This window comes from Dipodomys spectabilis, unplaced genomic scaffold (assembly GCF_019054845.1).
Source record: "Dipodomys spectabilis isolate Male_0828 unplaced genomic scaffold, ASM1905484v1 ptg000089l, whole genome shotgun sequence".
In the NCBI taxonomy this organism is placed as follows: domain Eukaryota; kingdom Metazoa; phylum Chordata; class Mammalia; order Rodentia; family Heteromyidae; genus Dipodomys; species Dipodomys spectabilis.
The window spans coordinates 8,241,949-8,314,037 of record NW_024870766.1 but is presented as its reverse complement, the minus strand read 5'-3'; the positions used below and the strand labels follow the sequence as shown (position 1 = coordinate 8,314,037).

The 72,089-nt window shown below is 34.6% G+C and overlaps 1 long non-coding RNA gene and 1 pseudogene across 1 annotated transcript; one reads left to right on the top strand and one right to left on the bottom strand.

Moving 5' to 3' along the window:
- Positions 1-31,220: 31,220 nt before the first annotated feature.
- On the bottom strand, positions 31,221-58,588 carry LOC122111864. The gene is made up of 4 exons (XR_006148056.1): positions 58,434-58,588; positions 47,945-47,948; positions 32,633-32,642; positions 31,221-31,234 (listed from the first exon to the last, which is right to left on the bottom strand). It is a non-coding gene; the product is annotated as an uncharacterized LOC122111864 (long non-coding RNA).
- On the top strand, positions 54,418-57,820 carry LOC122111863 (annotated as a pseudogene).
- Positions 58,589-72,089: the final 13,501 nt, after the last annotated feature.

Genomic DNA, 72,089 nt, shown 5'->3' with positions numbered 1-72,089 from the left:
CATCATGAGTGTGAGTGAAGGAAAAATTTGAGAAGGGAGGAGTTTTAGAGAGGACCATAACATGAATATTAGAATTAGTTACAGAGCACAGGATCTGATTTGTGGAAATAGGCAACATTCATGACAGAAACACTACAAATGCACATAAATGCAGAATAAACTACATGAATACTTCAACTTAAACCTGATATTTCAGTCTTGATATATATCGTGTCGCTTCCAATGAGTTGTGAACTCAGAAAAAAATAATGGGTACAGCATACTTATTACTGTGAAAAGATGTTTCAGTTAATATAGCAACAAATACAAACAAAAACAAAACAAAGCAATAACCCAAAGACCAATTTCTAACTAATGACTAGGCTTACCAATCTATAGCAAGAAAGAGAGAAAACACTACTCACAAATCAATACTTTCAGAAGTGAAAGGATCCTTAAATCTTACCTGAGCCAGTCAACCATGGCTCATGCCTATAATCCTAGCTACTGAGAGGGTGAGATCTGAGGATCATGGTTCAAAGCCAATCCAAGGCAGAAAAGTCCATGAGACTCTTATTTCTGATTAACCACCAGAAAACCAGAAACTGCCCTGTAGCTCAAGTGGTAGTATGCTTGCCTTGAGCTGAAGGCTCAGAGACAGCGCCCAGGCAGAGGGTTCAAGCCCCATGACTGACAATATAAACAAACAAACAAACAAATAAATCCCACCTGATGTTATACTGGGGAACTAAAGCCTCCTTATATAGGACCATTCATACTATTAGAGGAACCTTAGACAAAGCTGGACTCTCTAGGGCCTAACAATATATTTCATAGCAAGAGGAAAGAGCAATTTGGAGTTTCATGAATGTATTTTCTATGAACTTATCAAATTAATTTTCTAATGTTAGTTTTTAGTTTTGTGAGAAACTACAAGAAAAAATATTTATGCAGGATATATCCTATTTCCAAATATATCTACATTCAAAATCCAATTTAGTCATTGACTATCTAATAATGAGAACATTAAGACATTCTCTGAGTTTTCCCCCTAGGCATGTTAGGGTTAAAAGGCTATTCATTATAATTACCTCATAATAAATGAAATAAGTCATTTGTGGAAGGCATCTACAGGCATTGCATGCTAAACAATGATGCCACAAAAAATATTGTTATTATTCTTTGAATTATAAAAGCTTCAAAACATAAGTAGTAGAATAAAGGTGGTACATAGACAATAAGAAACAACCAGAAAATTATTTATGACATGTTACTTTTGGTAATATCTCAAATAATTTTAAGCCAGGTATTTTTCAAGCAGTAATTTTATTATAATAATTAAGACAAGAAAATAAGGAATATAATCAATTCAGAGTTATGTCTCTATATAAAGAGGATGGGAGAGCAAAACAGGAAAGGAGCAGACAAAAATATGTAAAATATGTAAATGATTGCTGATATCTTAGTCCCTGCAGAGAGGAGTTGAATATTGACAGTAATGGTGATTATTCTATTTTGTTTGTCAGGGTTCCTTGAAAACTATAAGAGAAATAACATGATTAAATGGCTACAAGGATATGAAAAGCAATTTGAAGGGGTCTTGATAAATATTTTTAAAACTGTTTCACCAAGAAGTAAATTCAATATAATTGAAGTTATTGGACTAGTAAAGTCTATTCAATGAAAAATTCATAATGAGAAGTTTGCCCCTGGTTATACCTAGGTAAGAACTACGTATGCCTAATTCCTGGACATTCACAAGATCTTAACTACCACAGGTCAATGGAGTTTTGTTTTTGGAATTTAGATATCTAAGTCCAAAGAAGACTGTTTAACTAAAGATTTTTTATCATTAAATGATTATATCTCTGCTGTTATGATCCATTGTTTTAAATAGTTCTTATCTAACAGATGAGAAATAACTAAATCAACATTGTACGTCTCCTATGAAACAAATTGACTTTTTTAGACTTTATTACAATCTGTGTTTTTCATTCTGAACTATTTCAATTACAACACTTTGCACTACAAATACATAATTTGTTCCTTAGTGAATTCTTCTTTAATTGTTAAATGACATATTCTTTAAATGGGTAGTTACAAAACTGATATAGAAATTTTTCACTTTTTAGATGCTTTCCAACCTTGGCATACTGACATTTTGGACTAGAAACTTTGTTGTGGAAGGCTATCAAATGCATAATAAGATGTTTAACAGCATCCTCTGACCTCCATCGACCATACGATTGCACTCACTGCATACATGACAATCAAAATGTCTTTAGATATTGTCGCATGTCCTGTCAAGGGCAAAATTGCTTCTGTCTCAGTTAAAGACCATCACTATTGTAATTATACTTGCAAGTAAACTTGGTCAAGTACAGAGGAAAAAACCAGCCAAATGTAAATGAGCTTCAGATTACAGAAAAATTGGATTTTTATAGGCTTAAAGGGACAGTATTTTTTTTCCATTTTCAGGAGTTAATTCCAATAAATACTATTTTATATGTTTAGAGGCACATAAGCCTTGTGCCTTTGTGTTCCTCCCCTAGGAGTATCCTTAATGCAATCTCATACAGAAAATTAATGTGGACTTAAGAGAACAGAGTTGAGTTTCTTGTTGGAAAAACAAAGCAAGATTATCAATGAAGAATGAAGGTCTGAGATGCAGTATCTTGAAGAGAGAGGGAGTCAGAATTAGGTGTCTAGAATAGAAGAAAATGACTGACTAGAGAAATGTAACAAGTATCAAACAGCATTAATAATTTTGTGTATGTCACAGTTACTATTCTCTATTTTTTTTTCCTAGGCAAATCCAGTTTTGTAGTGACAGTTTGTATTAAGTCAAAATAAAACCAAGCAAAAGTGACTTAGACTTTTCTTTATAAAATTGAAAGGACTAAAGAAACTAAGGGGATTGACAACAGATGATTATTACAAACTAAAATGAGGAAAGAAGAAAGTGAAATGGGACTATATTTCCTACCATGTAGCCATATTACACACACACACACACACACACACACACACACACACACACACACACACACACACACACATATATTTAATAAGATTCATTGGAAAAACTCGGGGGCCTATTAGCTTTCATTGAGCATGTTGATTCTAGCACAACTTTATAGTTTTTTTTTAGAATGAATCTACATAATTAATACCCAATGTATCTTCCAAGCTACTCTGGATGGATTGTTCCTCATCCATATCTTCATAAAGCTTGACTTTAATCTATGTTAAGGTGGACCTAAGATAAATGTTACATTCCAGTTAATCTTTACTTCTATAGAAAGACATAAGTTGTATTAGTTTCCAGGGGAGATTAAGATGGTTATAACCTAATTTCTCCAATCTGGCAAGAGAAACTTCAAATGGCCCTACATCTAACCAACAAGTCTGCTCCCACCCTTACTCATCTGCATCAGGAGCACCTCGGGAACCTCAGTGTGTGTAGATGATGATCAGGAGTACCTTCTTAAATCTTCTGTGAGTGTAAAAACAAATTCAGCTTTGTATTTAATAAATAATTCCTTGTTTACTAGTAAAACACCCTATATTTATAACATTTTACTTCATGCTCTTGATTTTTAGAATAAAGGCATTTTAAATGTCATGAAAATTGGTCAGATACAATTTCTTTATCATTTGAATAAAATATGTGGGTGACAACATATTAGAATCAATTTTTACTAATAAATAAGAATAATTTTATATAAATAATTTTGGAACAACTCAAAAGATTTGTTTACTTTTAGCTTCATTTTAAATAGTCTCTTTGTACTAAAGTACTGGTGCATAATGGGTTTTAGATATTTGTTGGTTCCCTTTACTTCTGGAACATGTTTCACTAAGAATGATTTTTAAGAAATAGTAGATACATTCACACAGTTAAGTTTACATATTTAAGTGTCATGCAAATAAAACCAAACCATCTCTTTTTATAGTATTAACAGAAAAATATAAGATTTTTTTCATAAAATATTAATTTTGAAAATATGACTTCAATTGAAAATATGTCATCTGTCTCAATGTCAATTTCTCTATTAAATAAAAAATAAGATCAAAAGGGTCCAACTTTTAATAATTTATGTAATTTGTTCCCTAATAAATGTAAGCTTAACATATAATTTTGTTCTAAGCAAACAGATAAATATTATAAAAATTATCAAATATTTCAGGAATGTTATTCGTGATTAATTTGGCTTCTAATCCATATAAAACTTTGAAGTAAACGGCTAGACCTTATTTATTTAGTTTCTTTTGTTAATAACACATTTACTTATGAACATGTCAAAAAACAGCACCTCTCTTGGTGTCAGAATCCTTACATCAACAGGAGAAGTCTTTGAACCCTCTAACAGCTCTATACTATTAGAATGACTTTTCCATAATCCTTGTATTTGAAACTAAATAAAGCAGTATATGGCAAGTTAAGACTATTACAATATTTCTCTTCTTTGATTTCCTCCTTTATTCTTTGCTTGCTTTTCCCCCTGTCTTTTTCTTTCTTGTTGTTTGGATCTCCTTTAAAAAAGCTGATTTTGATTTTCACTTTGCAGGGCAGTAACTGAAATAAATGATTAAAAATCTAGGCTTCCTAGGGCTCTCAACATATCAGAAGAACTAAATGTATCTCCATTTGCCTAACTTCTTACTCAGATCAGCTAATTACTCTGATCAGCTAATTACTCTGATCAGTAAAGATAATAGATATCTCTCCTAAGAAATACAAATGCTAATAACCTATGAAAAAGCTTTCCTTAACCCCCAATTTGTCAGAAGATCAGTAGAGCCTTTCATTCAGAGTGTTCACTTGCACTGAGGAATGTGTATGCAGACATTGGAGAGGACTCTGGATCCAAATTACTGGTCTTTGGTTATCTGGTACTTAAAAGAATTCATTTACATACCGAAGGGCTGATTTTGGAAAACAACAGTACAACACTCATCTCCCCTATGACCTCAGGTGGCAACAGTGGATTGGTGGGAATGATGGGAAGGCTAGTTTTGTTTTCCTCCCTCCCTCCCTCCCTCCCTCCCTCCCTCCCTCCCTCCCTCCCTCCCTCCTTCCCTCCCTTTCTTTCTTTTTCCTTCTTGTGTGCCAGTGGGGTTAGAATCCAGCCCTAGCTGCTGTCCTTCAGCTTCTTTGGCTCACTGTTATGACTCTCCCACTTGAACCACAGCTCCACTTATGGCTTTTTCTGAGTACCTACCTGCAAATAAGAATCGCTGGGACTTTTCTGTCTGGTCTGGCATCCTCCTCCTGAGTAGCTATAGGGGCTGGGAAGTTGGCTCAGTGGTAGAGCGCTTGCCTTGCATGCTTAAGGCCCTGGGTTCGATTCCTCAGCACCCATAAGCAGGAAAAAAAAATCGGAAGTGGCGCTGCGGCTCAAGTGGTTGAGCTGAAGAGCTGAGGGACAGTGCCCAGGCCAAGAGTTCAGGCCCCACGACTGGACCCCCTGCAAAAAAATAAATAAATAAATAAAAGCATCAGCCACCAGGGCAGAACAAGTATAGCTTTCCTATCTTAGCCTTTGATCTGAAACAATAAATTCTGCTATCTTTAGCTGCAAGCCACGCATTTTCATGTAAATTAGTAAACTGCCCAACTTTGCTGAGAGCTTCCTGTTGTGGACCCCGAGCTCTCCTTCACTTTTCTTTGTTCAAGTGCCCTTATTTAAAAATGTGCTGAACTATGGTATGGGTTTAATTCAGTCTTGGAACTCCTAACTTTCACTAATGTGTGTGTGTGTGTGTGTGTGTGTGTGTGTGTGCGCGCGCGCGCGCGCACGCATGCACATGTGTGCATGTTTTCCTCAATCTCCTACTGTTAGGAAAAAATTGAAAAAGGAACAGGAACAGGCTGGACTGTTAATTCAGATACAACAGCAAGGAGTGAACAATCTTTCCTTGGGTTTAGAGGTTGTGTGAGGGTGTGGATTTGAGATCGAGTTTATATGTCATAATAAGGAAGCAGAAAATTTAAAAAATGGGCTATGGGTCTCGGGGACCAAGGGCAGTGCCCTTGGCCAGGCCGAGCATAGAATGCCCTGCCAGAGTTGAGGGCCAAAGGCCAGTGCTAGGCTTATGGTCTTTTGGGGGCCTAAGGTGGTGTCTTTGGCCAGCCCCAGAATGTGAGCAGTATCTGGTGGAATAAGGCAGGAGACAATACTTCATCCATGTCTTCCCTCAGAAACAACATGAAATGCTGGTCCCTGGAAAGAGGAAGGTAGGAGAAAGCTACTTCCTTTCTACTAGAAACATGTAGAAAATATTTGTTCATCTCTCACCACCCAGTGTATCCAGCTACTTTGGCAAAATAATTAATTTAGCCCTTATTGTGTTGTTATACTGGTAGAGTTTAGTGGAAATGAGGACAGACTTCCTGTTTACTGGGAGGTAGTCCATTAGAAACTTGCCTTTCCCTCAAAATCCTTGATATGTATATTAGAGATAAAAATGAATAAACCAGATTAATAAAACAGATGAAAATTCTTTTTTGTATTTTTAAGTTTTTATTTGAATGAGCATACATTAATAGCAGGGGCTTTATTGTGACCATTCCATACATGGAATGCATAACATGCACTTTGAAAAAGTTTATGCCTTCTTTTTATTTCTATCTCTTCCTCTCTCCTTACCCCTTTCTCAGAGCTTTGCAGCTTTCATTATGACGTATTTGTAGTAGGAAGACGCCTATTCAGGCAGGCAAGCCCACCTAGTCATCCGGAGTGACAGAGCCCACCGCAACAAAGTTGTTAATAAAGAAGCAACTTTATTGAGAAGGTTCCTACACTGACGGGCCAGGGTCGCAGCACAGGCTCAGGAGCTGATACTGCTACCCGTGTGGTCCCCATTTTTTGGTTTTTAAAGGCAAAAATCCATGAGGTCGAGCCTGGTCACGCACAGGTGACCAATGGATTGTAGCACACACAAAGGATTATTCGGTCATACCAGACCTTAAGCATGTGTAAAAGGCACGGTTTACCCTAAGCACGTGGTGTCACCAGTTGGAGCCAGATTACAACCTATCTGTTTTATGGGTCAGTCTTTAACTCAACAATCAAGGTGAGGGGGACATAGAGGCATTCTTTCCATTCCAGGAACTGGGCTGGTTGGACAGGAACTGGGCTGGTTGGAGCCAAGGTCTAGTTAACCTTGTTTAAAGAGTTTTTTTCTAAAATCCCTAAAACAAAGGCAAAGCCTGGAAAGAAGCTATACCAGCTCAAGTCTCCTCTCAGAGCTTACTTCATCTATATATATCATTTATCTATCTACATACACATAAACAATTGTACATACATAGTAAAGATATATATATATAATATCATTATTCCTTTCTCACTATCCTTTTCCCCTCGTTACCCTAATTGCTTCCCAGAGTCCCACTTTTACATTCATGCCCTGTTATCTTCATCGCTATCAGCATATCATCATCATTATCATCATCATCATCATTTAAGATCCAGTTTCTAGGAAAAAAGGAAGATTATTTAGTATTTATAATTTAGCATATCACTTAACATGACAAAACTTTTATTGTACTCTGTCTCTAATTCCTTTATGTCTCAATCTTAACAGATCCAAAGGGAAGGTTATACTTGTAGAGGACTCTAACATCAGAATCCAATAAGGAATCAGTCTGGTTCTGCTCTGCCCTAATGCATTGTCTTTGCCACAACCATGACCAAATCTTCATTTACAGTTACTAAACAGTATGTAAACTCTAAGATTATAATGAAGAAAGACATTGCTATTTACCTTAAGGATTCTGTCATTGTTTAGATGAGACAAGGAACTTCATAATTATTTTCTACTTCATACAAAACAATAAAAATTAAGATATTGAATTTTGATTAAATAAAATGCTTTGCCATAAAGGTTTGAATGAATTGTTGGTGAACATTGTCCTACAATATAGGAAATTTAGACATCCAAATATCTCTTTTATAATACTCACCTGGCTGCTAAGAAATTTCCTTTTGGAGCCTATAGACCTATATTTTTTCCCACTTTGCTATGTCAAAAGCAAGTGTAACAAACATAACTCTTTCCACTGAAAGGAGGTACATTGTAGAATGTTACAAAAATTTTAGGATAGCCAAGTTTACAAAGATTTTAGGATAATGCAATCCATTATTGAACTGAATTACTGCAGATCGATTTGCCTCAGTGTCTTTTTACCTTTGCAACAAAATCTATCTACTCTTTCTTACCAATATTGAACAAATAAAATTACTCTAGGCTTGGGATGTGGATAGAGAAGGTAATCAGACATTATAAGTATGTTAATCAGTTGACAAGCAGTTCAATACTTTTATTCTAATATTTTTTTCCTTAGCTCAGTTGCAAAAGTTCCAGAAATCTAAGAGTCTTCAAATCAAAATGCATACACACTGCAAATGAATCATTGTCAAATAATCCAATGAAATTTAATTATTTCCTAAATCTGACAAATAAAAATTGGAATACTGAACTCACTTATTGGCAAGAATGTCAAGAAATATATTCACAGAAAAAAATTATTAGGCAGAGATTCATCGCTAAAATCTATATTCTAGCACAGTATCTCAGGGTATTAAACATAGAGTCTAGTTAACAAAAAAAATGACATAAAAATCCATGTGTAATGGCTCACACCTATAATCTCAACTACTTGTATTGGGAGACAGAGATCTGAAAACCACAATTTGAGGCCAACACAGGCATGAAGGTAACTGGACTGGAACTCAGCTAGTAAGTCATGTGGTAGATGGGAGGATCATTGTCTGAAATTAGGAGAAACAAAAGACCTTATCTGAAAACAAGTAGAGGAATAAATGATTGATGGCACAGTTCAAGTGGTTGAGTGCTTTCCTAGTAAGTCTGAAGGCCTTACTTCAGTTTCTAGTATCACAAAGCAAAACAATAAAAGTAAAATAACAAAATCAAATAACAAGAACCAAACTTATAAGCAAACTATTTTCATTTTCTTTTTATATCTTATATAATTTTTATTAAATTATTTATTAATTAATGTTTGTTAATATTTATTAATTTTGATATTTATTTTATATTATTTAATATCTTATATTTATTGATAAAACTGAACCCATAGGAAAGATTCCAATCCTATTTGTTTTGTGTGTGTGTGTGTGTGTGTGTGTGTGTGTGTGTGTTTAAAATTTTGTAGAGTCTAAAGCTGTGTGTGCATTGGTAAATGGTACAAATACCATCCCATAGCAATGAAAATTACAACTCATATATTATTGAAACAGTAGTTTCAGCAACTCAAAATATTGTATGACATTTCTAGTAATAAAGAAATGTCAGTAAGTAGAGTTTTTAGTCAGGAAATCTTCAAATGGCCCCTTTCAGCAGGAGATTCTATTAAAGATTGCCCCCACAGTTCTGATAAGAGGGAAAGAAGCCAAGAGGTGGAGGGCTGCATACATGAGGATTCCAATCACAGCTTCTTTCCTTTATTTCTTCACCTTGTGCTCTCAGGAATAAGAACATGAGGGAGGCACTGGGAGAAACCAGAAACAAAGCTGCTCAGGGTTAACGGCTAAAAGTAACTATTTTCAAATAATAGAAAATAACCCAAAAGTTCAGCCTCAATATTAATACACTGTTAAAACTTTTAAAAGTCTTTTATAATTACAGAATACATCCATGACAATCTTGAAACACGGAGTATTTTGAGAAAAAAAAACAAACAAACAAAATCCCTATTTGAACATCATTAGTGACATTAGTAGTTCCAATCAATAGATTAACACAATGATTTCATAAAAAAAAAAACACATTGATGTATGATTGCAATGTGCTTTCTGATGGGAGAAAATGAACTGCTGGCTAAAAATGTTAATTGGTTTGCAGACAAAAAGCTAACAGTGCTGCTAGTAGTGTGGTAAGATCACTTCTGAGAAGAAATGTGCTACCAAAATACAAATGGCAACACTATTTATATGGATTCCATTTAGTTGGGCCAAGGCAGCATTGTTGCTGGCTCAGATGGCCTAGATTGCAAGTGGAGGATTCAAAAGCTGCATGGTTCTACTGGAACTTGCCATTAACAGTTGACACCACAGTACAAAAGCAAGTAAGTATCAATCAGTAACAGTCATGACCAAATAATATTTAGACAAATAATGTAAAAACCTTGTAAACCAAGTGTTTGTCAGAAGGTTATCAAATAGAGAAAAGCATTATCATTTGATCTGTAGGAAAAAGGAAAAGAAAATTGAAAACTCTTAATTTTACTGCAAATATCTTCTTTTTTAATAAAAAATTAAAGTAAGGTCTGTGAAATTATTTTGTCTTAGTAAGAAGTGAGTGAATTAACGATGGTAAATGATACTTTGTTTACATGCATTTCTATTATTGTGTTTGCTGCTGCTTTTTCCCTCCAGCTTCTGCCTACTTAAAGTGGCCTCATAGATAACACTAGAGCCAGACACAGTGGCATATATCTATAATTCTAGCAGTTGGGAAGTTGAGATAGAAGAATTACAATTCTAGGCCAGCCTGGGCTATTGTTTAAGACTATTCCAAAAAACTAAAAGAAAAGAAAAAGGGCTAACTCTACAATGTCCAGTTAGTTGAACATGAAGTAAAGAACATTGAAATTTTTTTAAAGCAAGAAGCAAATTTGTTTAAAGCAATATACAAATAAACCTCTAATTCTGTTTTGTTTTTTTTTTTTTTGGGTCAGGTCATGGAGCCTGAACTCTGGGCCTGGGCACTGTCCCTCAGCTCTTCAGCTCAAGGCTAGCGCTCTGCCACTTGAGCCATAGTGCCACTTCCGGCTTTTTTCTTTTTGCTTATGTGGTGCTGAGGAATCGAACCCAGGGCCTCATGCATGAAAGGCAAGCGCTCTACCACTGAGCTACCTTCCCAGCCCCTAAACCTCTAATTCTGTATCTTCAAAACTATACATATTAATTTTAAATTCATATTTCCTGTCAAGTTTATTTTAAAGTATTTTAAAAATATTTTTAAAAATATTTTTAAACAAATTTGTCAAGCTAAAATGTTAGCTGTTAGATATTTAATATTATAATGGCAATTACTATTTAAAAATACAGCCATGACTGATATAAATTTATACAATATAATATAGATATTAGATCCATTCATCTACTGAGAGGCATCTAGGTTGGTTCCATATCTTAGCTATGGTAAATAATGCTGCCATAAACATAGTGGTGCTGGTAGCTTTAGTGTGGTCTTATTTGTGATCATTTGGGTAAATGCCCAAAAGTGGGATTGCTGGGTCATAGGGGAGCTCTATGTGGAGTCTTTTGAGGAACCTCCATATTACTTTCCAAAGTGGCTGAACAAGTTTACACTCCCACCAACAATGCAGTAAGGTTCCCTTCTGTCCACATCTCCTCCAGCATCTGTTGTTATTAGAGTTCTTGATTATAGCCATTCTAACTGGGGTTAGGTGGTATCTCAATGTTGTTTTGATTTGCATTTCTTCATGTGTCTATTGGCCATCCTTCTTTCCTCCTCAGAGAAGTTTCTCTTTAAGTCTTTAAACCACTTATTTATTGGGTAGTTGTTTCTTTGAGGATTTGTTGTTGGGGGATTGGATTTAAATTTTTGAGTTCCGGGTATATTTTAGATATGAGACTCTTGTCCATTGTATGGCTAGTGAAGATCTTCTCCCAATATAGGCTTTCTATTGATCTTGCTAGCTAAGTCCTTTGCCATGCAGAAGCTCTGCAGCTTGTTTTTATACACAATGGAATTCTATTCCTCCATCACCCCATTTGTTAGGAAATGGAAAGACTTAGAAGAAATTATATTAAGTGAAGTAAGCCAGGTCCAAAGAAACATAGGTTCCATAGTTTTCCTTATTTGCAATAACTAGTAGATATCTGAGACAAGCAGAAAAAGGTCAGATAAGATGATGTTAAGTTAAATGAACCTCAAGATAAGGACACAAGTGTTTTTTTTTTCTTTTCTTGCTATTGTTTCTAACATATTTATAAGGAACCATGTGATTTTTTTATTGCTTTGTATGTCCCTCCCCCACGGTATAACCCCTGTTTTCACTGTATTTGATGTTGGTATAATTTGGGGAGGGGAAGGGAAAAAAATTGTTTAAGGGTGGACCTATTTGCAATAATGAGATGTACTTGATGCTATGTCAAAAAAGGAACTTTACAACTTTGGCATGTGGGCAGGAGTGTAGTCCTGGAGAGGGGAGGGAAGGGATGGTAGGGGAAAAACAAAGGAGGAGGCAACAATAGTTGATAAGAAATGTACTCATTACCTTGCTCATGAGATTGGAACCCCTCTGTACAGTATTTTCACGACTAAAAAACTTACTTAAAAATATATAGAGATATTAGATATATGCTGTATTCCTAGGAAAATTACACATAAGCAGAAAGTAAATGTACAGATAATACATGCATCTCAATGTGGGTGGAAAGGAAAGCAATTACATAAACTTCACAAAGTGAAAGAGATACATGCACTTACAGATTTATTTCTTTAATACTCTACAATGGAAATTTTAAAAAGAAAATTTTTGCTTATAATATTCTTTCCTGTAAGTCATTTCCAAAGTTGTTTTTTTTTGTAGACTTCCCTATCTAGCCATTTCAGTTTTAATTTTCTCATAAGATATACACATACTTGCTTAAACTACGGCCTGGTTTCTTGTTGAATTTTCTCCATAGCTCTTAATTTTCATTTTAACAAACTAGAAGGCGGTTTGTTTGGTTTTGTTTTGCTTCTGTTTCCAATTTACTATCAATGGATTTGCATTCTTATTGGATTTTTTATTTTATTTTAGTTTTTGTCTTTGGTGCTGTCTATACTCTTGGCATTTCCTGAGTGATAAGAGTAGATCTGTGGAGCTGGGAAGGTAACTCAGTGGTAGAGTGCTTGCCTTGCATGCATGAGGCTCTGGGTTCAATGTCTCAGCACCATATAAGCAGAAAAAGCCAGAAGTGGCGCTGTGACTCTAGTGGTAGGGTGCTAGCCTTGAGCTGAAGAGCTGAGGGACAGAGTCCAGACCCAGAGTTCAAGCCCTAGGACCAACAAAAAAAAAGAAAAGAAAAGAAGAAGAAAGGGTAGATTTGCTCTTTATATAGTTACGTATGAGCCCTTGGTGTTATTCCTCATGGAGAACAGACAAGAACAAAGATGGAGCTGGCACCAGCAAGGTCAACCACATAATTAGATGGTGAGAACTTTGAATTATCCCAACCTTTCATAAAGGAGAACCTGGAAATTGCATTCACTCACATAGCCAGTAATTCTGTCCATTATAAAGAAGCAAAACATGGACTTTTCGTGGAGCTTCCTGGCTGGGGAAGACATGGGTATATGTAGAGGGTGATACAGTTCCTGCAAATATTCCAAAAAAGCTGTAGCAATGTAATTCATTATAAAGCAAGCTCCATACTCTCTTGTATCTTAGAAAAGAGCATAAAGACTTGTTATTAAAATGTGCTGTAAATCATTAAACAAACGAAATTACACATATGTGCCTCATAGTAGTTCAAATTCTTCCCCTTTACTGGATTTAATTATATTCATAATTATTTGCAAAAAATTTATCCATCTAAAATTGCATACTCTAAGACATACACCATATATTTTGAGTGTATAATCAAACTATCTCACCTATGGTGTGCTTATTGCATACGAGATACTTCAAACAAGTATTTAAAGTATTCAAATGAATTATAAAGGTAACAACTTACATCTCACTCAAATTTTTCCAAGAAACCAGTGGGGAATTTTGATAACACGGAATGAATCTAATGCACTTCACAAAATTCCTTAAATATGACTCCTCTTAAATAAACTTGCTTTTAAAAATATTTCCCAGCATTTACAAGTGTCCTGCTCTAATAAAAATTGAGCGATTTGGTTAAGCAAAATTCTATGACCAGGAGACTAATTTGATACCAATCATTCTGATGGCTAACACAGATGAAGCCCAGCTAAAACTTTGAACAGAAGTAAATTGCCTTAAGTAAAATAAACATATCAAATGTGTATCAGGTCCTAATTATAAGACTACATTCTCAGGAATGATATTCTTAAAGCTTTTTAATATTTATATAAATGTTGTTACAGCTCTAGGTTTAAAAAATGGTGAGATGCAGTTATAAAACCTAAATTTGGGTCTGGGAAGGTGGCTCAGTGGTAGAGCACTTGCCTTGCATGCATGAGGCCCTGGGTTCGATTTCTCAGCACAACATAAGAAAAAAGAAAAAAGCCAGAAGTGGAGCTGTGGCTCAAGTGGTAGAGTGCTAGCCTTGAGCTGAAGAGCTGAGGGACAGCACCCAGGCCCAGAGTTCAGGCCCCATGACTGGACCCCCCCCCCCAAAAAAAAAGCCTAAATTTGGTAACAGTTCAAATTAATATTCAAGTGCTTTTGGGTTGTTTACACCATTATCAGTATCGGAAATCACATGATAGAATCAATTAGAATGTAAATGTTCTCTTTACTATATCTTGATTAATGAGAAGGTCACAGAAGCATAATCCTATGTCTTTAATATTCCAGATAGGAAGTTTTTGGGGAATTTGACACACTGGGCTTCAGATGCTGTCTGTTCATGACAATATTATCAATGAGGGAGAAAATGGAACCACAGCAATATATTATCCTGTAATTGCAAGAGGAAAAGGAAGCATTTCCTATTCAAGTTTATTCCATGTATCTTTAAAATGTTGTTTAGAAAGGGCAGAGCATCATTGAAAAGTAGAATTCAGTATGTTTTAATCAAATTAAACTGTGGCTTTATGTCTATGTCAGACAAAAATCCATTCATGGGCACACTGCAAAAACTTTTATGGTGATATACTTTAGTATTAAACAACTTAGTTTATGAGTACGGTTCATCTTGCTATAGAAGAATTTCAAAATTATTGTGAAGATTTCCTCAAGGGTATCCCTCCAGCTCCCACTTCTGATAGCAATTATATGGTGGCAAAATACTAACCATAGCTAAGGAATTAATTGTAGTGATTTATTATTTCATTTATTATTAGATTTTTTTCTTAGGATTCATTCAGTTTTCCCATGAATATCTCTCTGTACCAGTTCAGGACAACACATTACATTTTGCTGTCATGTTCTCTCTTCTCAGCCCACTCTATAATCATCTTCTTTTATCTTTTAGTACCATGACTTGAAGATAACTAGGAAAATATTTGGTAGTATGAAACTTTGAGTTTGTCTTTTGCCTTTTCATAGTGATATAGCAATTAAGCATTTCAAGGAAGGATAACAGAGCCCTTCTTAGTGTTTCACATTAGGAGGGTAGAATAATGTCACTAGTCACTATTAACCATGTTATTCAAATTATTAACCATCATCACTGGTGAAAGTGGACTTTTTCAGTTCTATGACAACACCTTCCCCTTTCTCATTACTGGATGTTTGCAGAGGGAGATTTTGAGACTATTTCAACACACCACTTCTACTTAAGTCCATCTGTAAACCCAGTTAGTAATAGACCCATGTACTTATTCATTTAGTATTTAAATTGTTATAAACTCATGGGTGATTTATTTTATTTAGGGATTATAATCCAAAACTCTTGCTATATTTTGTTCAAATTATTCAAACTGGGTATCAAGAGCTTTTTCCAGCTGGTGTCTATGCCTTCTCTATTTTTGTTTTTGGTTCTTTTTACACTTTCATCCTTCCCTTCCTATATCTCATGTGTATTTTCCTTCCTATGAGCTAGTAAGGTTAGTTGTAAAATTCTTAAACTATATTTCTGCTAGAAAAACACTTGGTACACTAGAATAAAGTATGTTGCTACCATTCTCTTCCCCCCTAATTTTATAGTATTATGAATAATTTACTTATAATTTCAGGTTGATTATTTCCCAGTGTTCTTTTTTCCTTAGAAAGTAATATTGACAATATTTAAGCCAATAATGACATTATTACTATATTTAAGCTGCTAATAATTATGTTGTTGTTGTATTAATAAGGTATCTGCAGTCAGGAGTAACCTCCTAACATCATCTATAATGGGTGCTGGCAGTTAGCCTCAAGACAAACGGAGATGTGTGATTCAACTGTTGTAATGCTCCAGGTAAAGGAGAAAGGTACTTTTTGGATACATCTTGATTGGAAACACTACGAAATTTTATAGGGTTCACATGACTTTTCTTCATACAACTACTAATAAAATAAAGTCAGGATAATTTCAAATAGCATTTCCAATGTAAATTTAATCATTCAAAATATAATAAGGCAGTTAATATATTATAGACCGATTTCCAAATGTCCATAAACACTCTTCTAGTATGACACTGAATGAAAATGTATAGTGTTTTCTTTTTTAGACTTAGTTTACTTGGTCTCGGGGTTTTGTTTTCTGGGAAGTATTTTCTACTCATTGGATGTTTGGTGACCACGATTATTCAATTGCATCCATATGAATAATACCAAATCATGGTTGTCATGTTGTGGTTATAATTATAGACTTTCATTCAATGAAACTTGTTAGCTGCTTTAGGGTATCCTGTGCCTAGACCAAGTAATTAATGACGTTAGTGTTAACACTCTTTTCATCTTGAGAACTTTTGGCTGAATTTCTTGATAACAGTGTGAGATGATCTCAGATTTATGTGCTATTTCTTCCATCTCCAATTTCAGCTGTTGTTTTGTATTAAAAATATGTTTTCATATTTCTTTTTATTTAAGGAACAAGTAACTTTTTTTTAAATTCAGAGATGCCCATATCTTACTAGGAGTTATGTGCTTCATGTGACAAAATAAACATGTTGATAAAAAAATCAGATTCATGTTTTGATTAAAACACACATTGTAGATTTGGGACCAACTCCTGTTTCCATTTTTTCTTTTAAATGTTTTTTATTGTAAAAATAGTGTACAGAGGGGTTACAGTTACATGAGTAAGGTAATGAGTACATTTCTTATGGAGCATTGTTACTTTCTCCTTTGTTTTTCCCCTATCATCCCTTTCCTCCCCACCTCCCCAACTCCTCCCTCCCTCCCCCCACAAGTTGTAAAGTTCTTTTACAACATAGTGTCTTGTACATCTCTTTGTTACAATGGGTCAACCTATATCTCAATTTCAGCATTTTTTTTCCTTTCCCTTCCCCAAATTAGAAGAGTGTATATACAAGATGGAGGGCACCAGAATTAAATACATTGTATTTATATACCATGCTATACCATTTATATACCATGTTATACCATGGGAGAGGAACATACCAAACAACAACAAAAAAATCACATAATATATTATAAGTACATTAAAAACAATAGCTAGAAAGCAAAGACCACTTCTGTCCCTGTCTTGGGGTTTATTTCACTTAACATCATCTTATATTGTCATATGTACATAACTTTTGACCTTTTCTGTTTGTCCTAGATATATACTAGTTATTGCAAATAAGGGAAACCATGGGACCTATGTTTCCTTGGGCCTAGCTTACTTCATTTAATATAATTTATTCCAAGTCTTTCCATTTCCTAACAAATGGGGTGATGTCATTCTTTCTGATGGAGGCATAGAATTCTAATATATATATATATATATGTATATATATATATACATATATATATATATATATATCACATTTTCTTGATCCATTCATCTACTGAGGGGCATCTGGGTTGGTTCCATATCTTAGCTATGATAAATAATGCTGCGATAAACATACTTGTCCTGGTAGCTTTAGTATAGCCTTGTTTGAGATTGTTTGGTAAATGCCCAAAAGTGGGATTGCTAGGTCATAGGGGAGCTCTATGTCAGTCTTTTGAGGAACCTCTATACTGCTTTCCAACAATGCAATAGGGTTGCCTTTTGGCCAGCCTCTATTGTTATTGGATATCTTGATTATAGCCATTCTAACTGGGATGTGGTGGCATCTCTATGTTGTTTTGATTTGCATTTCTTTTATGGCTAGAGAATTCAGCATTTCTTCATGTGTCTACTGGCCATTCTTAGTTCCTCTTCAGAGAAGTTTCTCTTTAATTCTTTGGCCCACTTATTAATCAGACAGTTGTTTCTTTGAAGACTTGTTGTTGGGGGATTTAATTTTTTGAGTTCTAAGTATATTTTAGATATGAGACTCTTGTCTGTTGTATGGCTAGTGAAGATCTTTTCCCAATCCATGGGCTTTCTATTGATCTTGCTAGCTATGTCCTTTACCATGCAGAAGCTCTGCAGTTTTATGCAATCCCATTTGTCCAATCTTTCTTTGATTTGTTGTGTTTCTCGATCTTCATTAAGAAAATTTCAGACTGTGCCAAGGAGCCCTAGAGTTTCTTGCTGTAATGTTTTCAGGGTGTCTGCTTTGACTCCGAGGTCTTTGATCCATTTGGAGTTGATTTTGGTGCAGGGTGATATATAAGGATCTAGCTTTGGTTTTCTACAGGTGATTAACCAATTTTGAAGAGGCTATCTTTCTTCCATTCTATCTTTTTAGCTCCCTTATGGAAGATTAGGTGACTATAGGTCTGTGGGTTCATTTTTGGGTTTTCAGTTCTATTCCATTGGTCCTCAGATCTGTTCTTGTGCCACTACTAAGCTGTTTTGATTGCTATGGCTTTGTAGTAGAGTTTGAAATTTGGAATTGATATTCCTCTAGCACTGTTCTTTCTGTTAAGGATCCTTTGGATATTAGGGGTCTGTTTTCATATTTCTAGGTATCTCAAAGCCTATGCCTTAAAATAAGGAATATATTCTAGATTCGCAGATAAGGAAATTACATTTGGGGATGCAGGTAATAAATTTTAAGTCTGTTTTATTTAGCAAAGATGACTCTACTTTGTAATATGTTTCTCCATATGAAGGATTATATCTTCCTATATCAAATTTTTTTCTGGCCTTTTTTCTTGCTTTAGGATAATTTTCAGGAAGAGTCTCACTTACTAGCTAAGCTGCCTTTGGACAATAATTCTTCAGCTGATTGATCTCTCATGCCTGAGTGTACCACCATGAAGGCCTATTCTTTGAAATCAAGTCTTGCTGATTTGTTGTGATTTGAGGCTGGCCTTAAACTGCAATTCTCTTCATTATCTTGAGTAGCTAAAATTACAGGCATGATCCATGTGGTTCAGTTTTTTAGATCATTTTTTTTTAAATCACTGCTGATGTTCCTAAATAATGAAAAATAATAATACTCAATTGAAGGAAAAAGTTGTCAACTTGTCTACTTGAATTTTGTTAATTCTTCCTCAAAATCAAGTAGAGTTTTATATTTAAACTCTTTATTTTATCTGGTATTATTATTAATTTGAAATATTTTGCTATAAAGATTTATCAGTAGATACCAGGACAATGGAAATCCAAATCACAATGAAATAACTTCCTATTAGTTTTACCAAAATGATCAACTAAAATAAATGCTAGATAGGATGTGGAGAAGTAGAACTCCTCTAAATTATAATTGAGGATACAATTTCGATATTGTCCATCTACATGAACATATATTATTATATATGTGTATATATATGATATTACATGTATATGTATACACATATATATGATGTTATAGGAGGAAAAGTAAGTAAGAAAAAAGGAGGTAATAAATAAATACTAAATTGAATTTGAAAATAGAAATTCAGAAATGGAACAAAAGGTATTTTACTGAGAAATCTAAATTTAAATGTCATTTTTGTTTGTGTTCATGAGACTGTGATGCACTTGAATTTAATTGTCTCTAATGGGATGAAATTTGCCAGTATGTGGGAAAAACAAATGTTATAAATCATAATAAACTCATTAATATGCATTGAATTTATTATAAATATGTTTGCATTTTGCTAATAGCTTTTCTTTATTTTCCAATTTGTGAAATACAACACTCAATAACAAACAAAATTGTCAAGAATTTCATGAGTTTTGTTTCAGTGTAAAAGTCCAAGACATCAGAAACAGAACAGAATCAAAGAAAGTGTGTTGAAAATAAAGTTTTGTGAAACACGGACTTTAATTCCTTGCTCCTTGGTACATCAATCTATGCCACTGATCAATGTTCTCACTTTCTTTGTTCATTAAAAATAGATTACAATGAAAAGGCTATCAATCAAAAAAACTGCTATTACTTGTTGTGCATAAGAATGTGTGAGTTGTAAGTACATATCTCAATCATTATCTCTCTTTTAAGGTATCTGAAAGAAATCTGGCAATTTATTTATTTCTACCTCTTTGGGAGAAAGACCAGAAAAGATTAAAATAATTCTAATAACAGAAACACACATATACTTACTTGCACTGAATATGAATGCCAATGCCAACAATTCAAGAAAATATGTCATATTTTATATATTCCAACTAATAGGTTTATAGATCACTGCAGACCCATTATTCACAACAGCAAAGATATGGTATTGCCAACAAAAAATTTCAGGGGAAAACTATATATAAAATTTTCCTTAACAGAGTAAGGGATGAACTTTTCAGTGTAAAAGAAACTTGGCTTAGCTCTTTAAAGGTAAATGAGCTGCTAAAAATAATATGCATAATTTGTAAAAGCACAGAGTTTCAAAAGTAAAAATAGAATCTGACTTCCAACATGTTTTAATGTTAAATGTTTCACAAGAAATTATGAGAAAGAGCAGGTGATAGCTATACTTAATTAAAGCACTACTGGAATTTTTATCTCATTGGAATATTTCAGATATTTTAAAAGTTCAAATATATATTAAAATATTCATACTGTGCCAGTTCTTAAAAATCATGTTTTAAAGCAACATCTGCCATACTTCATTTTTAAACAGATTTATTGAGCTAGAATACACATATATAATTCACCTTCTTAAAGTGTACAATCCAATAACTCTTAGTATGTCCTCATACTTGTGCAACTGTCATCATAACTGTATTGTACGAAATTTTTGTCACCAAAATGAACCTTTACAATCAGCCTTGCTATAGAGTTGCAATTTTATATTTATTTTCTCTACAAAGCTGAACAGTGTTCCGTTGTATACATATTCCACACTTTCTTTTTGGATTAGTGTTGATGGATATTCTTTACCTTGGTTGTTGTAATGAATGCTGCAAAGATCATTAACAAATATATAACAAGTCAGCATACTAATTTAATTATTGGTTTAATTTTCTATGAATATATAGCTGGTAATAATTTTGTTGAATTCATAGTTACATTTTGAAAAAAAGTTGGACTTCCATAGTGCTATTTTCCCATAATTGTTATACTAAAATCCACTTCTACCAATAGTTTATGTTCCTTACTCTTGTTTCTTTATCTTTCTTTCCTTTTGTGGGGGGGAGGTGGAGTTTGTTTAGGCAGAACGGGAGGTTTGAACTTGGACTTTATGCATCCTCAATTTGCCAGTTTGCCTCATGTTCTATTGCTCGTACCATGCCTGGAGCTCTGACTTTTCTTGCTTAGTTTAGAGATGGAGTCTTACAGACTTTTCTGTACAGCCCACTCTTGAACCTTAATTAGATCAAAAATAGCTACTAGGATGATTGGTATGAGCTACCTATCCTCCTCAATACTGATCTTTTGTCTTTTGGATAACAGTGATACTCACTAGTTATAGGATGCTATCTTGTGATTTGTTTTCCATTTCCTTGAGCCATTGTGATCTGATCCTAAGAATATCCTAGACATATTCTAGTTATTACAAATGAGGGAAACCATTTAGCTCTATACTTTTTAGGTCTGGATTACTTTGCTTAATATAATTTTGTACAAGTCTTTCCATTTCCTTACAAATGAGCAATGCCATTCTTTCTAATGGAAGCATAGAATTCCTCTGTGTGTGTGTGTGTGTGTGTATGTGTGTGTGTGTGTGTGTGTGTATGTGTGTGTGTGTGTGTGTGTGTGTGTGTGTGTGTATGATACCTTCTAAATAGAAAGCCCACAGAATGGGAGAAGATCTTCATTAGCTATGCATCAAAAAAACGCTTCATATCTAAAATATATTTTAGAGCTAGCTATGCATCAAAAAAACGCTTCATATCTAAAATATATTTTAGAGCTCAAAAACTTAACCCCACAAAAAACAAATCCTCAAACAACAACCCCATTTTTAAGTGGGCTAAAGACTTGGAGATAAACTTCTCTGAAGAAGAAATAAGAATGGCCAGTAGGTACATGAAGAATTGTTCAACATCTCTGGCCATAAAAGAAATGCAAATCAAAACACTGAGATTCAGCCTCATCCCAGTTAGAATGGCCATTATCAAGAAAAGTAATAACAACAGATGCTGGAGGGGATGTGGCTAAAAGGAAAACTACTACATTGTTGATTTACCATAGCAAAGATATGGAATCAACCCAGAGACCCCTCAGCAGATGAATGGACCAAAGTCATTTTTTTGGCCTGTCCTAGGGCTTAAACTCAGGGCCTGAGCAATGTCCCTGAGCTTCTTCTTTGGTCAAGGCTAACATTCTATCACTTGAGCCATAGCACCACTTCTGGCTTTGTCTGTTTATGTGGTACTGAGGAATCAAACCCAGGGCTTCTTGAATGCTAGGCAAGCAAGTACTCTACCACTAAGCCACATTCCCAGTCTGGGAAGTCAATTTTTAAAGAGACATTCTTTTCCCAATGTGTGTTCTGGGCCTCTTTGTTGAAAATCAGTTAGCTATTAATATGTGCAATTATTTGTTTCCTTCTTCTAGTGCTCTGTGGGAATGATTTTATGACAGTGCCATGCTGCTGTCGCAATTATAGCTTCTTGGTATATTTTAACAGGCATTGTGATGCCTCCTGATTTACTCTTTGTGCTCAATTTGCTTTGCCATTTGGAGATCTATGGCTTCATGTGAAGTGAAAGAAATGTCTTCAATCTACTTCTGAGGATATGTCACTGAAATTATAATAGAGATTGTATGGATTCGGTAGATCCTGTTGAGTATCATGAACATTTAAAAAATGTAGCTAGCTAGTATATATACCATAGGTATATATACCATATAAACACTAGTTCTATTAGATTGTGAATATATTGCTATAGAAGTAAATTCTCCACTCCAGAAAAAAAAAAAAACCTGACCATCTTCATTTCCATTCAATCACATTCCACATATATTATGTCAACAGATACTGTGGGTTTTTTCACTAATTGTTTTCCATACCTTTGTCTCCTTTCCTTGCTCTCAAAATGATGGTTGTCTACCTTTCAGAAAACTAGTCATGGGAAGACTAAATGTAAGTTATCATGGTTCTGAATGCTACCTTTTGTTTGATCTATGTCTGTCCGTTTGTCTATTGCCTGTCTGTATTTATTCATTCATTCATCATTTATATGTTGTTAGTTTTATTTATTTATTTTTTGGTTATTTATTTTTTCAAAGGCTTACATGCTTCCAATATGAAAAGAAGGGCTTGGGATGGGGGAGCGATCAGGAGAGGTCAGAAGCACAAACTTTGAACAGTCCACAATAAGCACTCAAAGACTGTGTACTGTCCTTGCAGCCAAAATCAGAAACAGGCTGGATGCAGGGTGTGAAGTGCCAAATGAAGGACAGCTGAAGGATACCATGCTTCCTTTGTCAGGTTCCTAAGTACTAACATTCTTCACTATCTCTACTATACCCTTAAATTCACAAGGTGATAGCCAGTCCTGATCTCTTAACAAATTCTATATACGGAGGACTGAGGAACAAGCTGGGTATTTTAAAATCCTAATTGGAATTGTCTGAGCTTTTCATTACTGTGAGGTTCTGTGTTTTTAAATTTGTAAATGTTATCTATTATTTCTTCATGTATTTATTTATTCCTCTAAACAACTCTTGAAATTTAAATTGCAGTTAATAGACTGTGATGAGTTATTTTTACATCATTCTTTTCTATTATCATATATGTGTGTAAACTGCACATTTTACTTTAGCCTTTCCCTTTCATTATTTTTCTTATCATTTTTATCTTTCAGCTAAAATTGCCCATGTGACCTTGCATGGTGTCAAGATGAAAGCTCCAGTAGAAGCTTTTAAATTACAGCCATTTAAAATTATTACTGTGTGCTGGCATTTCTAAGAGGTCATCAGTAGTTAATTTCCTATTTTTAAATATTGAGCTATTGAGCAGAGTGTGTGTATATATGCCCATATATCCATATATGCAAATATGTATGCATATGCAAAGTTATAAATGCATGCTCAAAATCACTGTTAATTATTAATGTTTTGGGTACATTATATATTATATTAACATTGTAAATTAGAAACATGTACTCATGAAAATATCAATTTGTCTTATAACTCAGATTTCTGTGATACAAAAAAAATTATAGGAGATACTTTGTAGATACTAGATGTAATTTTAAACTGACCTCAACATAATCTATCAACTTTGGGAGAAAATAAAACATACCTGGAAGTAGAATTGCTCTAGAACTCAAATCATTTTGTCTTCTGCCTAGAGACTATACATGCATTTTACTACATCACATACATATGCTTTAATTATAAATTTTGCCTTAACCAATTGTCCAATAATTCTTTCATCACACATTTTTTTTTTTGCCTAGGGAGAATAAATCACTGGGCAAGTTTGGTTTAGATTTCCTGCCTAAGGTCATGCACTCATGGCAGTGTTTGACTGCTGATGTCATGGCAATGGCCTGGAAGACAGCAACATTGCAAATCCCCCTTAATCATCCAAAACGTATAAATGCTGTTGCTAACTACACAGCTATGAGCATGAATAATTATTTTATTTTTCTAAAAACTGAATATTAAAATGGAACTTTTATTGATATTCTATTTTCTGTACATGCTCAGCAAAATTTAAAAGCAATAGCACATTATTAACATTCTATTTTAAATCATCTAGTAATAGCTAGCTTAAAATAGCTAGAATCCTAGAAGGTGCAGCATATTTGATTCAAAAGTACCCAATCAATATCCCACTTAGCATATCTAGTTCTTATCTTTTTCTCTCAGAAAAGGAAATGATTTTTATTATGGCAATTAACTCTGCTTATTGTCTCTGAAGAATAAGACTACATATCACAGGTTCATCCTAGCTTTCATATTAAGCTACGATAATGATCAGCGACTTTTACTACTTTTAACTTTAATAGATTATAATTCAACATAGACAGGCAATACTAATAATGCAATTTAAAATATAAAATTGCCCAAGTTATAGAGAAGCTTCTGCCCTTGTTCAGCCAAAGTCCCTTCAACTATGAAAAATTCTATTTTTGCTATTGATGAAGCCCTAAATATGAATGAGGACATTTCATTTGCATACTATTAAGAGGTTAAGTATGAACAGAGAGTCTTTGAATAGCTTCTAAGACTCAATTACCTTATCCTGACAGAAGAGATTAGAGTACCATTGATAAAATTAGAACATATGACAGATTGAACAACTTAGTATAACTTCTATAACTATTCTTGGCTAGGATTTAATAAGCACATATTAAGACTTGAAAAAAATCCTATAAATGTTAAAAGATATGGTCACTGAGAATATAACACAGAGTAAAATGAACACATTGAAGGGATTTTTTTCTGCTCTAGAAGTTGTGTGCGGGTATGTCTGCTTCTGCTTTTCTTGTTTATAAATTTTTAATAATGTCACCATAATAATAATATCCCTAATTATGGCTAATAATATTACCCTTTGATTTGCACTGGAAATCTTACAAACAGGACTCCTCCTCCTCTTATCATGTATAATAGACTAGAATGTTCGCTTTAGAAATGATTTTATAGCAAAGAAAGAGAGACTCAAACTTGCTTGTGGTCTCTCAGCTAGAATACAAACCCAAAACTTGTACACTTTATCACATTTTATTTTAAAATTAAAATAGAAAAAAAAAGGATATGTGAATATTTGACATTAAACCAATAAACTCCATTGCAATTTTTTTGGGGGGGTCCAGTAGTGGGCCTGAACTCTGGGCCTGGGCACTGTCCCTCAGCTCTTCAGCTCAAGGCTAGCACTCTACCACCTGAGCCACAGCGCCACTTCCAGCTTTTTTCTTTTTGCTTATGTGGTGCTGAGGAATCGAACCCAGGCCCTCAAGCATGCAAGGCAAGCGCTCTACCACTGAGCCACCTTCCCAGCCCTCCATTGCAATTCTATACAAGGTTGGTCACAAATTTCCCTGAACTTACAAGGTAGAAATTTTGAAGGACTTTTTTAACATTTAATCTACAGGATGCTTCGTATTTACTCTCACCAAGCACAGCTGTATTTGCCTTTTAAATGAAACTTTCATATGTCTCTTTACATATATTTCCATTGAATTAATTCCTTTCTCAAACTCAGAACTTCAAAATAGCCTCTCCTTGATTCTGATTTCAAATTCAATCCTGGCTAAGTGAAATTTTCTGAAATACTCTCTGGGTATTCCCATGTATCACTCACCACAGATCTTCATGGTTCCTGTTGGATTGAGGACTCCATCTTTATATCTGTCATACATACCAATAAAATTATTTCTCTGACTTGTTAACAAACTCCATTCTTACATACGATCTACTCTCTTTTTTTGATGGGGGAGGGGTTTGTGGGGCTTGAACTCAGGGCCTAGGCATTGTTTCTAAGCCTTTCTCTGCTCAAAGCTAGCACTCTACTGTCATTTGAGCCACAGCGCCACTTCCAGTTTTTGAGTGGTTAATCGAGTTAAGAGTCTCATTGGGACTTTTCTGCCTGAGCTGGCTTCGAATTGTGATCCTCAGATCTCATTCTACTGAGTAGCAAGGGTTACAGGCATGAGCCAGCGATGCCCACCTACTGTCTTCTTATAGATATCTTATTAAATGGCAAATATGACCTTTTCTCTGACACCAGTTGGTGTCCCAAAAGGTAAATCCAAACTCGTCCATCTGGTTGATGATGCCCAGATATTTTGTAGACTTTTCACTTTTTTTAAGCTCCAAGACTAATTTAATAACCTTGCCATATATTTTGTGTTTTTTAATCTGGAATCCTTAGTTGTGCTATGGTTTCAATGAACTTTTTTTTTTTATTGTGAGAGTACCGTACAGAGGAGTTACAATTACATGGGCAAGATAATGAGTACATTTCTCATCAAGCATTGTTGCCTCCTCTTTGTTTCCCCTTCTCCTCCCTTCCCATATTCCCTCCACCTCCCGCTATCCGATCCTCCCCACCACACACACCAAAGTTGTGATGTTCATTTTTCGACATAACGACTTGTACATCTCATTGTTGCAATGGGTCCACCTGTATCCCTAGTTAAACGATGTGTTTTTGCCCTTCCCCTCCACAAATTATACCAACATCAAATACAGTGAAAGCAGGGATTATACTGTGGGGAAGGGACATACAAAGCAACATAGAAATTACCTTATAAATATGTTAGAAACAATTGCATGAAAGAAAAAAAAACACTTAAATACTTATCTTGGGGTTCATTCCGCTACCATCAACTTATCTGACCTTTTCTGCTTGACTCAGACATATACTAGTTATTGCAAATAAGGGAAACCATGGGATCTATATTTCTTTGGGCCTGGCTTACTTCACTTAATATAATTTTTTCCAAGTCTTTCCATTTCGTAATATGATACTTATTTCTAACTATAGAAAGAGATGTTCAAATATAGTTTCTTTATAGTAAGTTGTACTGTGGTTTCAATGAACATTTTTAAACATGATACTGATTTCTCCTTGAACACATTATTGTCATACTTTATTTAGATCAAAACACAAACTCCAAATGGTAGGTTAATCAACGTTTTCATCCTCCAGATCTGTTCACTTCATACTTGTCACATAGTTACCTTATGGTATTTTCATGATGAGATTATGGTCTGTAGGATTAACACACATTATATAAATCATTTTCCTACATCATTAAATTCAATTAACTCTATTAATGTTACTGGTACCAAAAAAAACACAACATTGAAAAATTGGAGCACTTATTAATCTTTAAATAAGATAATTGAAATAATTAATGTCAGGCTACTTAGTATAAGATTTTATGTCATGAAAGTTACAGAAATTGAATTTTGATACAAAATTCTATACCAGGAGCAATAGCTGACATAAATAGACTGTTACCTTAACACAAGTTTCATTGTACATATAGATGTGAATACATATGTTATGTACAATATAAATATGATGTACATATATGCATGTATATGATGCAACCATTCATATATGTATATTAAAAGAAATTAAAAATTCATGAAGAATCATATGAGCAAAAGAACTTTCCCAAAAAAATTTTTTTTGGAGCTGCTGTTTTTTTAAATTTTTATTATGAAAATACTGTACAGAGGGGTTACAATTACATGGGCAAGATAATGAGTACATTTCTTATCAAGCATTGTAGCCTCCTCCTTTGTTTCCCCTTCCCATCCCTTCCCATCTTCCCCCCACCCCCCTACTCAATCCTCCCTCCCACCCTCCCCCACCAAAATTGTAAAGTTCATTTTCGACATAACGACTTGTACATCTCATTGTTGCAATGGGTCCACCTGTATCCCTATTTAAACGATTTGTTTTTCCCCTTTTAAGACATTTTAAGACTTGGGAGCCAGTGAACTGCAAAGTTTTCCAGTTTTAGGTATATCTATCAAAGATTGACAAATCATCATTGTACCAGTGATTTTTATATTTTAGGAATACACTTATTTCAGGAACAGAAACAGAAAAATAAATGGATCATCACTAAATATTGATGTCTTGCTGTACTCAATTAGTTTGGTTGATTGTTCATTAATTTACCCCTGTCTTGTTAAATGCTTTCCCTTAATAGTTTTCAGAAGAAGTAGAGAGCATGATTATCAACTCTGGATAATACAATGCTTCTATGTCATACTGTCTACTCATTTTCATACTCCCTTGCTCCTGTGTCCTAGAGTAAGGTGTCAAATACAGGTGGAGTGAGAAGAGATTGCTGACAAACTCATAAATAAAGGAGGTAGCGAAAGGGTAAGCATGTTGGCACACCCTGTAACCAGCTACTCAGGAAGCAGATGTCTGGAGCTTCATTGTTTGAGGTTAGTCAATTCCAAAGGTTTGCAACCCCATCTCATGCTGCATGTGGTGGTGTGTACCTGTGCTCACAGCAATATGAGAGATGTGAGTAGGTACCTCACTGTCCAAGTCCAGCAAGACATAAGCTAGAAGCCCTACTGGAAAAATACTTAAAGCAAAAGGGTCTGGGATATGACTCACTTTGTAGAAAAAGCCAGCTCCTTAAGAACAAGACTCTGAGATCAAACACCAGTACTGCTAGAGGGAGAAAAAGCTAGTAATTTGAATTTATTATTTCTCACACATTTTTCTTAATAAAGAAAAATAAGTTCTACTGAATTTGGTACTAATATATGTAAAGTTCTTTTAATCTTTTAGGATTTAGATGTATGGATTGCAAAGTATCTCTTTCTCTTTATAGAATTATAACATAGACCTGCTTGTCCATTGCACAACAGATGTATGTGATGTTTCGTCAATCATATAGTTAATTTAAAAAGCCAACACATACCAGCTATCTAAACTCTAGTAATCTCAAACATTTATTTCATTTATATTATCCAACTGATGAATTCTGTGTGAAGATGTTAATGAATGTATGATATTATCAACATAGATACAGAATGATAGAACATAAAACAAATGAGGACAGAGAACTATTTGAGAGACAATTTCCCTTAAATCTTTTAAATTTTTTAGTATCCAAGTATTAGCAATCAATTTGCTCAGGTGTATTTCAATCCTAGGATAGAAATGTCCTCCTCAGAGACATCCTAAAGTCCTAAGACAGAGACACCTTTTAAGTGTCTCAAAAAAATTTAAAAGATGGTAAAGATGATTCTCTTCAGAGAAGAGGATGATCAAATTTAATAGCAGTCCTGAAAACACAGGCAACATATAGGCCTCTTTTGGACATACTGTGGAAGTTGGAGCTCAGGTAAATAGTGTCAAATTGTTAGTAGTGCTGTAAGAAATGCCTCTCTGAATCTTTTTTTTTTTAAAGCTCATGTCTCTTTAAATAGAGAAATCCAAGAATTATGGGATGCAAGGCAAGCAACTGCTTCATGCTGCTACTGAGAATGACTTCATTGCTTGGCAAATTGTTAAATTTTTATGGAATAAAATAATAACTGTTAAGTATTAATTTGGTGAAATTTTACCTTATGTATCCCTAACCAACACTACAATTATGATACCTCACATTTAATGTTACCCCATAGGTTGCCATGTGGCACCGAAGTCCTCTGATTAATTCTTGTTCAGTGTTTGGCAAATGTTGATTTGTTTCTGTCATAATACTTCTACAGTTTATAGAATTCTATAAGAATGGAACCACATTCTATTATTGTCTGTCTGAATGATTTCACGAACCATAATTCATTTAGCAGCATTCAAATGGTTGGGACTATCAGTAATTATGTCCTTTTATTTATATATAGAATGCTATTATTTTGATATATCACCACTTGTCTATCCTTTCCATGTGTAGGCATTAGATTTGTTTCAGGATTTTAGCTTAATGAATAATATTTTTATGTGGATTAGAGTACAAACTATTGAGCAGACAGTTTTATGTATTTTGGTGAACAGGGAGAGGGAAACTTAGAGGAAGATTGCTGCAACAAAATGAATGTTGAATGTACATGTTAGTGACAAACATGAGGGCGGTCAATTTGCACTTCCACAAAATTGATCTGAGAATTCCAATTAGTGAACACACTTGCCAATAACTGAGAACTTCAGAGTCTTAAATTTCAGTCAGTTAGCCATTCCAGTGAACAATAACTGGCATTTTCTTGTGACGATAATATAGATGCTAATAATTACATTGAATGTGTGAGTCCTTTTTTTTTCTTTTCTTTTCTTTTCTTTTTTTTGTCAGTCTAGGGGTTTGAACTCTAGGCCTGGGCACTGTCCATCAGCTCTTCAGCTCAAGGCAACCGCTCTAACTCTTGAGCCACTGTGCCACTTCTGGTTTTCTGGCGATTAATTGGAGTTAAGAGCCTCATGAGACTTTCCTGCCCAAGCTGGCTTTGAACTGTGATCCTCAGATAATTTATCCATGCTTTCCTTGTGTGGTGCTAGTTATATACATATTTTACAGTATCTATTATCTATGTATCTATGTGATACTCTGGACTTTTTTTTTTTCTAGGTCGGTCTTGGGGCTTGAACTCTGGGTCTGGGCACAGTCCTTGAGCTCGTCAGCTCCAGGCAAGCAATCTACCACTTGAGCCACAGTGCCACTTCTGGTTTTGTGTTGATTAATTCGAGATAAGAATCTCAGGACTTTCCTGCTCCGGCTAGCTTTGAACCTGAACCATGATCCTCAGATCTCAGCTATCTGAGGAGCTAGGATTACAGGCATGAGCCACTTGCACGTGGTTGTCATTTTTATTTTAAATAATTTTTCTCTTTTCTTTAATTTTGAAAAACATGTTCTTTAACTACAGCATCCTATGGATTTATATATGTGGGCATATACATATTTATATACATATACATTAGTGTTTAAAGAATGAAATGAAAATATCATTAATATTGCACAGAAATAATTTCTGAAGGCAAATTCAGATTTATTCTAATATCCTAGGTGAAATTTTCAAGATCAAAAATTTCAAATTTAAAAGATATTCCACAAGTTATTTTGTAATTACAACTGAAACAAAACAATATTATACTGGAAAAACATGGCAGATTCTGTAATGTTACTAATTCTTTCCCTTGTAATATGTACAGATGCCAGAGTATATATGGAACAATACATTGAGAAAGGAAAAATTTCTTTTGTTTAATACCTAACAAAAATTCATAATTTTAACTTTACTGTGAGAAAGGCCTCAAAACTGAGGAACACTCTACACACACAACAGATACTTTAAAATAGTCCAGATAAAGTAAGATAATATTGAGCATTTGTCATAGATTGATGACGATAACATCAATGATAACTTAATGGAATGTGAAATACTGAATCAGTTCCGAGAACAAAAAAAAAAAAGGGTACTTGGGAGAATCGAGTGAAAAGTAGCTTCATTAGTTACACAGTCTACTTAATAAGTTTTGTCACCATGACTATGTAAAGTATTAACATTAGGATATGTTTGTGGTTACGACAGAGGAATTCTTTATATTCTTTCATGGTTATTCACTTTAATCAAATATTAAGTATTTTTCTCTCCATCTGTCTAAACTTTTCAATCAAATCTGACTTTGGCAAAGTAGCAGGGTATAAAATTAACCCTCAAAAAATCTGTATGCCAACAATGAGAAAAGTGTGGCTGAAATTAGGAAAGCAACTCCATTCGTAATAGCCCCACAAAAATAAAATACCTAGGAATTAATTTAACCAAAGAAGTAAAGGACCTCTATGATGAAAACTTTAAAAACTTAAAAAAAGGAAATCAAAACAGAACTTAGAAAGTGGCAAAAACTCCCATCTTCCTGGATTGGAAGGATGAATATCATGAAAATGGCAATAGTTCCCAAGGCTATCTACAAATTCAATCCAATACCTATCAAAATTCCAACCTCATTCTTCAAGGAAATAGAAGAGGCAATCCAAAAATTCATGTGGAACAATGAAAGACCCCAATTAGCAAAAACAATCCTCAACGGAAAGAACACTGCTGGAGGAATATCAATACCAAATTTCAATCAAAACAGCTTGGTACTGGCACAAGAACAGACCTCAGATGAATGGAATAGAATTGAACACCCAGAAATGAACCTACAGACCTGTAGCCATCTAATCTTTGATAAGGGAGCTAAAAAAATAGAATGGAAAAAAACAGCCTCTTCAGTAAATGGAGCTGGCAAAATTGGTTAACTACTTGTAGAAAACTAAAGCTGGATCCTTATATATCACCCTGCAACAGAATCAACTCCAAATGGATCAAAGACCTCAGAGTCAAAGCAGACACTCTGAAAACATTACAGGATGGAATAAGAGAAACCCTAGGTCTCCTTGGCACAGGCCAAAATTTTCTTAAAAGAGACCCAGAAACACAATAAATCAAAGAAAGATTGGACAAATGGGATTGCATGAAATTGCAGAGCTTCTGTATGACAAAGGACATAGCTAGCAAGATAAATAGAAAGCCCACGGATTGGGAGAAGATCTTCACTAGACATACAACAGACAAGGGTCTCATATCTAAAATATACCTGGAACTCAAAAAATTAAATCCACCAACAACAAATCTTCAAAGAAACAATTGTCCAATAAATAAGTGGGCTAAAGACTTAAAGAGAAACTTCTCTGAAGAAGAAAGAAGGATGGCCAATAGACACATGAAGAAATGCTCAACCTCCCTAGCCATAAAAGAAATGCAAATCAAAACAACATTGAGATACCACCTCACACCAGTTAGAATGGCAAAAATCAAGAACTCTAATAACAACAGATGCTGGAGGGGATGTCGACAGAAGGGAACCCTACTGCAATGTTGGTGGGAATGTAAACTAGTTCAACCACTTTGGAAAGCAGTATGGAGGTTCCTCAAAAGACTCCACATAGAGCTCCCCTATGACCTAGCAATCCGACTTTTGGGCATTTACTCAAATGTTCACAAACAAGACCACACTAAAGTTACCAGCATGACTATGTTTATTGCAGCATTATTTACTATAGCTAAGATATGGAACCAACCCAGATGTCCCTCAGTACATGAATGGATCAAGAAAATGTGGTATATATACACAATGGAATCTATGCCTCCATCAGAAAGAATGGCATTGCCCCAGTTGTTAGGAAATGGAAAGGCATGGAAAAAAATTATATTAAGTGAAGTAAGCCAGGCCCAAAGATACATAGGTCCCATGGTTTCCCTTATTTGCAATAACTAGTATATGTCTGAGTCAAGCAGAAAAAGTTCAGATATGTTGATGTTAGGGAAATGAACCCTAAGATATGTATTCAAATGTTTTTTTTCTTTCCTGTGATTGTTTCTAACACATTTATAAGATTATTTCTTTGTTTCTTTGTATGTCCCTCCCCCCCCCAGTATAACCCCTGCTTTCACTGTATTTGATGTCGGTATAATTTGTGGAGGGGAAGGGGAAAACAAATCGTTTAAATAGGGATACAGGTGGACCCATTGCAACAATGAGATATACAAGTCAAAAAAGAACTTTACAACTTTGGGGGGGATTGGGTGGGGGGGCAAGGAGGTGGAGGATGGGATGGAAAGAGGAAACAAAGGAGGAGGCTACAATGCTTGATAAGAAATGTACTCATTATCTTGCCCATGTAATTGTAACCCCTCTGTACAGTATTTTCACAATAAAAAAAGAAAAATTAAGAAAAAAAAAGAAAGTAACAAATCTGTATTTACTTGCGTGAGTTTTCATTCATTCATTTATCCAATTGGGTATTCCCATATTCAATTGTCCCTGAATGAAATACACAAATGTACAAGTAAATATTGACAGATTATCTACTTTTCAATAATTGTAAGTAGTATTGTAATATATTCAGTATAGTTTCTTTATTCTATAGCTTTATACCTGTTAAATTACATATTTAATGTAATCCATTTTTCTGTTTAAGTATATCCAGAAAACTCACATTAACAAAAATATATTAAAGTCAAAGTAACATATTATATTAAAGTCTAACTCTGGATCTTACATTTATTTTGCAATAAACAATTGATGTCTTAACAAATTTTAATCAAGTTGATTATCAAAATTTTTGATTATATTACTTATTGTTCACAAATTGTCAAGAAGTAAAATAATACAATCTAAAATACTTGTTAGTACAGTGATCTTTAAAAGAAATACTCTTTGCTCTACTGTTCTGTGTTTAGTTATCACTAAAAGGAATGCATTTTCCAAAAGGGCTCAGTCTACAATGACAGAATTATAAGTAAAATACTTTTGGCATTTATATTCTAGTAAAACAAAATTACATCTGTGTGACCATAACAACATCTTTCCCTCAAATAATTATAAATCATGAAGATTTCAGTGACTAATCTATTAAAACATGGAGTGTGTATAAACACCATAAATATATGAAAACATTTAATTGAGAATATAGACCCATCTGTTTGTCTTGTATACTCTGAGTTACTACAAGAATTGATTTCTGATTTGAAATTTGCATTCCCAAGGGCCATGGATTGTCTATCACTTTGCTTGACAAAGTAACAGACAACCTGACAGTTGTCAGAAAGGATTTCTATGAGCTTCCTAAAAATAAGAAGAAAGCACACACTCTTTAGATAAGTGCCCAGAAGAATGAATCAAGAAGAATGACAGTTTCATTTTGAAACATACTTAGAATTTATATAAAATTATGATTAATTTATAGAGGCATCTTGAATCAAAACTGTAGGTGATTTCACATTTATGGATCTAAATGAAGATTATCTGCTTTCTTTTTACTCCCTACTATAATTTCTAAATGCATATCATAATACCTTTCCTTTCTACCATGGTTTATATTTCTGCAATATCAATATCATCTAGTAATAAATTGAGTTTGTTTTCATATGTTTATTTGTCATCTTTATAGTTTCCTTGATGAGGTATTTTAGTATTTTCAAACTCTGATATGCATACCTTACAGAAGTTTCTTGTACATTATATAAAATTACTTTTAGGTAAAAAAGTAAGATCTGAATTTACTCATATGACCACATTAAACTTTATAGTGGTACAACTGAGGTTATCATAATAACCTACCAACATTTCTTGAACTATAAATATGCCCTTTCATAAATGTCTCTCCTATTATACTATTCATTTGAATATATATTAAATTGTTGAATACTAGTCTCTCATTTGCTCTTCTGAATGTCATCTGAAATATCCTAAGCATCTAAAGGTCGATAATGTTAAAATTAATATTTTCAACTGCCAGTGTCCTCTGTTTGTGAGAGACATGTAAAAGAATTCTGCCAAATATTTAAAATTTCATATAACCTGTTTTGAAACGCATTACTCTTCTATGCATTCTTTCTATTTCAAAGCCATAAGAAGACATTTTCACTTTCTACTACTTACTTAAAAATATTATTTTAATATTCATTATTTTAAAACTATTGCTTTGAAATATAAAATATAGAAAGTCTACCATAATTGAAACTCTTTAAAACATATATTATGAAAAGGTATATATCAGATAAATAAAGTTAATCTGTATAAAACAAATAATTCAACAAATAGCTTGAACCATACAAAAATAAGTTTGTAGAAAGTTTTGCAAAATCTTTTGAGCTTTCTTTTACTTGTCTCATGGCACTTAGCATTAATTTCTCTCAATCACATAGGACAGACTATGATCTCTGTGAATATGACTGTTTAAAAATTGAGACTAAAGTTTGGAGATTAGAAGGTATATTTAAAAAAAAACTATTCACAGCAAAGCCAATGTCTCAATAAAACTTTTTTTAATTTCTTAATTTCATACATTATGTTCATACATTATTTTTATTAAGTACAAATTTATTTGATTAATCTTTGGAAGAGATATGTTTACATTGCCTTTTCCTGGTAGCACAATGTTTAATTCTTCACACAGAGAGATAAACTGTTAATAAATGCCATAGTGAATGTGGCTATCATTTTCACTTTAGTTTCAAGTCACTTTTATAGTCTTCATTTTTTTTCTTTAATGAACTAATTAGTTGGCCTCTAAATCCACATCCAATTCAAATATATATTATCTAATATTTGGACATCTTATTATGAGTGGAACTGTTGTTCAATTCAATTTTTTACAAATTGCGCTAAGAAAATTTTATAAGGAAATTGGGAGCCATGACAGTTTTAAAATGATCTAGGGTCATGTTTGCTTCCATGAGTAAAATAAAAGCAAGACAATGTGCAACAAAAGCAGATTAGAAAAACCATGATTTGTGTACACTCAGAAGTTAAATGGAGGCCTTACAAAGCAATTGCTACTCTCCGTTTCTTCAGATATGTGCAGACATTCAACTATAGGAACTTGCTAAATGTTTAACGAATGAAAGGGTAAGAGTGTCAATTTGAAGCAATGAATACAATTAGATTCTCTGGGTTGGGTTAATTGAATTTCCCAATGGTGTAAAAGGAATCAGAAGCCAGGAGGATAGGGGTCCAGTGCAAATCTAACTCATATTTAGTTGATAAGCCCTTTACTGCTTCAAGTCACTTTCTTCCAGAAGCTATTTTTCAAAAGTGAAGGCTTGAAGAAAGCAGTCCTGAATGTGAAGCATACCTGTGCCAGAAATTATGGAAAACAAAGTGAAAGGAACTACTTAACACTCTGTGATTTCAGTTTTATATAATCCTAGCTACTCAAGAAACTGAGATCTGAGGATCATGGTTCAAAGTCAGAGAAGCTCATAAAACTCTTACCTATAATTATCTGTCAAAAAATGCAAACCAGAGGGTTTGTTTGTTTGTTTTTCTTCGTTTCTGTTTTTGTTTTCTGTACCTTTAGTCTTGTTTGTAAATTTATCTGTTTGCATTTTTTGGGACAAATGGTGAACAAATGCAACAGGGATATTCACTAGACATGTTGAAAATGAACTACACAAATTGATGTAGGAAGGTAGACAACAAATGGTAAGTTTAATGTACAAAATATATAGATTGATAGTAAATTTGTCAGACTTAAGGTTTGTGCAAGAAACCAATCACTTTTCCTCATGGGTAATTTTAAATAAAAGTCTTCAACTGTCTTTAACTTTTCCATAAAGCTTTTTTAAATATATAATACAGTAAGTCTTAACATCTTAGAAACTGATGCCAACATTATTTGAATCAATTGTACACTTTTTGTTCTTGCCAGATCACTGGGACTTGACCAGCCACAGTAACAAAAAGTTAACTACCAACTACCAACATGTAAAATGAAAGAATACCTGTAATTAACGGTCAAAAAATGCAAACCAGAAGTTTTGTTTGTGTGTTTGTTTGTTTTTCTTTGTTTCTGTTTTGTTTTCTGTATCTTTTGCCTTGTTTGTAATTTTATCTGTTTGGGTCATAGTAGTGGGCACAGAAAGCATGGGACAAAGGGTGAACAAATGCAGCAGTGATACTCACTAGACATTATGTTAAGTATGTACTACACATGGGGCTGAGAAGGTGGCTCAGTATAGAGTGCCTTGCATGCATGTGGCCCTGGGCTCGATTCCTCAGCACCACATAAGCAGAAAAAACTTGAAGTGGTGCTGTGGCTCAAGTGGTAGAGTGATACTAGCCTTGAGCTAAAGAGGTGAGAGTCGGTGCCCAGGCCCATAGTTCAGGCCCCATGACAGACAAAAAGAAAAATAATAATAACCACATAAATTGTGCGTGGTGAGGGGAGGGAAAATCTGGGAGAAAGCTAGGGAAATGATAACACTATTAAAAAAAAAACTCTCCTCATTGCTTGACTTATGTAACTGTAACCCTTCTGTATATCACCTTTACTTATGTAACTATCCCCTCTGTATATCACCTTTATAATAACAATATATATTAAAATAAAATAAAAATCCATACAAAACAAAAAGAAAACCCTTTATTTTTGTAAAAAATAAAAATGCCAAAATGGAGCTGTGGCTCAGGTGATAAAGTGATAGCTTTGACACAAAAGCTCAGTGATAGAGACCAGGACCTGAGTTCAAGCTTCAGGACCAACACAGACCAAAACACACACACACACACACACACACACACACACACACACACATGAGAGAGAGAGATAACAATTTAGAACCTGAATCCAGGCATTCAGTTGCAAACAGCATATTCAAAGAACATTGTGTATCTTCCTTAGGGGTTAAGTTGTTAAAGTCAGGACTGGGAGGTCACAGAGTTGGGAACAGTGCCTAAAGACACAGACAGAGCTGGCTGATGGATATACTGCTGCTCGGTCAGGGGATCCAGAGCCTGCAGACAAGGGGTGGTAGATGCCAATATCATAACTTCTGCCATGTCTGCTTGTGGAAATTTCAGTATCACTTGGGTGGATTTACCATAGGTCAGACGTTTTGTCACTAGTATCTGATCAGACTCAGTGCATGCAACTGCTAATAGGAAGTTCCATATCTGTGCCGAGTATACCATATCATCTGTCTTTAGGTGGGTTAAGGAGTTTGTTCAAAATGCACAAATCCAGTGTTGCATACCATTTGATAGCTAATCTCTGTTTTATAAAATGTGATAAACTCAAATTATACAAAATGGTGATCCATATAGCTTTACAATCCAAAAGCTATAATTCAGCTAGGCTGTAGCATCCAAGCTCCAAAGAGGAGAAAAAGATATCAATGAGGGAGCTTTTCAGAGACAGTGAGACAAAGGACAAAGGACAAAGGAATGCAACAATGATACTCACAATACACTATGTTGCAAATGAACTGTACAAATTGCGGGAGAGGAGTGAGTGGGAGGTGGGAGGAGGGAGTAAACGAGAAGAGAGAGAGAGAGAGAATCCTAAAAAGAAAAGTTAACAAATATGCTAAAATTACATGAATATATGAAAAAACTGCTAATAGAGTGTTTAATAATTAGAGTAACTCTGAATCCATGTTTTCCTGAAATAATCCTGGGTTACTGTTTCTCCATATAATTCTAATTCTAATTTGATCACAAATTCTTTTGGTTTGGGGAACAACAATATTATACTGTTGTTATAAGGTTAAGAAAAATAATCCATTTATACTATCAGACGACATATTTTGTTTCAAAGTCAACAAACAACTCGAAATGTTGAAACTAATTCTACTTCAGAGTGTCTTTGTCAAATTATTTGAGGGATAGTCAGCTGTTGACTTTTAATACATTGTTAGAGTACAGAAAACTAGATATAAAAAATGTGAGTAGATTTCACAAATCCCAACTTGTGTATCATTTTTTATCTCCATTTCAATGGCCTGTTTTTTGTTGTAAGAAACACCTGTCAGTAAAAAAGAAAAGTTAACTGTTTTATTTTAGAACACATGGTTACAATTATTTTTTTTTTCTTTTTGTGGTTGTGGGACTTGAATTCAGGGCCTGGGCACTGTTCCTGAGCTCTTCAGCCCAAAGCTAGTGCTCCTCCACTTTGAGCCACTGCACCACTTCTGGTTTTCTGGTGGTTTATTGGAGATATGAGTCTCATGGACTTTCTTGCTCCTGCTGGCTTTGAGCTGTGATCCTGAGATCTCAGCCTCCTGAGTAGCTAGGATTGCAGGCATGAGCCACTGGCACCCAGCTCTTAAAATTACTTTTTTGTCAAAACAAAAAAGATAAACTAAAAGAAGTGATTTTGTATTTTAAAAATGGGAAATTACGTTATTTACAAGCATTTTGCAAAATGATATTTGAAATGATAAAGCATTTCAGCAGGCACAAAGTCCTCTTTGAGTCCTATCATATCTCTGTGAGGTTTGTGAATTATTGTATTGAGACACATTCAGTTCAAATTCTTAGCAGTAAAGAAGTTAAAATTTGGAGGCTAGTGCTTGGATCTGCCTTTAAACACTCATCTGCAATATACATCTTAAATTCCTGACAATAACACTTTCTTAATTGGAAAACTCCTTTATTCTTATCACATTCCAAAACAAACAAATTCTTTTGTACCAGGCCAATATTTCTATTAAATATCATCAATAGTAAATTCTCATTCATAGATTTCTCTATATTATACTCATTTCTTTTCTCACTCTTCTATTTATTCCAAAGAAAATTCTTCATTTTACTATATATTTAAGTTATGGTTTTCAATTAGTGATGCTTTTCTTTTCATGTAAAACCAATAGAATCTATACCCATTTTAAGAGAGTCATTTCTATAAATTAAGATTTCAATGTCTTTTTCAAAGCCTTCTCAATCAACAACCTTATTTATCATTTAGCTATTAAAAATAGAGCATTTATACTGATTCCTCCCACTGTTTCCTCCTACTTTGCTTTTCAATGCTATCAATAATAGACAAGACCTTAAATAAGGGGAAAGTATGTAGAAATAGGTGGAAAACAGAACTGCAAGCACAAGAATGGGCAGAATCTGGAATTAGGCAACAATTTTGGTAACCAGGCAAAGGAGTTGCATTGCGAAGGAGGCACAAGAATGAGGGAACATATATTGGCAGTAACAACTGCAACAATGTTGATAATAGTTAATCTAGAGATGGGCAACATTCTGGGCAGAATTGCAAATTACTTAAACAAAAAAAAGTCACAGACTTAGGGTCACATTCTCAAACAGAATTTAGCAGACTGGCTCAGTGCAAGAGTAGCTCTTAAAAACCAGGAGAAAACAATTGTGGGTGCCAAAGAAAGTAAAAATGCTGAAAATGTCTGACATGCCTGTTCTTAGTACCAGATGGGGTCAAAAGGCTTGGAAAATGCCTTTTTTTTTTTTGGTTTGGTTTTATTTTCTTCTTTTGGTTGTGGATTATTTTTTCATCCTTTGTTAATTTTTTTTTACTGTGAAAATACCATACAGAGGAGTTACAATTACATGGGCAAGATAATAAGTACATTTCTTATCAAGTATTGTTGCTTCTTCCTTTGTTTCCCCTTCCCATCCCTTCCCCTCCCCCTCCCCTCTGCCCCTCCCCCCCCCTCGCCAAAGTTGTAAAGTTCATTTTTCAACATAACTTGTATATCTCATTGTTGCAATGGTCCACCTGTATCCCTATTTAAATGATTTGTTTTTGTCTCTTCCCCTCCACAAATTATACCAACATCAAATAGAGTGAAAGCAGGGGTTATACCATGGGGGAGGAACATACAAAGCAACAAAGAAATCATCTTATAAATATGTTAGAAATAATTGCAAGAAAGAAAAAACATTTGAATATTTATCTTGGGGTTCATTTCACCTAACACCAACTTATCTGACCTTTTCTGCTTGTCTCAGACATATACTAGTTATTGCAAATAAGGGAAACCATGGGACCTATGTTTCTTTGGGCTTGGCTTATTTCACTTAATATAATTTTTTCCAAGTCTTTCCATTTCCTAACAAATGGGGCAATGTCATTCTTTCTGATGGAGGCATAGAATTCCATTGTGTTTATATACCACATTGTCTTGATCCATTCATCTACTGAGGGGCATCTGGGTTGGTTCCATATCTTAGCTATGGTAAATAATGCTGCAATAAACATAGTTGTGCTGGTAGCTTTAGTATGGTCTTGTTTGTGATCATTCAGGTAAATGCCCAAAAGTGGGATTGCTGGGTCATAGGGGAGCTCTATGTAAGTCTTTTGAGGAACCTCCATACTACTTTCCAAAGTGGTTGAACAAGTTTATACTCCCACAAACAATGCAGTAAGGTTCCTTTCTGTCCACATCCCCTCCAGCATCTGTTGTTATTAGAGTTCTTGATTATAGCCATTCTAACTGGAATGAGGTAGTATCTCAATATTGTTTTGATTTGCATTTCTTTTATGGCTAGGGAGGTTGAGCATTTCTTCATGTGTCTATTGGCCATCCTTCTTTCCTCCTCAGAGAAGTTTCTCTTTAAGTCTTTAGCCCACTTAATTATTGGGCAGTTGTTTCTTTGTAGATTTGTTGTTGGGGGATTTAATTTTTTGAGTTCCAGGTATATTTTAGATATGAGACCCTTGTCCATTGTATGGCTAATGAAGATCTTTTCCCAATCAGTGGGCTTTTTTATTGATCTTGCTAGCTATATCCTTTGCCATGCAGAAGCTCTGCAATTTCATGCAATCCCATTTGTCCAACCTTTCTTTGATTTGTTGTGTTTCTGGATCTCTTTTAAGAAAATTTCAGCCTGTGCCAAGGAGACCTAGGGTTTCTCCTATTCCATCCTGTAATGTTTTCAGAGTGTCTGCATTGACTCTGAGGTCTTTGATCCATTTGGAGTTGATTGTGGTGCAAGGTGATATATAAGGATCTAGCTTTAGTTTTCTACAAGTAGTTATTGGTTGTGGATATTAAAACCAGGATTACAGTCTACCACTTGATCTACAGGCCCAGACATTTTGTTGGCATTTTGTTATTGAGACAAATTCTCATTAACTTTGCCTGGGGGCATGTCTAGAGCTTGATTGTTCTTATCTCCCTCTTCTGTATCTGAGATTGAACAGGTTTAAGCAACTACACTTGACTTAGATGTTAGTTTGTAGGAGGAAATAAAGTTTTTGTGAACAGACTACTCAAAAGGTATGAGACTGCAGAATTTTCAAAAGATACATCCCTTTACTGAAGCCACTAGATAACCACTAATGGTAAAAGAAAAACAGGTAGCAGAAAGTCCATTTGTGGCTTTCTTCTGAAGACTAGAATTAATGGTAGGGCACTATTCTGTAGTGATAGTGTAAGATATAGTATATAGGTAGTTTTCATTAGGCAGCTGATAAAGAGAACATCACATACTATTCAGGTAGGAGAAGAAGTTTATTTGCCAAACTACTGCCCCTGCCATGCATGGTGGAGAGGCATGGCTGAAAAGGAATGGGGGACCCACCCCTGGGCCAGGACTTATCTAGGCCAGGGACAGGAAGAGGTGTAGCCAGGTGGGGAAAAGGTGTGGCCACACAGGATCCGGATGTGACCTCAGGGTCTGGGACCCTCCTAAGGCAGATGGGAGGCATGTGACCAGACATGGCCCAAGATGTGACCTAGCAGGAGGGAAGGTGACTACTTCCAGGTCTGCCAGTTACCTAGGTAACAGATACTGGGTGGGAACTTAGCCAAGAGGGAGGGAGGTGTCCCTGTGCAGACCCTACAGATAGCAAAGACGGAAATCCACAGTAATGGAAGATACGTGAAAGTTCTTCCTTTTCAAAATCTAGGTGATCACTGTTATTATTATAGCACCCATATTTCTGAAGTACAAAATTCTTGACCTAAAAAATGGTTAATGGAAAGGTTAATGATAAAACAAAAATAGTTGAGCAGAAATAAATGGAAGTAGCATTTTCATTCATCTTAATATCATTTATCTTAGTATCATATTATCATTATTAGCATATGCTATTTTCTCCTTAGAGAATACATATACACAAGGGAATGATATTCAGCCAAAAATGCCTGGAATCCTGTTATTTGTGACAACATGGTTCAAAATGGATTTTTATATAAAGTGAAATTTATGAAATTCTAAACCAATAAGAAATATAAAAGCTTTGGTCTCATTAAAATTAAAGAATACCTTCCACAATAAGATCTTTTGTTCTATGAAATCTAGGCTGATATAAATAGTCAAATTTCAAAATACAGTATGTGAGAAATATAAAGAAAAAGGGAGACTATAGTGTTATAGGTAGAGGAGATTAGCAAGAGAGAAGGGATAGGGAAAAGTTTGATCAATGGTTACTGAGTGGCAGTTAGGAACAGGTTCTCTGCTCCATTGAACAGCACAGGGACCGTAGATAAGAGAGCACACTATAGCTTTCTTGAAAACTGGAAGAAACAATTATGTATGAGTAGGTAGATACATAAAGGCAGAGTCATACATTACTTCACTTTACTTGTATTGATACACCACCTATCTCTCATTAAAATGAACAATTTTGTGATTTTACTAAATCATGTGATTTATAGTATGAACTCAAAATAAATTCAATAAAAATAAAAGAAAAATTGTGCTATAGACAATCATGTGAATAATTCCATCAGGTGTCTAAGTTTGTTTTTCTTGTATTTTGCTTTTATATATCACCAGGGATAAAATGATTGCTATCATCAATAAAAATCAAGGCTGTAGGGTTTTTATTAATATGATAAGAAGATTATGATTGGCCTTCCTTTATTAGCAATGGCCAAAAACTCATATAATTTAATAAATTCATTACACAAAACAATTAATGAAACTCAGTTGTTATTCTAAGAGCCTATTTTCAGTAAAGTCAATGCTACCTCATCTTCAATGTGGTACCAGTACATAGAGGAGAGAAATATACCAACTGGTAGATATTATCAGTGGCTCCTCTTCCTTTTTTCCCCAACCAAAAACATGTGATTTTTTCCTCTTTTTTGAACAATATTTAAGTCACCATTAACATTAACATTTGTTTCTGCCTCTTTAGAAATCACTTGGCAGCAATTTTAAAAATGATAGTGGGATTATTTAGAAAACCTCATGTCCCCTGGTTTTTTTTTTTTGTCATTTTTCATTTTCCTAATAGCTGTGTAAAAAGCAAGCTCCTAATTTTATATGACCTGAGTTTAATTAGCTTGCCAAAGTCTCATAGTATTATCTATAAATGAACAAAGTAAAAAATAAATGGTAAAACCACATTCATAACACAACTATAAAGCATTCAAATTTCACAAAATCTATTTCAACAAATCAAGTTCAAATGGCTTTTTAAAATTTGTTTTTGTTGTACAGGTGATGAACTGAGGGCTTACAGTTACAATCCATATTAATCAAAACAGCTTGGTACTGGCACAAGAACAGACCTCAGGACCAATGGAATAGAATTGAAAACCCAGAAATGAACCTGAAGACCTATAGCCATCCAATCTTCTATAAGGGAGCTAAAAAAATAGAATGGAAAAAAGACAGCCTCTTCAGTAAATGGTGCTGGCAAAATTGGTTAACTACTTATATCAGGTAATAAGTACATTTCTTTTCTTTCTTTCTTTCTTTCTTTCTTTCTTTCTTTCTTTCTTTCTTTCTTTCTTTCTTTCTTTCTTCCTTCCTTCCTTCCTTCCTTCCTTCCTCCCTTTCTTCCTTTCTTCCTTCCTTCCTTCCTTCCTCCCTTTCTTCCTTCCTTCCTTCCTTCCTTCCTTCCTTCCTTTCTTTCTCTTTCTCTTTCTTCTTTCTTTCTTTCTTCCTTCCTTCTTCTTTCTTTCTTTCTCTCTCTTTCTTTCTTTCTTTCTTTCTTTCTTTCTTTCTTTCTTTCTTCTCTTTCTTTCTTTCTTTCTTTCTTTCTTTTCTTCCTTTCTTTTTCCCAGTCCCAGGGTTTGAACTCAGGGTCTGGGCACTGTCCCTCAGTTGCTTTTGCTCAAGGCTAGCACTTTACCACTTTGAGCCACAGACTCACTTCCAGCTTTTTCTGTTTATGTGGTACTGAGGAATTGAACCCAGGGCTTCATGCATTCTAGGCAAGCACTCTACCACTAAGCATTCCCAGAACAATGTCACCTATTCTATTATTTTCTCCCAGTTTTTTTCCCCTCTCCCCATGAGTTGTATAGTTCATTTTCAGCATAATGTGTAGTATCACTGTTGAATTAGTACACCCTTTGTCTCATTATTTCTATGCTTCCCCTTACTCTCCCCCAAACAGATAAACTTACATACTAGACAAAACGTACAGAAATAAAATACAGCCTCAAAATGGGGAAAACAAAACAAAAATCACAAAAAGTAATATAAACACGTCTTGTTTCCATTTCTTGGAGTTTAATTTGATAAATATCATTTTGAACCTTTGTAATCCTCTTCTAAGAATATCCTCCTTTGGTCTGACTGTGTGAATGTTTAAAGACCAGTGCTTATTTCATTTAATATAATTTTCCACAAGTCTTTCCATTTCCTTATGAATGGAGCAATATCATTTTTTCTGATGGAAGAATAACAAATGATTATTTTTTTTATTTAGAGAAAAGGCATTTAATTTAAAAAATAGTAAGTATGGATTTCAGGGAGGCTAGGTACCTTGCCAGTAGGTACACTGAATTAACAATAAGAACAAGAACAGGTGATAGGGAAAAAGTTTCATCAAAACTATCAGTACCCAAGAAATATACTCATCACCTTACTCATATAATTGTAACCCCTCTGTACAGCATCTTTACAATAAAATAAAATTTTTTAGAAAGAGAGGAAAAAATCAGTACAGCCAGGGAAACTAACTAGCACAAGGATGGCAAAGCCTTCACCTTCTTTTTTGGCGGGGGGGTTTCGGTCGTGGGGCCTGAACTCTGGACCTGGGCGCTGTCCCTCAGCTCTTCAGCTCAAGGCTAGCATTCTACCACTTGAGCCACAGCACCACTTCCGGCTTTTTTCTTTTTCCTTATGTGGTGCTGAGGAATCGAACCCAGGTAGCCAAGCGCTGTACCACTGAGCTATCTTCCCAGCCCAAAGCCTTCACCTTCTTAATCTGTTTGTCTATGTATAAAACATCCTTTAGAATTTTGGTAAAGAGTTTGATCAGAGTTTTATTGTGCAATCTATGGTCAAAATAAATGTTCTGGATAAGCTGGGCACTGGTGGCTCACATTTGTAATCCTACTTACTCAGGAGGCTAAGATCTGAGGATCACCATTCAAAGCCAAGGCTGGAAAGTCCTAGAGACTCTTCTCTCCTATTAACTACTCAGAAAAATATGCAAGTGGCCACTGTGGCTCAAAAAGTAGAAGGCTATCCTTGAGCAAAAAAAGCTCAGGGACAAAGTCCAGGCTCAGAATTCAAGTCCTAGAATAGGAAAAATGTATTTTGAGTAAGTGTCTGAAAAGTATCACTTGAGTATGTATCCTTTATGTGGGTTTTAATTTTATCACTTTCTCTGAGAAATTGAAGTTCTGGAAAGTTTCTCTTCATAGCAGTGGAATGTGAAAGGAATTATTAGCCTCCTCTATTCCAAGTTCCACCTAAAGTACAAACATTTGCAAAACCAAAAATTTAAAATAAATCAAAATGCAACCAGTGAAAGAAATGATAAACATATATTTAATTATTTCCCCACCTTACACAACTAACTTGAGTGATGCCTATCTTTCCTCTCATATTTTCTCTTTCCCTTCTATATTACCATCTACAAACACTTACATTTCAAAAACTTGGTTTAAACCTGGGCACCAATGGCTCATGCCTGTAATCATAGCTACTCAGGAGGCTGAGATCTGAGGACTGAGGTGCAAAGGCAGGCCAGGTGGGAAAGTCCACGAGAACTTTATCTCCAATAAACTACTCAGAAAAGGCTGGAAGTGGTGCCGGGGTTCAGTTGGTAGAGCACTAGCCTTGAGCCAAAGAAGCTCAATTGACTTGCAGTGTAAATAAACTTTCTGAAAAATGGGCTTGAGGTGTGTCTCACTTATCCTACATGCTGAAGTCCTGGGTTTGTTCCCCAGCTTGCTCACTTGAGCTCTCTCTCTCTCTCTCTCTCTCTCTCTCTCTCTCTCTCTCTCTCTCTCATGCACTCTCTCTCACACACACATAACTGTATTACAGAGTCATGGAAGAATCTGTACAATTCATTTATGTTAACATTTATGAATATGTGCTAAAAAGTTGTTATAAAGCAGGTGCTGTGTGTGTGCCTGTTATTTTCAGGTACCGAAGAAACAGAAATAGGCAGATCATTGAGCCTACTAGTTAAATATCAGTCTAGTCAACATACTGAGATATCCTTAAACAACAAATATATGTTGAAAAGAAGAAATAAGTTCATCATAAAGGTAAAATAGTCAAGTTTTAAAATATTAAAATTTTGGAAAATTGGAAATCCAGTCTTCAGTAATTAAACTCTTTATGTATGTATGTAACCACTAGTTCTTATCCAAGGCACACAATACTGTGGAAAGTGGCTACCAAAACCTGTGTATAGCATGCACTTCCAGAGAATGTAAAATTTTACTGGAAAATACTAACAAGCATATAGCTTATTCATCAGTAAAGAATCAAACACAATGGTCTCACTCTTCTAAAATTTCCTATACTTTGCTTATTCATTTCTCAGTCTTCAGTTACCACTGATCTATAGTTCTGTAGTTTTGCATTTTTCATAAGGTTTCATAATTGGAAGAATAATTCATTAGGAAGTATTTCCAGACAGACATCTTTAACTTAGAAGTACTTATTTAAGAATTATTAATTTGCTAGCATATAAATAAAATGAGAAGTGGGTCTGAGGCTTTTGATTTCCCCTCACTAATATTTAGTCCTGCAAATTGAAGAATTATAAAGATTTTACTATGTGAAGAACTCCTGGTTCAAACTTATATTTGCTATTCAAATAACAGTATAAATAATTTTTAAAGAAGTTCATCAAAGAGGTACATGAATCATCATAATTTTTCTTGATTTAAAAAGGCATTAAAAATCATTTGGGAGCTAAATAATCTGTGGTCATAAAAAGCACAAATACCAGCTCGATTCTAATAAAATATTGGTTGCATCTGGCTTCCTGACTTGTACCGTGACATTTAAGATATGTACAAATATACATATATATATATATATATATATATATATGTAATATATATATAGAGAGAGAGAGAGAGAGAAAGCACTTGCATTTCCATCTGCTCTTCACCACACATTCTAACACCTGATTTTATTTTCATTTGTTTTTATCTCATGTTTTACATATCATCTGGTGTCCTTATATAGATTAAAATCTCCTTGAGGACAGAAACTGTGTTTTTTCTCTATTACTACATGCAATATGACTTTAAGAAAAATGCTAAATGTTTAAAAGACATCATTTAAACCATGTATAAAAGGATCACATTTTATTATTCTGGTCAAAAATTGACTTTAGTTTTTAATCTATTAAATGGTAATAATTTAAACTAAATCTAATTTTAAATTGTATTTAACAGTAAAAACATACTCTCTTCTTTGCATGAGATTTAAAGTAATTCTTATATACCATAAGACCCTTTCAAATATTATATAATCTCCATATATATATATATATATATATATATGTATACTATCTGATACAAACTGCTGAAGAGATAAAAGTAAGCATGATTTTGACCTCAGATTTCTTACATTAGAGAATGATATTTGGTAGAAGTGTATATATGAACATTATTTTTAAAAAAACTTCAAAAGGAAATAAATTAATTCTATAAAAAGAATATAATTTTATACTGCTTTATATTCATGAAATTAAATTTCATGGTTAACAAAAAGTTCAAAACTGTCAATGAAGAAATGTCTTCAGCCTAATTAACGTCAATTTTTAGAAATATGAAGTGTGTGCTCTGACAACTGGTATTTCCAATTTAGAATAACAAAATCTTGAGACTAGAATTTGAGACAATGGTATTACCTGTTTTGTAATGAAATGTTTCCCATATTTAACACAAACCTTCAATGATGTACTTTGATACCTGTGTCCATTTACAAATTGTTGTTCTGTTGTTGCTGTACTCTGAAAAGAGTCAGCTATCACTCTTCATTTCACCTATGGTTGGTTGAGTCCTGGCAATTGCACAATAATACAGTCCTAGGAACAATCATGTCTTTGATAGTAGGATTAGATAGCTGAATAAATACTAATGTCAAAACAATGTGGAATTTTACTCATCCAAGGGAAAGAATGATATTGTACCATTTGTAAAGAAATGGGAAGATCTAGAAAAAATAATGATAAGTGCAGTAAGTCAGGCCTAAAGTGGCAAAGATGCATGTTTTACCTTATATGTGGAAACTGGATTTAGCTTATAAACTTATAAGTAAATATGAAAGTACATAAACATTTATTAACAAATAAAAACTCAAATAATGTAATTCCTTAGAAAGGCGAAGTCAAAGTATGGCAAAACAAAACACCAGGAAATGGGTACTCAAAAAGGATTGGGTGGGGATAATGGGATAAATGGAAAGGACAAGAGGAGACTGCAGTCAAGAATCCACTGTATACCCTACATAATTAAGAAGAGTGAGAAAAGGTGTGTGGGGGAGGGATGGGTGAGAATGTTGACCGGGGTGACATTGATCAATGTATATTTATAATCTGCTTTGTTAAATGGCAAACCCTTTGTAGAACTACTTAACAATGACAGTTTTTTAAGTGTATTTAAAGATATTGAACAAATGTGTCCTCTAGCTTCTACAGTAAGTTTTTCCAAACATTATGTCTTTCAAATCTACATTTAATTTTGACCTTTTCAACTTGGTCCATATTTATATACTGTATCAGATCCTAGAAGAATCCTTTCTGCTGTATTTAGAATTAAGCAATACTTTATTTCCTTTTAAAAACAGTTTCATTAAATTAAAAACCTCACATTCACCCAAGAACTTTCCTCAGCTTTGGTAAGTAGAGCAACAAATTTCTATCATAATTTCTCTTGTGGGGCTGGGAAGGTGGCTCAGTGGTAGAGCGCTTGCCTTGCATGCTCAAGGCCCTGGGTTCGATTCCTCAGCACCACATAAGCAAAAAGAAAAAAAGCCAGAAGTGGAGCTGTGGCTCAAGTGGTAGAGCGCTAGCCTTGAGCTGAAGAGCTGAAGGACAGTGCCCAGGCCCAGAGTTCAGGCCCCACGACCGGACCCCCCAAAAAAATAATAATTTCTCTTGTGATTAAATAGAGAATAAGGAAGGGAAACAGTACCAAATAATTCCTTGTTATTAGTAGTAAAAGTAGAGATGATCAACAAAAAACCTGTTTTTATAAAAGTATATAAACTCTACTAAAAAGTCTTCACATTCATATGTTTCTCATAAACATCTTATTACCCCAGACAAATTATGATCTTTCAGGCTATGTATCTTCAAACTTTGTTGAATTACAAATTACATTGTTTTTCAATCTTGAAATAGTACATAAATCTAACTTTATCATTAACCATTTTTAGTTGCTTTTCTAAAAAAAGTGAATCATAACCTATTTGTATGGTTGTGTTCACTAGAGGCTAAGAATCTGAAATTACTTAAATTCAACTATTTTGAAAGTTTTTTATTTTTTTGTTAATTTAATCTTCAAATAGTTGTGTATGGGAGCTAAAATTCAGAATGTCTTTATGTGTCTGCTGCATCTTAACCAGAGTTACTCCCTCTATCATTTTCCCCACACTGTCCCCTCACCCTGAGTTATTCCAAGTTTCCCCCTTTTCTTTTTCACATACATACACTGAGTATTATGACTATACGTATTCCCCATTCCTTTTGCTACCCATCAGCCTCCTCCTTCTATCCTATGGTTTATCTTCCTGATATTCCTCAAAAAACCTAAACATAGATTGAATCTAAGATCCAATGCTATCAGTCTTGGGCATTTATCCAAAAGATAACATGGTAGAATACAACAAAGCAACCTGCACATTCATGTTTATTGCAGTAATGTTCACAGTAACCAAGGTATCAAAACAGCTTAGATTTTTGTGGAATCCTAAACCTGAAAATAGTAATTATATTTATTTCTGCAGAATGGGAATAAGAACAAATCAATTATGATGTTTTTTATTATCACTATAGATAAAATCCATTGATAATGGCTATGCAATTATGTCAGGAACAGAATCATTTTAATGTTCTCCCAATGTGGTGATGCTCTATGCTGTGATCATAAAGTATGTTATACTAAATACTCTTCATGCTAAAGAATTATACTTGAGTTACAGAGTCACAGAGTAGCTAAAACATTAGTAGATAACCTTGTGACTGGATAGACCTGATTTGAATTACACGGTTATAACAAAATGTACTGTGCACTTCTGACAGGTAGACTACAAACTACATTGAAATTTGAGTCCAGAAAACAAATTAAATCCTGGATATAACTAGCTACAATTTATAGTAATTGGATTCATATCTTAACCATCCTTAAAGAAAATAGAATGATAGCAGAAAAGAAGTGATTCCTAAAAATTTCATCAGAAAACACAGAAAAATGAAGTGGTAGTCATTTCAGCTCTTTTCTCACTTTCCCTCACCTTGAGATATAATATGATGGATTGCATCATGTGTTAGAATGCCTTTCTATGTGGTTTATCTAGAAACTAAATGCTTAATCACAAATGTTTAAGTGGTCTCAAATTAATGCAACAGAATACAAATAAGTGCCACTTAAATGCATCACTTCTATAACACAATGTTGAATGAAAAGGGGCAATTTGAAAAAGTATGATGTTTCATTAGTAAAAATTTTAAATTTTTCAGAGCAAAACTTTTCATTTTAGGTATAAACTGTTAGTGTCAAAGTACAAAATGTTTGCATGAGAATTATGAGCATGGATTTTAATATTGTTTATATCTAGATTTATATCTAGAATTTAAAGATATGAAACCAATCCCCTAAAATAACTAAGGCAAATCATGAAAAAAGAGTTAGTGTGCTAGTGTTTAAAATTAAAATCTAATAATAAGCATGTATATTTCCTTTGATAGATAAAATGATTTTTAGATTTTTTTTCTCAAAGTACAGGTCTATCCAAAGTTGTTTTTTGTTTTGTTTTGTTTTGCTTCTTTAAGTAGGTATGGTAAACTGGACACTGGTGGCTCATACTGTAATCTTAGCTACTTAGGTGACTGAAATCTGAAGATTGTGGTTCAAAGCCAGCCTGGGTAGGAAAGTCCCTGAAACTCTTATTGCCAATTAACCATTAAAAAACAGGCAAACCAAAACAAGCAAACAAATAAACAACAACAACAACAAAACCATAGAAGTACAGCTACTGTGGTTCAAATGGTAGAGGACTAGCCTTGAGCAAGAAAAGCTCAGGGAAACTAAGAGAAAGAAAGAAAGAGAGAAGGAAGGAAGGAAGGAAGGAAGGAAAGAAGGAAGGAAGGAAGGAAGGAAGAAGGGAGGGAGGGAGGGAGGGAGGAAGGGAGGGAGGGAGGGAGGGAGGAAAGAAAGAATGAACGAAAGAAGGAAAGAAAGAAAGAAGATAGAAAGAAAGAAAGAAAGAAAGAAAGAAAGAAAGAAAGAAAGAAAGAAAGAAAGAAAGAAAGAAAGAAAGAAAGAAAGAAAGAAAGAAAGAAAGAGGAAGAAAGACAGAAATAGTCTCATGGACTTTCCTTGCTGGGCTGGCTTTCAGTCTCATTCTCAGATCCCAGCTGCACCCCATCCTGAGTAGCTAGGATTACAGATATGAGCCACTGGATCTGGCACCTGGCACCTAGCTTGCAGTTTTCAATTTTTAAAGTCAATTTTATGCCTGGCACTGGTGACTCATGCCTGTAATCCTAGCAACCCAGGAGGCTGAGATCTGATGATCATGATTTGATCTCCAAGAGCTGGAAGTGGAGCTAAGATTCAAGTAGTAGAGAGCTATCCTTGAGTGAAAAACCTCAGGGACAGTCCCTGAGTTCAAGCCCTAGAACAGCACACACACATACACACAATCATTTGTCATGTAATTTTCTGTCACATTCTCTAGAGCATATAATTCTCAGATTTGGAAAACCTAAAACAATCAAAAATCAAAAATCAAGTAATACATTTACATTTTATAAAAAGAATGGTTAAACCCCATTGAAACCCCATTTATAAATCAATTTAAAATATTTAGTACTAATAAAACTTCCCTGACCTGAAGTTTTTTTCCTAATATCATTACATCAGTCATATCAGTGAACAAGAAAGCTGGAGGCCCATAACACGTTATAACTATCTGAAAGGGAGTTAGTGGATGTAAGTAAAAACCAGAGTGATGTTTTATGTTTAACAAGACAAAGTAGCAGAATATGATGAAAATGTATAATACAAATATATAATGTCATAATGAAAACACTATAAAAATTAATATGTATCAATAAAAATCAGAAGTCTTGCCAATTTTCCCCTTTGCAGCAGATATGAGCTCAATATTGTCAAGGTTTAATAGCCACTGCTGACATTAGATTATATGAAAAAATGCCCAACAGAATATTCTTTTTCCTGAATAGATTTTATTCTTTTTTTTTAAAATAAAATTACATGGTACATTTAAAACAGTAATAATAAAGACAGAACTCTTGTGTCCTTATCTTGGGGTTCATTTCAACTAGCATCAACTTATATGGTCATTTGTACATGGTTTTTGAGCTTTTCAGCTCACTGGATAAGATTATCCTATATGGAAACTAATTATTGCAAACAAGGAAAACCATGGAACCTAAATTTCTATGATTTTTTCCAAGTCTTTCCATTTCCTAACAAAATCAGCGGTGTTGTTCTGATGGAGGCATAGAATTCCATTGTGTATATATACCACATTTTCTTGATCCATTCATCTACTGAGGGGCATCTGGGTTGGTTCCAGATCTTAGCTATGGTAAATAATGCTGCAATAAGCATAGTTGTGCTGGTAGCTTTAGTACGGCCTTGTTTGTGATCATTTGGGTAAATGCCCAAAAGTGGGATTGCTGGGTCATAGGGGAGCTCTATGTGGAGTCTTTTGAGGAACCTCCAAACAGCTTTCCAAAGTCATTGAACAAGTTTACATTCCCACCAACAATGCAGTAAGGTTCCCTTCTGTCCACATCCCCTCCAGCATCTGTTGTTATTAGAGTTCTTGATTATAGTCATTCTAACTGGGGTGAGGTGAAATCTCAATGTTGTTTTGATTTGCATTTCTTTTGTGGCCAGAGAAGTTCAGCATTTCTTCATGTATCTATTGTCCATTCTTATTTCCTCTTCAGAGAAATCTCTCTTTAAATCTCTACCCCACTTATTAATGGAGCAGTTGTTTCTTTGAGAATTTGTCTTTGGGTGACTTTATTTTTTTGAGTTCTAAGTATATTTTAGATATGAGGCCCTTGTCTGTTGTAAAGCTAATGAACATCTTCTCCCAGTCTGTGGGCTTTCTATTGATCTTGCTAGCTATTTCCTTTGCCATGCAGAAGCTCTGGAGTTTCATGCAATCCCATTTGTCCAATGTTTCTTCGATTTGTTGAGGTTTTGGGTTTCTATTAAGACAATTTCAGCCTGTGCCAAGGAGCCCTAGAGTTTCTCTAATTCCTTCCAGTAATATTTTCAGGTGTCTGCTTTTACTTCGAGGTCTTTGATCCATTTTGAGTTGATTCTGGTGGAGGGTGATATATAAGGATCTAATTTTAGTTTTCTACAGCACCATTTACTGAAGAGACTATCTTTCTTCCATTCTATTTTTTTTGGCACTCTTATCAAAAATTAGGTGGTTATAGGTCTCCAACAGATTATTCTCCATCTCATTGAAATATATTTTGAAGCATAAGTAGGCAGTATTGTATAATCCTTATTCCTATGTTAAAAGATTATATGAAAGCTGCTGATAAGCAGAAATCTAGAAACTTGGACGGACTGAACACAATCGATAAGCACTATATTAGTCTCCAGAGGAAACAAAGTTGAACAGTGACAGGCTGTGTTGTTGACTCAGAAGTCTTTTTACCTTTCAAAACTTTCCTCAGTTTCTGAAATATAATTTCAAGGTAATCGTTGTCATTAATATCAACAAAAGAATCCTTGGATGTACAGTACATTTTAAACCATATAGGCAATATTTGTAAAATTCCTCCATGAAGTTGTGATGTCATTTTTCTTTCATGTAATCTCATTCATTTTTTACTATGGAGTAAAATGACTTCATCTATGTTTGATGTAAAGCTGTTTTTCCACAGCTTGCTTTTGCTCCACAGCTTAACCTATGCAATTCCATAATAATATGCTCTTTGGGAAAGACACTTCTTAGTAGAGCCCACACCATGTGACTGCAGATCCATGAAGCCCATCCTACAGATACTTTCCACAGAGCTGTCTCTCAATTTCAAAATGCTTCTCATTTATTTCCCTATTTCCTTTCCAAGACTGTGTTAGAACGTTTGAGAGAGGGTATGAATATTTATAAAGATACTCATAAGTTTTTGACCTGGTAAATTATGTTCCAATACATTTGGCAGGTGAATTATTGGATGGCAAATGTATTTAAGAAATTAACCTGGCCGGAAGTGGAGAGCCGCTGATTGCAGAACTGAGCAGGTGGTACATGATAGCTGATATGCAAAATCTTGTAGAAAGACTGGAGAAGGCAGTGGGCCGCCTGGAGGCAGTATCCCATACCTCTGACATACACTGTGGGTATAGAGACAATCCTTCAAAAGGAACAGCTCCATATGTGCAAGCCTTTGACTCCCTGCTTGCTGGTCCTGTGGCAGAGTACTTGAAGGTCAGTAGAGATTGGAGGAGGTGTGCAGAAACATGTAGAGATGGTCTGTACAGGTCTGAAATTGGAACGAGCTCTCCTAGTTACAGCATCTCAGTGCCAGCAGCCAGCCAATAATAAGCTTATCCATTTGTTGGCACCTATCTCAGAGCAGATCCAAGAAGTGATAACCTTTCGGGAGAAAAACCAAGGCAGCAAGTTGTTCAATCACCTGTCAGCTGTCAGCGAGAGAATCCAGGCCCTGGGCTGGGTGGCTATAGTTCCCAAACCTTCCCGCTATGTGAAAGAAATGCAATATTTTAGACAAACCAAGTCCTCAAAGAATACCAAGATGTGGATAAGAAACACGTGGACTGGGTCAAAGCCTACTTGAGTATATGGACGGAGTTGCAGGCATGTATCAAGGAGTTCCATACCACTGGATTGGCCTAGAACAAAACGGGGCCCATGGCAAAAGAACTGAGTGGATTGCCATCAGGACCCTCTATTGGATCAGGTCCTCCTCCCCCTCCACCAGGCCCACCTCCCTCACCATTCCCTACCAGTTCAAGCTCTGATCACTCTGCCTCCCCCTCAGCACTGTTTGCACAGATTAATCAGGGGGAGAGCATCACACATACCCAGAAGCATGTATCTGACGATATGAAGACTCACAAGAACCCTGCCCTGAAAGCTCAGAGTGGCCCAGTACGCAGTGGTCCCAAACCATTCTCTGCATCTAAACCCCAAACCAGCCCATCTCCCAAACCAGCCACAAAGAAGGAGACAGCTCTACTTGAATTGGAGGGCAAGAAATGGAGAGTGGAAAATCAGGAGAATGATTCCAACCTGGTAATTGATGACACAGAGCTGAAGCAGGTGGTTTACATATACAAGTGTGTCAACACGACATTGCAAATCAAGGGCAAGATTAACTCCATTACAGTAGATAACTGTAAGAAACTTGGTCTGGTATTCGATGATGTGGTGGGCATTGTGGAGATAATCAATAGTAGAGATGTCAAAGTTCAGGTAATGGGTAAAGTGCCAACGATTTCCATTAACAAAACAGATGGCTGCCATGCTTACCTGAGCAAGAGTTCTTTGGATTGTGAGGTAGTGAGTGCCAAATCTTCTGAGGTGAATGTTCTCATTCCTACAGAAGGCGGTGACTTTAATGAATTCCCAGTCCCTGGGCAAAAGTTGGTCACCACAGTGACAGAAATTGCGGGATAAGCCAAGTTCGAGTGGGTTCTTTGCTCTCTCCCTTCACACCATGGGATAAATCTGTATCAAGACAGTTCTTTTCTAGATTTCCTCTACCGTTCTGCTCTTAACTGCTTCTCTGCTTGGAGAAGCCCAGCTACCTGCCTTGACTGAATATACTTCAGGCTGAGATTTGAGGTGGGACAGCAGGGCAGTTGATCTTCTGCAGAAAGGTACAGCTTCTCCACATCAGCGCGGCCATACCACCATTCTGGTCTTAAGGGACTGCACTCCTGGACTCTGGGATGTTTCAGCTCTCAGCTTTTTAGGGAAAGGGTTATTCTACCAAAAAAAACCTCATCCTTTGGGAAGAACAGCAGTCCCAGGAATTAATACAGAATGTGCACACTACTGAATCTTTTTCTAACAGTGAACATGGAGATAGTAGAAGCTGGTGTAATTTCTGATGGTTCTTCCAATCATACTAACTTCAAGTTGACAAGTGAGGAGAGGGTTTCCTGGACCAAAAGCTGAGGCATGCCCATCTAGCATTCCTTCCAAGCAGACTTGTCTCCTAGCAGCATTCCAATATTCTGCATTCCATCCTGAGTCCACATCAACCGAGACACACTAGGTTCTTGGGTCCCAACTGCAGTCGTACTTCCCTGGGTCTTGTGCCCTTTCTTTCCTCTGATATCCCTGCCTACCACCTTTCTACAGAGGTGATTTTTAAGAATAAGAAAAAGGAAGCTGGGTGCTAGTGGTTCACACCTGTAATCCTAGCTACTCAGGAGGCTAGGATCTGAGGATCACGGTTAGATGTTAGCCCGGGCAGGAAATCCATAGGACTCTTTTATCTCCAATAAACTACCCTGAAAAAAGCTGGAAGTGGAACTCTAGCTCAAGTGGTAGAATGCTAACCTTGAGCAAAGAGTTCAGGCACAGCACCCTGGCCCTGAGTTAAAGCCCCAGAACCAGCCGAAAACAAGAATAACAAAACATGCCACTCCAAGAATCATATTTCTCCCTTCCTGCTAGATGCCTGCCATCTGTCTTTGTGGCTGCTGATTATGCTCAACAGTTTAGGGCTTTGGTCCAGGCACATGAACAGAGGACTAAAAACCTCCACTGCAGGTTGGTTTAGGTGTTGGTTTATGTAAGAATCTTGCACAGCACTGCAAGTGTAAATTTCAGTTTCCCCCCTCTTGAACACACTTAGCAAAATATGCAATTTTGGAGGGGTGGGAAGAGAGATTGTCCTGTGACTTCTATGCACTTCCTAAGGCCTATGGAAATAAACCTTTATGTACTTAAAGTTATACAGAAAATAGAACAAAGTTAATACAAAAGAAAAAAGAAATTGACCTTTGTGAACTCATTATGAAAACTAGGCAAAAAATGTTCATCTCCTTGAACTGATATCAACTGATATCAACTGCTCAGATATTGATTTATTTAATTAAAATTATTTAGCAATTATTTATGCCTAATATAGTTAAAGTTTGTAATGTTTTGCTAAATATTCATAAAATTATTGAGATGAGTAAAGTATAACTAAATGAACACTAGATATGATATTGATATCAAAATTTACTTTGAAATTTGTTCATAGGAAGAACAGATGAGTAAGTTGCTATTTAAATGAACTATTAAAATTTTGCTCATCTCATTTTAGAATTATGTGATTATCATAGGAAAGAAATTACATTAAGGATAAATAACAATTTCTATATTTTAATTGTATTCATGATAAATTTCCATTCAATTTTATAAAATGATGGATACTGGGCAATCATTTATTTTAGTTTCATGTATTGAAAATAAAACAATGTGACTACTTACAATAGTTTCTCTGCAGTTCAGTACCATGTCCCAGAATAAACATCCTCCCTATCACTGCACAATGTATTCTTATCAGAATTAGAAATCTTCTGTTGACTTATTGTTTCAAACAAATTCTCTATCTCCTCACTCCTCTTAAATGCATGCCTTGATTTCTAATCTATTTCTAGTAATATCATTTGACTTGAAATTCAGTTGAAAATGTTTCCCTATAGTTCCTCCTTCTCTGTCTTCTGTCTTCTTGCAGTTTTACCTTCATATTTACATGGTTAAATTTACATATGGCTGAATATCAAAGTCTTCAACCAGTGTGAAAACCAGAAAATAACTGTTAATGTCTTATGCCCAGTGATACTCTAATGAATGCTGGTCTCCCTTGTGAGTTCAGTATTACAGTTCGAAGTTGCTGAAGAATTCAACTTGTGTCTTGTCGAAACTTCTTGGAAAGTAGTATGGAGGTTCCTCAAAAGACTCCACATAGAGCTCCCCTATAGCCCAGCAATCCCACTTTTGGGCATTTACCCGAATGATCACAAACAAGACCATACTAAAGCTACCAGCACAAGTATGCTTATTGCAGCATTATTTACCATAGCTAAGTTATGGAACCAACCCAGATGCCCCTCAGTAGATGAGTGGATCAAGAAAATGTGGTATATATACACAATGGAATTCTATGCCTCCATCAGAAAGAATGACATTGCCCCATTTGTTAGGAAATGGAAAGACTTGGAAAAATTATATTTTCTCATATTTTACTTAGGTATAACAAGTATGACTTGTTATAGTTGTTTTATTTTTTTTTATCAACTCTGCCTCAACTTTTTCTGGCATTTCTAATCTTCATTCTGTCTTTAGTGAGTAAAGTAATAAGAGCTTTTTTGAAACAGCTCTTTTCCTTTGTTATTGTGTATCTAATGACTTCACATTTTTCAATAGTTTTTTTTTAAGGTCTCTAAATTTTATTCTAATTTTTATTTATTTTTTTCCTCAAGGTCAGCTTCTTTGCTTCCACATGAAATTGTTATTCAATTTTCTTGGAACTCCAAATGAATTAACTTTTACTGATAGAGACTTTTATTTTTTTAAGTGTTTTTTCCTCATTTATTTCTTCAAACATCTTTGAAGTGACAGTTAGCCAGAAACCCGTGGCTAGTGCCTGTGGTCCTAGAGACTCAGGAAGCTAAATCCAAAGTAATCAAAGCTCAAAGTCAACCCTGGAAGAAAAGTCCTCAGAACTCAATATCCAAAATAATCAGCAAAAATCAGGGCTGGAGACGTAACTGTTACATAAGAGTAACAGTCAAGCAAGCAATCCCAGTAAGTGAAGGCTGTGAGCTCACACTCTGGTACCTGCAAAGAAAAGATGGAAGATATAAAAAGAGAAAACAGTGAGGAAGCAGGGAAAAGATTTTAGATCTGATAAGGTCATATAACATCTGTGGTAATTACTGAACTCTGTCCCAGTAGTATGGAAACTTATAAATAATACACAAACAACAGAGTATATCTAATTACCATTTGAACTTCATTTAGCAAACAAGAAGAATGAATTTGATCTTTCAACTATATTTTGATGACCATGGTTGTATCGTGGATTCTTCTTTTTCTATACACAAGTGAGAAATATCCATGGGTGTCCTTGAGTGCCTATAAAAATGCATGTATGCAAGTTTTTACAAATGACTGAAACTTGATTTAAGCAAAAGTGTATATGTGTGCACATGTATATAACTGATGTGTCAGTCTATGATGTGGTTTAGAATATGGAAGTGCTTTTTTGGATCTATAATTGTATTTTTCTTCTAAAGAAAGATCCAAGGCTGCAGCAACATCTTGCACATATCTGTGAATTCTGAAGCCTTGACAAGCTTCTCTTTTATCAGGGAAATAATGCAATCTGATTCAAATGCTTTCAAAGTAACATTCTGGTCTCCTTTTTTTTTTTTAATCTTCCTACAAGTTATGGTAGGGAAAAAAAGATGGAGGAGATGTAAAAGAGGGAAGCTGACAAAATAGGATACTAACATTTCTTTGGGATAATTCTAAACCATATTTAAAGTACTAAAGGTCAACTTACTGAACAAATTACTTCCTCTGTGACTAATTTTAACTGCTAATTTTAACCTCGAATAAGCAAAACCACCTACTTAGTTGCTCAATTCATGATGTACAAATCAAACTACACCCTCTGGACTTAATCTATTGTTTCCATCATTAAGTTTTGGCTCCAAAAGTATAAAAATAGTGCAAGAACTGTTTTACCTTCTGAATGGAATATAAGCTGTTTTATTCCTTTAGTTTTTGATCACCTGGACTAAGATAGATTCATTAACAAATACAGGTGCTTCTTTTTGGATTTCAGCCAGCTTCTGTTTCAAGTGGTTGAGCTGGAGTAGATTTTTTTTTGTTTTTTTTTTTGTTTTTTTTGTTTTTTACCAGTTAGGCAATTCTTGTTTACTATTTCTGAAAGACTGAAGGCAAGTTTCTAATGGTTTCTTAATGATTTAAAATTGTTTCTATGTACTCATATACAGTTAATCCTTAACAAAGCAGTTTAGGATTAGATTTATTTGTAAATACCATAGAAATATTAAACTAAATTTGAGAACAAAAATTGTCATAGCATATTCACAAGGCATTTTAAAATTATTTGTATTACCTTTATATAGTTCAATAATGGAGCTTCGATGTAACATCTCAACTAATGTGTACACTGAATTTCAGTGTTGCTCCTCTCATCATTCTCCCTCCATTATCCCAACTCCGCCCATCCCCACAAGCTCCCTAGATCTGTTTTCACATATGTACCCTGAGTATTATGACTGCATTCCCCTACTATTCCTATCTCAATTTGTCTGCTTCCTTCCACTTCAACCCCTCCATTCTCAGATACGATATATCTCAGTTACCGGGTATTCGTTTTGTTAATGTGTCTGATAATTGTTCAAAGGAGTTACACCATAGAATCTGCCCCTCTGCATGCTATACTTCAGTCAGTTTGACTGTATACATATGCATGTATAAGTTTAATGTTTATAACTTATATCTAGCTAATACATATGAGAGATAGCATGCATCTTTGTTTTCCAAGGCTGAATTTCTTCATACAAATTTTTTTCTGAGCCTATTTATTTCCATTAAAAGTCAATCTTAGTGAATCTGTCAAAGTCAGTTACATACCACTATTTCAATATTATTTTTGAAAAAGAAAAAATGTAATAAAACTAAGTTTCTTAGAATAGTAAGTTTGGGGGGAACATATTTTAGAACTTTCTAAAAGCAAAATATAAATTTTACACATGAGGCCATGTAATATTCCTTTCAAAAAATAGAACTAAATGTAGAATTTTAGCTCAACTACTGTTACACAGTGGCACATCTAGTGTAATTTCAGGCTGGTTGTTGGGCATATTTTTAATTTAATTTTGTTTTTCTTCATTGCATTATACATATCAATTACTGAATATAACCATACAGAATAAAGAGATCATAAAAATTACCAGATGGAGATGATGGTGTAGTTTTATTTTCAAGGAAAATATCCAAATTTTACTTGGTTTCATTTGAATCTGAGTTCCATAAGTTGGTAAAATGTGTATAATAAATATTCAGCTTGAATATATGAAATCCCATACACAATAATTGTTAATTGCTAAGACACAGAGCACGCTTGAAATAAGCAGGAGGAAATAAAATCTGGGTGTTTTAAATATCCCAATTGCATCAACACTGTTTATTTATAAACGTTTATGGAACAGCAAATAGGTTCTACTCTAACTAAAAAGCTAAGACTCCCATCAAGTCTGTATACTAACAAAGTGCTGAATATTTAATATATAGAAGGGCAAGAATTAAAACTAAGTTTTCTATAAAGAGAGGAGCAGTATATAATATTGGTATAATAAAAAGCTGATTAGACTTCAATTTAGACGAGAGAGCCTTTTCCTTGATTAATGTTATATTAATTTACTCACGTACTGGTGGCTCATAGCTGTATTCCTACCCACTTGGTTGTGAGAGATTAGGAAGACTGTTACTTCCAAGCCAACTAGGCAAAAATTTTATGAATTCTCATCTCAATCAAGATGGGCATGATGGTGTTCACCTGTCTTTTTAGCCATGAGGGAAGCATAAATCTTGGTCTAGTCTTTCTTAGGCATAAATAAATGATTCTATTTAAAAAAATTTACAGAGTTCTGGGTTTATTCCCAGAACTGAAAGAAATGAGTAGATACTGATTGAATACATGCATAACTGGATAAATTAATTTATTTGTAACCCCCAAGTGTATATGTACATATATCTATATATGTTACATTTGTGTTTATATTAATTTTGCATGCATATTGTAAAATTGGAAAGTGAGATCAGTGATGGTTAACTGGAGGAAACAGAGAAAATTATCTGTTGTTTTTTATACCTATTGAAAATATGTGCTGTTAATAAACCTTTCTCAAATTCAGATTAAAATATATGCATTAAGATCAAAGGGGTCTAACAAAGAAGGTTTAGTGGGATTGAAATATTTAAAATAATCTCAAATGCTTAATCCCAAATCTTCATTCTTGTTCTTTCATTCATCAATTCTTTAATCCACATGACTAAAGTTTTTTTTTAACAGCTACACTATGTTAGAATCTATGCTAATGAGTGAAGATTAATAAATAAGTGGTATAGAGCAAAACTATCACTATGGATCTTCTATTCTTTGAAAGAAATAAAAGTGGCCATGCAACTCTCATTTATGTGAGACAATCAAGGGAATTCTGGGGGGATATGTGAAGCGCAGAAGAAAAATATACTATGTGAAAGAATTTCCAGAAAGAGAAGGAATCATTTAATAAACATTAGAGAAAGGCAAGAAGGAGTGAAACCAGATAGATTTTAAAGTAAATCATTAAGGAATGGTATGACAAATTCTAGTTCTCTGGGACAATCTACAGACATAGATCTAAAGATTGTAATGTTCTTCAATCAAGTGACATCCAGGCTAGTAATCTTTTTCATGATACAAAGAAAACCTGGGGAAAACATTTTTCTTGTAGTCTTTGTGTGACATCATGATATTGGGGAGTTTTTGTTTTTTTGTTTTGTTTTTTCCTTCGACTCTGCTTCAATAAGATTTTTATTTCAGTTCTTAGGTATCATGGACCACATCACAATGCTTATTGGCTATCATACATCAAGGTCATGACCTTTTCTCTATCACATGCTGCTATAAAGAATGTAGAAAGCCTGGTAGTTCACCTTGCTTCCAAGTTAACAATCACCTGCCACAATTTTATAGATACTGACAAAAGACTTGTGCCTTCTGAGCCATAAGCAAAGAGATTTATTACTCACAATAGAGCAGGCAGCAAATGTGTCTAGAACTGGCTATTAACTACTAATTCTGTAAGATAGAAGAAAACTTGACCAATTTAGTACCCTGGTAAGGAAACAAAGTTCCTCTCTGCACTAGGATCTATTTCTACTATTTCTACTGGTTCATGATAACACAAAATTAACACATCTAAAAAAGAGTATATTAAAAGCTTTAAGCAATAAGCACATGGGTTGAAGGTGACTGTGGTTTTATATTATACAGAACACATTTTATAATATGTTTTCAATATTCACATTACCTGAGGAGACTATTTCTTTCAACTCTCTTAACGAGCATTAACTTCTTAATTATAGGTAGTTAGAAAAGACACACTTTAGCCGGGTACTGGTGGCTCACGCCTGTAATCCTAGCTACTCAGGAGGCTGAGATCTGAGGATCGCGGTTCAAAGCCAGCCCGGGCAGGAGAGACCGTGAGACTCCTATCTCCAATAAACCACCAGAAAACTGGAAGTGGCACTGTAGCTCAAGTGGTAGAGCACTTGCCTTGAGCTGAAGAGCTGAGGGACAGCGCCCAGGCCCAGAGTTCAAGCCCCACGACCGACAAAAAAAAAAGAAAAGACACACTTTCTTTTTATTATATTTAATATAAGAGATTGTGAGTATTGGAAGCATTGTAGTCCAAGAATGTGACTTTTGATTTGTAACATAGAGTCAAACATCATGGGCATAACTTGTGGGAATTTGCATTAATAATTTTCCAGGAAAATTGGCTCTTCTTTTATTCCCAGAATACCCAATTACTTCGACTCAACAAGAATTGCCAAAGATTTCTTTCTGTCTACTGAGTCAGTCATTAAAACTGCATGACAGAAAGAAACTTTATTAAAATAGCCAGTAGGGAATTAATTCCTCAACATTAAAATGAAATGCTTGTCTTTTCCTTATGATGTAACTTATCTTTTAAAAAATGCATTATAAGAAGCACAGGTTTTTTTTTTTTACTTAGAACTTATGTTGTTAAAGTTTAAAACTAATTTTAATTTGACTACTATTCTTCAGGAGAAAGATAGATAACTTTAACAAACACCAAACCATGCCTTGTTTTTGATATTCAAAGACATTCAAGCTAACATAGGCAATCATAGCCTATAACAAATTTTCCCTCGTCATACTTGCCTCTGCCTCTCACCTTCGGGGCATTGTTTAACTTTACTCTGTATGATCATTTGCTAAACACATTGTGATAATCTGTCTACCTCCGTTGACAGCACTGAATCCTGTCTGGAGCTAGATTGCACCCCACCAGGAGTCTCATAAATAAATTACTATCATTTTTCTACTGCCTATTAAACCTAGAAAATCAATATGTTTCTCTCAATGTGTGGGCTTTCAGGAAGATTTCTTATGGAAACTGTCAAATAAGTTCTTCTTGATAACTGAACAAGCTCCAGATTCGGCTGTGTAAAGGTGTCATTCTGGAGCACACTGTAAAGGCAAAATATTAATGGAAATTTAATTTACACACACGCACATTCTTTTAAATCTTTGGCTATAATATGTTTTGAAACACAGAACCTCAGCTTGTCAGGCAGGTGGTCTGCCATGACTCTAAACGTTGTATTTAATTTTTTTTGTTATTAATAAACTTTTTAATTGTGAAAATACCATACAGAGGGGTTACAAATAAATGGGCAAGGTAATAAGTATATTTCTTTTTTATTTTTATTTATTTATTTATTTTTAAATTCTTTATTGTGAAAATACTGTACAGAGGGGTTAAAGTTACATGGGCAAGGTAATGAGTACATTTCTTATCAAGCATTGCTGCCTCCTCCTTTGTTTCCCCTTCCCATTCCTTCCCATCTCCCTTCCCCCCAATGAGTACATTTCTTATCAAATATTGTTGCCTCCTCCTTTGTTTCCCCTCCCCATCCCTGCCCCCCTTCAAAGTTGTAAAGTTCGTTTTTCCAGATAATTCTTGTACATCTCATTGTTGCAATGGGTCAACCTGTATCCATATTTAAACAATTTGTTTCCTCTCTTCCCCAAATTATACCAACATCAAATACAGTGAAAACAGGGGTTATACTGTGGGGAAGGGACATACAAAGCAACAAAGAAATCATTTTATAAATATGTTAGAAACAATCGCATGAAAGAAAAAAAATTTGAATATTTATCTTGGGGTTCATTTCACCTAACACCAACTTATCTGACCCTTTCTGCTTGTCTCAAACATATACTAGTTGGGGATGTGGACAGAAGGGAACCCTACTGCCTTGATGGGAAAGTAGTATGGAGGTTCCTCAAAAGACTCCACATAGAACTCCCCTATGACCCAGCAATCCTACTTTGGGGCATTTACCCAAATGATCACAAACAAGACCATGCTAAAGCTACCAGCACAACTATGTTTATTACAGCATTATTTACCATAGCTAAGATATGGAACCAACCCAGATACCCCTCAGTAGATGAATGGATCAAAAAAATGTGGTATATATGCACAATGGAATTCTATGACTCCATCTTTAGAAAGAATGACATTGCCCCATTTGTTAGGAAATGGAAAGACTTAGAAAAAAATTATATTAAGTGAAGTAAGCCAGGCCCAAAGAAACACAGGTCCCCTGGTTTCCCTTATTTGTATTTACTTTTTAAAAAATTAATGTAACAAAATTTAATAGCTAAGTGATGTTACTAGTATCTAATACTACTAATTTTAAACTTCTTTTAAATGTAAAATCCTTTCTTGAAAGACATAACATGTATATAGAAGCTTTAATATGTGAAATATATAAAAAATAGTGTCTGGTTTCACTTTGGAAGAGTGAATAGAAGTCAGCTTGAACTCTATCTTCAGATATATACATTATATATGTGGGAGGGAGAAAACATTTCTATTAATGTACTGTAAATTTTTATTGTACTTTCAGTGTTAGCAAAAATATAGTACTCTTAGGATAAACATGGTTGGTTTTTCACTTGGAAAATTAACAGATGTTTAAGTGTCTTAATCAGTGTTTGGAGGATAGCAAATGGTTTATTCAGCTATGTGTGTTTAGATTGTGATGATCCTCAGGAATTTTCAGCTGCTTTTAAAAAAACTAAGAGAAAATAACAACATTGTTCAAATCTAATACGTGAGTTTGAAAAGTGGAAAACTCAATATAATTAAAAGTCTATGTTGGGGCTGGGAAGGTGGCTCAGTGGTAGAGCACTTGCCTTGCATGCATGAGGCCCTGGGTTCAATTCCTCAGCACCACATAAGCAGAAAAAGCCGAAAGTGGCGCTGTGGCTCAAGTGGTAGAGTGCTAGCCTTGAGCTGAAGAGCTGAGGGACAGCGCCCAGGCCCCACGACTGACATTAAAAAAAAAGTCTATGTCAAGAGGAAATATTTCCTCAAGCTATTATGGTTTAACAGAAACTTTCTTAAGGTCTGTCCAACAGTTATCTATTTTATTCAGCACCAGTGAAAAGTTGGTGGAAGATAAAATACTTCAAAACCTAACCATAATTTAATGTTAAAACAGAATTGTAAACCACATTTGGAGATGTAAACGGATTTTCATATTTCGTTATTTGACATATGCTGGGGTTTTGTGCAACAAATTGTGAAAAACTTGGAGAAAACTCCTAAGGCTGTGTGGCACTTTGTGTGTTTTTGTGTTTGAGGAGTAAACAAGTAAGTTTCTCTCAAAATTTTGTCATTGCCAGGTGCCTGTGGCTCACAGCTGTAATCCTAGCTACTCAGGAGGCTGAGATGTTGAAATCTGAGAATCATGGTTCAAAGCCAGCCCAGGCAGAAAAATCCGTGGGATTCTTAAAACAACCAGAAAACTGGAAGTGGTGCTGTGGCTCAAATGATAGAGTACATGCTTTGAACTGGAGAGCTGAGGGACAGTTCCCAGGACTAGAGTTCAAAAGCCTCACGACAGTCAAAACAAACAACAACAACAACAAAAAAAATTGGTCATCATTCTGTCATATTTTTCTTTCCTAATAAGAATCAAGGCTTCCAAATTTTCAATAATCTGACTATCTATCCAATCACTAACTCTCAGGTGAACACACATAATCATGACTAAGTAGTTTGTAAATATTGTATTAGGTGATTATTTGTTTAAATAAAAAATCTTTTCATAGAGAAGTAGTGCCACTTTTTACAGAAGAATAGTTTTCTGTAGTAAGTAGTTACACCTCATCCCCTTCAATTTCTTCTGTTATCTTGGTTCTTTCACAAGATAACATTTCTCTGAAAATTAACAAATTTGAAAGGAATTATAACCAGATCGTTCATGTTTGTTTTTTTCACTTTAGGAAATCAATTTTTATGTAAAACAATGTTCCTAAGAACACTTTTCTCTTTCTACATTTTACCTTGCCTACATTTAAGACTGACATTTTAAATTCCTCAAGGGTATCAAAATATTATAATAAAGATATTCATTAAATCCATAACTTTATAATATTCTTATATTTTCAAGATTATGTTTTTAAAACACTTACCACTGGGCTCATATTTTGAAATTCCCAAATGTGTCAGGCTCTGTGTTTAAAAACAGAGACTATCTAATGGGAATGGCTAAATCAAATTACTAAGAAGTTCAGCAAACAATGGCTGCAATTTAATCATACATATGACCATACCATGAGACTAAAGCTTGAAGTTAATATGGTCATTGAGATGGTCCATTACTGGAAGCATTATACTAGCTGCTAGATGATTGTTTGAAAGACATCAGCTAAAGCTGGTGAGTTTTAATTTATAACTTTAAAAATTGTAGTTAATATGCATCACACTTTTTTGCAGCAAGTATTACGTGAAGCAACATGCAAAAAAACTCACCTTCATTTACTATTTTGCTCTTTGGAAAATGTGCAGAAAATAAGAACCTTTAAAAAAATATGTAGATTGAGGCAGCTCTGTTCTATGGAATTCTGAAGTTTAAACTTAATATCATTTGCATAAATTCTTTTTTCTTTTCTTTTATCCATTCGAATATGCCTCTTTAACATTTATGGGCCAGTAAATAAGATCCCTGTTGGCTAATTTAGCACCTGCTAAGTAAAATAAAATGTTAGTTATTTAGATGGCTAAATTTCCTTACATCCATTGATAGAATTCTGCCTCATGCCAAACTATGTATCACAGCATGGATGGAATTCCTATCGTCTGCTTTGAATTGGATTAATAGGAAAGAGTAGCTTTCTCCGCATGTTGACTTCTGGGACTACTATCCTTGACAGAATACTAAAAGTTATGCTTTCAGAATTTAGGGTATTGTACATACTGAGTGTTTCTCTATTATTCTGCTTTAACCTACAGTACTCAATATATATTCACCAATGCGTGCTCATAATATTAATGAACAATGAAGAATGTCTGTAATGATAGAAGCTCACAAGCACTATGAAAATCAAAATGAACAGTATGAAGTTAGCAAGTTCATCATAGATAGTATTGTAAAACTGCTTCTGCATACATGGGATAAAGGGATATGCAAAGCGAGACAATCAAGTAAGTAGAAATCACTTTGCTAGTACTTATTTTCCATGAATCTCTAAGTATACAAGAAAAAATTCAACTACTATAAATATACCCTGCAAGCCGATTGGCTTAAAGAAAGTAGCTGATCAGCAGAACCAAATAAGGCTTTGATTTTATCATAGTGAATGATCTTTTATGATAGAAGAGTGGAAAAATATTTTATACCATCAATCAATGCTTGAATTTAAATGGTTATTTAGAATCAAAATGTATAACTTTAGTAAAAGCAAACTTTTTTTCCTTTTTAATGTGTATTAGAAGAATGAATGATTTCACTCTCTTGGAACTGTAATTTCACATCCCATTCAACATATCCAGGTGTGCCCACAGTGGTGTCTATGAGCATGGATTGTGGGAAGTCATAGTCAAAACTATATCATCAAAAAGCACATTTCTGGATAGAATATTAACATCATAGAATTGGAATGTCAGGAGGCTTCTTCCAATGGTGCAAAAACTACTTACAAGGTGAAGAAAGGAGATTGAAATACACTTTTACAAAATTAATGTCTCTATTTAAGTAGTAGTTTTTAAAGGTTAACGGATAGAATATCATCACACCTAGAAAAAGTATCTCAGGTTCCCTCCCATTCTCCACACAGTGAAAGATTTAAAAATACCCTAAGCTCTGAATTTTTTCTCCACTTTTGCACAAAATGAATATATGAATACAATAACACATAGTATCATTATGTTGTTGGTATGTTTTGTTAAGCATTGAATCTGTAGTATTAAGTCATGTATTCTTGCACAACCTGTATGGGTTGGTTGACACCCATCAACTTACCCATTCTAGCATTTGAAATATTTACTTGATTTCCAGGAGCTTTTTCTGTTTAACATAGTATTATGGTTATGAACATTCTAGTGCCTGTTTTTGGTAAGCTTTTATGTGCCTATATTTAAGCTATTATTGCGTATATTCTCTTCAATCCTTAGTAAATTTTGTAAACGCTTTTTTTTCTTTTTCCGTTGGTTGTGGGGATTGAACTCAGGGCCTAGGAACTGTACCTGAGCTTCTTTGTGCTCAAGGTTAGTGCTCTACATTTGAGCCACAGCACCACTTCCGTAAATTTTGTATTATAATTATTTACCTTTACTACCCTGATAGAAATGTGGTGCTATATAACGGTGGTTTTACTTGAAATTACTGCATTAAGAGATATTTGCCATATTTCTTATTTTATTTTGTGTTTCTATGGATTTTTATCTTTAAATGCTTTGTTCGAGTGCTTTGTTAAATAAATTGGTTAGAAATATGTTTACACACTTTGATCATTGATTTTCAGTCTCATAATAGTTTCATTTATAAATGAAATACTTATTTTTACTTTATTTTAATCTAGTATTCCTAATTGTGATGTACCTTAAAGAAAATGCGTGTTGAATTAACATTGTTCAAGTAAGAGTTACAGTGCTTTTGGCATAGAGTTAAATGTTAATGAATTAACAACACATAGCAAATAAAATACCTTTATATACAAACATACATATGAAAAGGTTATGGATTGATTGATGAAAATGTGGAGACCAGAGTCTCATGGGAATATAATTTTTCAGTGAGACAGAAATATCTAAATTATGCAAGAGTATAA